The 72089-nt window shown below is 38.9% G+C and overlaps 1 long non-coding RNA gene and 1 pseudogene across 1 annotated transcript; both read left to right on the forward strand.

Moving 5' to 3' along the window:
* The first annotated feature begins 17058 nt into the window (after positions 1-17058).
* On the forward strand, positions 17059-33003 carry LOC122097258. The gene is made up of 3 exons (XR_006145504.1): positions 17059-17069; positions 19151-19161; positions 32923-33003. It is a non-coding gene; the product is annotated as an uncharacterized LOC122097258 (long non-coding RNA).
* A 10207-nt stretch (positions 33004-43210) lies between these two features.
* LOC122097261 lies at positions 43211-44920 on the forward strand (annotated as a pseudogene).
* The last annotated feature ends 27169 nt before the right edge of the window (positions 44921-72089 follow it).

A 72089-nucleotide genomic window follows, 5' to 3' on the forward strand; every position in this document is an offset into this window, starting at 1 on the left:
GCCCTTAGCTTCTCCGAGATTGTGCAAATGAGAATGTAAGGCCTAGTGGGAGGTCTTCTGGTTATTTAGGGTGTGTCTTGGAGATCTTCTGATTATCTAGGTGGTATCCTTGAAGTGAGAAATAGGACCCCAGATTTTTCTTGACCATGAATAGTTTTCCTACACCATACACCCATCAAGTCATCCTCAACCTCCACATACAAAGCCTTAACACAATAGGTCTGCCTGATTATGGATTGGTACCTCAAAATTTTTGAGCCAAAATAAGCCTTTCTTTTTCTGGTGTCTATCTCAAATATTTATTATACCAACCAATAATTAAGTAACTCAAGCACAATTGTAGAGAAGTTCGCAAAATATTTTCATAATCTTGTATTCATGACATCTCTACTAAAGACAGATTACTGTCTGGTGTGTATATATTTATAACTTACAAATGCCTCAATGGAGCACCTTGAGCACACACCCACTTTGCAGATTGGTGACTAGCACACTGAGTGAACATGGCATTTGACTACTTTCTCAGCCACTGCTTAGCTATATTCCAGGAAGCTTTGCAGAGTGAAAAGCAGATTGCAGGGGGAGAAGCAGATAAAAAGCTGATAAACAGAACCAAAGCTCCAATAAAATAAAAACTACCACTGGACACTGGTGGCTCAGACCTGTATTCCTAGCTACTCAGGAGTCTGAGATCTTGAGGATCGTGGTTCAAAACCAGCCCAGGCAGGAAACTCTGTGAGACTCTTATCTCCAATAAAAACCACCAGGAAACTGGAAGTGGTGCTGCGGTTCAAGTGGTAGAGTGCTAGACTTGAGCTGAAGAGCTGAAGGATATCACCCAGGCCCAGAGTTCAAGCCCCAACACCGACCAAAACAAAACAAAACAAAACAAAAAACCCTACATTTGCTCACTACCCAGCAGGCTCACCACAAATGGGTGCCTACATTTTCAGAATAAAAAATGGGAGATGCTTATAATTCAAATGTTAAACAGAAAATAACAAAAAAACCTTGAGAATTGAAAGCAGGCCCCTCATGGAAAAGAATGAAATAGAAAAGTTAGAATATAGGCACTATCTGAGTTAACATAAAGCTTCTTGCTTTTTAAGACTTTTTAACCTTGTTGACACAATCTATAGTCTATTTTCTGTAAGTAGTTTTGCTTACCATCATTTATGTAAAAGATATTAAAGGTAAACAAGAACACTCTAGGACTCGAGCACGAAGCAGCTAGATGGAGAACAGGAAAGGTGAATGTGATAGAGATGAAGATGATTGAAATGCATTATATAAAGTGTGAGAGTGGCCATAAAAAGAGAAGGGAAGAGTGATCAAATTCTGTTTTTATAATACACTTTTTATGCATGAAAGTATCAGTTAAAATCCCTTTGTATAATTAATGTACAATATTAACTTGTGTTTTTCCAAAGCTATCCCAAATAAGAAGTTAAGTGTATCAGAGCAGTTGTTGGCAATATCTTGGTATTTTCTCCTATATAACACCTCATATCCCAACTCGAAAGGAACCCAGTAAGGCATAATCTACTTCTGTAGAAGAATGTGCTACTGACAGGAAGCCAAACAAGCATGTTGAACAGGCAGTCTACCATTGGCTCTCACTCATCACAATTTCGGGATCATAAACTTTCTTGCTCAGACAAACTTTCAAACTAGACAAAACTAATACATCTGGGCAAAGTTTGTCAGAAAAACAATCTTAACTTTTTGTAAGATAACAGCTATCCTTTTAAAGGCAGTTCATATGTCAAGTACTTTGGCAGAAAAGATTCTAACTCCTACAGTTCTGCCTTCTTTTATCTGTTCTTCAAACCTGGTCAGCTTTAATAGACTTTCCCATTCAGCAGTATACAAAGGGAAAATATTTAAGAAATGGGTGTTGTTTGCTGTATGAATGAGGGCAGTTTACAAAACAAACACAGGCATTGCTATGAAAGCTAGTACTAGAGGCAAATATGGATTGCAGCATTCCTTTGTCTTCAAAAGTATTGATAAACAAGCTAGGAAATTGTTTACTTTTTGCCAGCCTTCAATCTTTGTAAGGCTTTTGTGCAGCATTGGTTTCTAATCACCACGGAGACAATTCCCTTTCCAGCTAACATACCTAGAGCTAGCCTTTCCATGACATCCTACTAGTGGCATTCAGTTGTTTTGTTATTGCCTTGATGGTGTATAATTATCAAGGCTCTGCTTATAAATCGAATCCAATCTACATAAGTCTAACCCAATCTACATTTTATAGGTATTACCAGTTTAAAGCTGGAAATAAAATAGCAGGTCTTGGTGAGGAACACTTTGGGAGACTCCAATAACATCTACATAAATATGAGGGTTGGAAGACCTCCTGGGGATGAGATCTTTCTTCTTACGTCGTTAGCATTTTCTCAACCTGACCAGTCCAAACAGCTTGAGCGAAATGGGTGTATGTTGAAACAAAGTGCAGTTTCCAACCCAGTTGGCCAGTAAGTTCTTCAACACTGGTCCTCTGCAATACCAGGCACCTTTCTAGGACTTAAATAATAAAGTTGTTTTTGGATTCTATTTTGTCCTTTGATGATCCAACCTTGCTCATAAAAGTTGGTGGATTTGAGCTGACCGATAAGTATTGGGCCTGGCTCAACTGAAATGTGGTTTCCACCTTTTCAATTACCCTGGAAGATCCAGGGAGTTTATCTTTATTAAAAGGAATGTTCTTACATGTCCAGGATGATCTTTTCTGGCTCTTTAAGTTCTGACAGTCATGCTTGATAAGGTCTGACATCAGCCCTCCCATTAAATATTTTGTTGTTTTTACACAATTGCTTAGATGGTAAATCATCCCCCCCTCCACCCACATTCCTCACCCAAGGCTGTTTGAAACATTTTTTTCAGTAGTGGAGCACTGTCCCTCAGCCCTTCAGCTCAAGATTAGCGCTCTACCACTTGAGCCACTATACCATTTCCGGCTTTTTCTGTATATGTGGTGCTGAGAAATCGAACCTAGTGCTTCATGCATGCACAGCAAACACTCTACCACTGAGCTACCTTCCCAGCCTTTGAAACAATCTTGACTGGCTTAATATATAACTATTCCAAAAACATATACTCATCATTCCTGTTTCCTCTATTTGCTGGTCTTCAAAACCTTCAAACATAAATAACATACTTTTCAATAAAATATCCAGGAAAAAGTAATCCTATATGAAGTTTTTTATACAGTAGTCATAAAAAGAACTTTTTAGACCTAGAACATTGTAAATAACAACTTCAAGAGCCTTTTGCTACTCAGTTAATTAGTGAATGCCTGTAACAGATCCTTCTGAATATATTTACACAGAGACAGGCATCTAGAGGATTTAGTATACCAAATGCACATAAAAATTAGAGCACAAAAATAAAAATCAGGCTTAACAAATATTTTCATATCTTTCCCCACATTCTCCCAAAAAGACAGCAATATTACATATGTCTGATGGAACCTTCTTAGCTCCAATTTTCCTGGGCTTCCTAGGTTTAGAATTTAGAACTGTGTTTCTTGTTTACTGCTTTTCTCAATTCCCTTATTAGAGATTTTTTCAGAGCTGACTCTGTCTCCAACTTTTCATTCTTCCCAGCTGGACAAATGAAGCTGCACATCAAGACTCTTAGAGGCAAAGAACTGAAGAGTCTGAATCTAAGACTCTTCTCTCATACACAGTCCCTTCAAGCATAACCACCAAAGCAGTATTTATAGTTTCATTTTTTTTCTACTAAGGCCAATGCATGAGATTGCTTGCTTCTGAGGGTACCTGTTTGGGCTTCTTCCTGATGTTGTGGATTAACTTTACATCTCAGGTCCATTTTCAGCTACAAAGTATGGCAGGTTTAGCCCATCCAGGAATTTGGCTCAACAGGGCAGCTGGATGTGTCTCCTCTGGTGGGATTCATAGGGTCCCTCATGAATGGCATGGAAGATCTGTGTTGGAAATACCGAGGGAAATTAAGGTATCCTACTAACACCAATTCAGCCAGGCAACATTTACTCCTGCAGAAGGCATCCTGTCTGTCGCATCTCCAAGTTAAATAAGCACACCACTGCCTCCCACGAATTTGAAATTTGGGATCGTCTTTCATGGTGGCTCAAAATTTTGACCCCATTCACACTAGTCAAAAGCATTAATAATCAACCAACTCAAGAACACCTGGCCATAGTAAAAGAAAAATAACCAACTTTTACCCAGCAGGTGTTCTACCACTAGTGCCATGCCCTCTAGCCTCTAGCACTTCTCCAAAATAGCATTGGTAAAGTTGTGAATACCTTTACAAGGGTAGTGCTCATATCAGTCAACCACTTCATGATTTACCTTCTACAATTCTCCCATGTGATTTTACTTTCTTTTCTTCCAACCTAGTAAGCACTGACTTTCCTATCCAGCAGTATCCAATAGGATATTTTCGTTAAAAAAGTCTTTGGTTAAGTTTTTGAGTCACTGAACAAAACTTATACAAGCGATAATGCACCCATCCACACATTACTCTGAAAACAATTACTAAAGAGGTAAATATTGACATAATGACTCATTTTTAAAATGCTTGTTCCATCATCAGCCTAGTAATGAGATCTGCCATGACACATAACCTTTTTTTTAAGTGACTCTGGGTTGGTCTTGGGTTTGATCTCATGCTCTGGGCATTGTCAAAGAGCATTTTTGCTCAAGGCTACCACATTAGCCACAACTCCAGAAGTATCTTTTTGCAGGTTAATTGGAAATAAAAGTCTCATCTTTCCTGCTTGCGTTGCCTTCAAACACAAATCCTCAGAACTCAGCCAACTGAACATCTAGGATTACCTCAACTTCATCTCAGTTTTTAGATTACTTGTTTGCCAGTATTCAATCCTTGTAAGTCTTTCTGTAGCATTGGCCTCCAATCATGACACAAATTCTCTTTCAATTATATTTACTCTCTTTTGTAATACGTTTATTGTAAAATACTGCAGAGGAGTTAGTGACATGAGCAAGGTAAAGCGTACATTTCCTATCAAGCATTGTTACCTCCTCCTTTGTTTTCCCCCTACCATCCCTAATCTCCCAGCTCCACAACTACACTATACAGACCCCACCACCCCCTCCTAAATTGTAAAGTTTGTTTTTCAACAGTGTCTTGTGCATCTCATTGTTACAATAGGTCAACCCATATCCCTATTTAAGCATTTTGTTTTTCCCCCTTTTTCCCAAATTAGAGAAGTGTATATACAAGATGCAGGGCACCAACATCAAACACAATGGAAACAGGGGTTATACCGTGGTGGTGGTGATGGGGAATACAAAGAAACAAAAATCACAAGGAACATTATAAATATGTTAGAAACAATAGCAAGAATGAAAAAACCACTCGTTTCCATATCTTGGGGTTCATTTCTCATACCATCATCTTATCTGACCTAATTTTTTCTATTCAATCCTCCCAGTGATTCCTAGTTAGTTTTCCATGGTGGCATTTCCAACTAACATACCCTGATGATAAATAAAAGCACTAATGGGCATAATTCGATTGTGGAAATCATAGATTGTGGAGATCAACAGAATAAAAGTAATTTGAGCTGCTGTTTCTGGTTTCTAGTTTTCAGCTCTTTGGGAAATTTTCAGGGGCCCTTAAATAACACAGTTGTAAATATGAAGTTTGAATGACCACCTAACTCTGAAGTCTCTCCTTACTTAATTTATGTGTTTGAGAATGGTCAGGTGCGGGTTGGCCAATTGACCCAAAGCACAGATTCCATTCCAGTTGGCCAGTAACCTCTCCAATAGTGGTCTTCGAAAATACCACCAGACATTTCCCCTGGCTATTGGTACTTATTGCTCATCTGAAAGGGTTGGCCTTCACTACATCCAGGTAAATTTCCCAGAAATGTCAAATTTTCCCCAGGTATAGTTGACCTGGAAAGAATGGAGTTGGTCAGTTTCAGGGTTTTTGTAATAGATTCTTTCTTTTGATAAGAGCAACAGTGTATTCCAAGTTGTCTCATATCATATTTTGCTGACCTATCATGAATTTCATGCCCATCGGTCTGAGCCCCATGACAGCACAATGAGGACCTTTTGTGTGGCCTCCCTACCACACAGTCATAGCAGTACTCAGTATGTGGAAAGAATCACCACAATATTTACCTCGCTTATCCAGTAACAATTTCAATCTGGCTAGACTGAAAATTGGAAGTCATACAGAGTGTCTGCTCCATGACTGAATTTGCAATCATATTGTAGCATTAACTAGAGGGTCCATTGAGGCCCTGGAACTAAGAAGTTCACATTAAGGGCATTAAGACTGTTTGGAGTTCCCTAAGCAGGATGTTATCACAAGTCAATACCTGACAAACATTAGACACTTATCTGGGCATTATGAAACTGAATGATGATTTTGACCAATTTGATCATTAACACCCTCCTTATTAGAAGGCAATCCTCTCCCACTAGAAGGGGAACTTGCATTCCTGCTAGATAGAAATCTACCAAACTCCTTCCTTCTTGGTAGGAAACCCTCCATTTCTCTTGGTAGGAAACTCTTTATGTGTAGCTTGCCTTTTTTTCTTTTTTGGTCAATCTTGGGACTGAACTCTGGGCCTAGACACTGTTCCTCAGCTCTTCAGCTCAAGGATAGTGCTCTACCACTTGAGCCACAGCACTGCTTCTGGCTTTTTCTGCTTATGTGGTGCTGAGGAATCGAACCCAGAGGCTCAAGCATGCAAGGCAAACACTCTACCACTGAGCCACTTTCTCAGCCCTTTATCTGAGTTTTTAGTTCACTCACTTGCCAATGTGGAATTCTTCTAAGGCCTTTGTGCAGCTTTGCCTCCAATCACCACACAAACTCTACCCTTTACAGATAAGGTTTCTAGAATTAATTTTCCAATGCCATCCGACTAGAGCATTTAATTTATGGGTTTAAAAAATCTTTTAGTATAATTAACAAATCTCTGTTGATCTTGTTCTACTCTACATTTTATTTTGGCCAGTCCTGTTGCTCCCTGAGCTTCTTTGGCTCAAAGCTAGCACTCTACCAGTTGAGACCCAGTGCCACTTCCAGCCTTTTCTGTTTATGTGGTGCTGTGGAATAAAACCCAGGGCTTCATGCATGCTAGGCAAACAATTTAAACTAAGCCATATTCCTAGCCTCCAAACTACATTTTATTTATACTAATTATACTAATTTATTTATACTAATTATACTGATTCATAAGCTGCTATCTGGGGCCTGGCTTGAATTTTTGGAAACTTTTGGGGGAGGATCCTGAATAGTACCTATGTAAATATGAAATATGAATGACCCTCTAGGGAAGGGGTCTCTCCTAACTAGTATAAAATATTTGAGAATGGACAGGTGGATGAAATGCTAGGATGTCAGTGATGGTAAATTGAACCAAAGCACAGGTTCTACTCTAGTTGGCCAGGAAGGTCTCCAGCACTGGAGCTCCACAATACCATCAGATATTTTCCCTGGGAAGTGGACCACTTGTTTTTCTGGTCTCTGTGCCACACAATCTTAACAGTAATGGTGGGCAGAATATTTAATCCATTTCACACAAGCATTAATTTTTGTTAGTCATAGGACTTGAACTCTGGGCCTGGGAGTTGTCCCTGAGCACTTCAGCTCAAAGTGAAACCCCTACTACTTCAGCCACAGCGCCACTTCCAGTTTTCTGGTGGTCAGTTGGAGGTAAGAGTCTCAAGGACTCTTCTGCCCGGCTGACTTTGAACCCCAATCCTCAGATCCTGAGTAGATAGGAATTCAGGTGCAAGCCACTGGCTCCCGACATTGGACTTGAATTGCAAGTCTACCCAGAGAGTCTGCTTCTGAAACTGAGGTTGCAATGTCATATATCCTTGGATCAGCTAGAGGATCAATTCAGGCATCAGAGTCAAAGTGGGCAGCTGAAGGAGTTTAGTGAGTAGAACTTTTTTGAGTTCCCCTTTCAGGATATAAGATTTAAAAACACACACATGCAAGCACATGTGCATAACAAGTTTTCGTTTGGACAAGTGCACATTATGGAGCTCAATAATGAAAATCATCCATTAAATAATAAATAGTGTTCTCAGACCTTTTTGACCATTCTCCCAATGGATTAACAGAATCCTGTCCTTGGATCATTTTTCTTGGGTTCTTTTTTTTTTGGTCCGGTCGTGGGGCCTGAACTCTGGGCCTGGGCACTGTCCCTCAGCTCTTCAGCTCAGGGCTAACACTCTACCATGAGCCACAGCGCCACTTCCGGCTTTTCTTTTTTCTTATGTGTTGCTGAGGAATCGAACCCAGCGCCTCGAGCATGCAAGGCAAGTGCTCTACCACTGAGCCACCTTCCCAGCCCATTTCTTGGGTTCTTTAGGCCTAGACTTATTATCCCCCATTTTAGCAAGTCTCTTGTGATTTTTTGACGCACTTAATCCTCCCTATTGTACGTTTCTTGTGCACCCTTCTCATACTCAACTCTCCCCATACTGGAGATTTCTAAAAAATGGCTTCCTCCAGCTCCCAAATTTTTATTCTTGGGTCAGAGAATGAAAACACAAATCAAGACTCATGTTCTATTTGTGCTTAAGACTCACTCAGCCCATGAAAATCCCAAACAACAAGGTAATATGCTCCAGTCCAATTTTTCCTCTCATAGCCAATGCATGAGGTTGCTTGTTATTTGTGTTCTTCCTTGGGCCCTTGGCTGACATTGCTGATACGCTTTCCATCATTAACCATAATGGATGATGTTTAACCCAGCCTTGAGCTACTTCAACAAGGCAAAATGAGTTTCCTCCTGAGGGGCTCCCCGCATTCCCTTTCATGACAATTCCACAAATTGGTCGACTACTCTCACAGTATAACCCAATATCCCAAGAAAGATCACCAACTTGAAAGGAACTTAGCACGGCAAAGTTTAGTTCTGTTCAAGGGCTTGTTATTGACAGGAAGCCAATTAATCAACCACTCTTAGTAGTAATTCTGCCCAGGTTTTACCGATATTGAGTTACTAATTCTGGTATTGATCATAAGTTGTGTTCACAAACTTGCTCAATTGTCTCTTTTGTAGTTCAGCTGGCCCGTTTGAAAGGGGTCAACAGTTTCAGAGCACTCCACTAAACCAGGACAACCAGACCAGAAATTGTTAGAAAATTCTTGTTCAGCTTGTGCACTGTGGATTAAACTATGCCTCAAGTCCCTAGAACGATTTTAGTTACAGGATAAACTTCACTTAAAATAGCTTTTTGTAAGATGATGGCTACTCTTAGTTAATGCTTTCCCTCAAGAAATCACATTCAGAGAAAACAGATTCTCCTACACAGTCCATTTTCAGACAGAATTTATTATCAGCAGCTCCCTCTTTGGAATGGAGGCTTACGAGCTTCCAGGTAAAAACAACTTATTCATATATTGCCTTGGTTCCATTAGGCAAATTCACCTCGCAAGTGGGTATGAAACCAACAGCTATGTGTGGCTGCTTCATCACAAAGAAGCGGTCTTGTACCTCTGCTCCTACTGCTAATAGAAAGAGGAAAGCCTGCTCTCTCTGGAGGCACGCAGCTGGAGGACACATATTGAACCCTGAGCACAGATTGGGCTGCAGCATTTTCAGAGCCATAGATGAATCAGTCAGATCCCAGCTTCTTGGCTCACCACAAGGCACAATTCTGATGCCACATTTTTGAGGCAAAGCAGTTCTAAGCTGCTAAGACACTATGGTAGGAAGAGGCCTGAGGGAGAATTCTTGGTGGGAAGGAGAAGGTGAAAGTTTGGATTTAGATTTTAGAAAATGCAAGCCACTTTCTGAATTCTTGAGGTAGCGAGCAGATCAACATGTTTTCTAGTGCTCTAGTTGCAGAGGATGAGAACACTGCCCACAACTTACACTCAATCCCTCCTGCTTGGCAGTCTTCAATTCGCTCTTACAGGAGTTAAGCAGTTTCTAAGACAGAAAAAGGTCAGCAAACCTGATCTAGCTGGTGAGGAAAGCATATCTTTTGGCTTTAGAGTAGATAAAATTCTATGTCAGAACAAGAGGAAGAAAAGAAATCACATTCTACAGAATTTAACTTCTTAAACATACTAGCCTCTGCATTAAGTTTTCATTGTTAGATTCATAGAAGAAAAAAAAGAAATGCTGATAATTTCTGGACCCTTTGCTACCCTAGTACTGGGTTCTTGTTGTTTTCGTTTTTTTTTTTTTCTAATTGTTTTTAATGCTATTTTTTTGTGCCTCCTCTTTGTTTCCCCTTCCCATCCCTTCCCATCTGCCTCCATATCCCACCTTCCCTCCTCCCCCCTCCTGCTGTGCCAAAATTGTAAAGTTCTTTTTTCGACATAACATCTTGTACATCTCATTGCTAATTCTTTTAGAGATTCTAGTAAGAAGACTTGAGCCAATGCTGACATTAGCTTGGTTCAAATTAATTTGAAACCACACCATCTAAGTTATCAAATTCTAAATCTAGTCTCAAAGCTGAAGACCAAGGCTTCCCTCCAACCAACATTTTCAGAATAGCAGTATTGTCTATGTCTCGCCTTTGTTTTCTTTAAAGAATTCGAGAGCAGAAAAGTTTTTAAAGCCTGTCTCTTTCAAACAGAAAACAGAGCAGTGAAACAGACTCCTCATCAAAGTGAAAACAGAGCAGTGAAACAGACTCCTCAGGGAAAAGAGGAACAAGAGCTGGTTGGAAGGGGCCCACATCCGTCAGGTACATGTAGAGCCCTTTGTCTCTGCTCCTAAGGGCGTGTTCCTGGATTGACTGGTCAATGGTTGGGCTTGTGCTACATGCCGTCTCATATTTGGTTTCCCAGTCTCAAAGCATAAGGATGGAATTTTCCTTATTCGATGCCCCATCTCAGAGCACAAGTGCAGAAAACACTTTTGATTGGATAGGAAGTAGAGGGACACTCCCCAGACCATAGTCAGAAGCAGTGCATGTGTTAGCTCTTAAAGCTTGATGGGAGCAAGGTGTGTATTTTTTGCTGTGTCATTCAGCCATGCCTGGTTGGAACCTGTTCTAACCATCATCTTTTATCCATAACTACCTAGCTGAAGTGATTTAACTCCCTCTGAGTGGCACATCTCTACTCGTCACTCACAGGGCACTGTACCTTGTGGTGTCCCATGAAACACTATGATGACAAAGAGATTAGCTGTCAACATTGCTGTTTTGAAGCAGCAAAGCCTTCTGACTTAAAATTGCACGCTTACCTTGAATGCAATTTGATTTCTATTTGCAGAAGGCAAATTCAGTTCTGGTTTGAGCCAACATAGTAAGATACCTTTAGCAAATCTAGGGCAGAGAAATAAATGGACTGTATTTCTAAAGTCCGTTGAAGTAGGAACCACCATTCCCAGAGTGCATGTATTATCTTCATAGTCCTATATTTTGATGTGGGAAGTAATTTCTCCAGAAGGTACATTCTGAGCTGCATTCAGGCAAAAGATCATATTTGTGCATCTGAAAGCATATACCTAGGAGTCTAAACTGCAGATGAAGCAAGTTCTTAGTAGCAGAACAGTATGTTCAATATATAACTGGTAATGACATTTTGATGAACAAATGAAAGAAAAATGATAAAAGGAGTGATATCGATCAAGGTCTTTCCATTGATTCAAAAAAGAAGAGTGGATATTATGGTAGGCACCTGAGATGTTTTGCTATGTATATCGAGGGCTCTAGACCTCATATGCAATATTTTACTATTTTTCATAGGGAATAGACGATGCATTTTATTTGCAATTAGAAACTACTTTCAAGTATAAGAAAAAGAGGAAGGTACCTTATATGTTATGTATGCTATAATATATTGAAAATGTGTATTATAACATCCAAATTACAGCAAATTTACAATGTGTTTTGACAAAAGGTGTTTTTTTTTTCCTTGAGCCTACTCTCATTACATTAAAAAACAATCTCACTGCACTCTATGGAGGGAAGCCAGGAGGAGGGATGAGTGGGAAACAGAACAACATACAACCAAGAGGCCCATCAGCTGCACTGCTCATAGAAGGAAAAGAACTAAGCAATCCAAAAACACTGATAGGAAGGGAGGAATAAGAGTGAAAGAAGGAATAGCCTACATTAAGCATAAGGCAAGAAACGTAAACATAACCTGATGTGGAATAATAATTTGTATTGTCAAAGCTCATAGAATTCACAAACTTTATTGAGCATGAAAATGATAATTTTCCTTGTGTAGTTTAAAACATGTTTATGACTTTAACTATCATGCTTCCACAATACTGTGAAATATATGAGTAAAATCTAATTACTTATTGCAATTTAAAAAAAAAAAACAGTGGGAGAAAGGTTGGTTTAAGAAGGATGGGTGATAATATTGTCAGCCCCCTTGTATTCATAGGCTGTTTTGTAGAATGGGAACTTGTTTATGCAATGGCTTAAAGATAATAAAAATAAAAACATGTTTAAACAAATGGCCTTACACACTTAAGTAAGATATAATTTTGAACTCAGGTTTCGTGAATGCTGGCAATTTTAATTGTTTTCCCAGCCTGTGGTTGTTTTTTTTTTTTTTTTCCTTTTTATCCATATTTGTGTTCAAAAGCAAACAACTTAGAATTTATTATCTTTTATAAACACTGTATTAGCATTAGCTAGATAAATAAGTGGATTTCATTTTGATATATCCACATAGGCATACAATGTACCTTGATTATACTAACCCCTTCATCATTCTCATTCTCCTCTCTCAGGTTTTATTATCTTAATCATTTTAAGAATACTGCATAGTTGTAGTAAGTACATTTACAATATTGTACAAGTTCAAGGTCCACACTATTTTCACCTTCCACGATGCAAATTCTATATTCATTAAAACAATTTTCCACTCTCCTCTGCTTCAAGATATGCATCAAGTTCGATTTTGTTTCCTGTCTCTATCAATTTTACTGTTCTGTGTAAATGATATAAGTAGAATCATGTAATATTTGATCTTTTTATGACTAGCTTATTTCACTTAGCAGAGTGTCCCAAAGATTCATCCATAATGTATCATCTGTCACAACATAAATTCTTTTTGGGACACTGTTGATTAAATCCTTTGGTGCATTCTTATTTGTGTTTCCCTACAATGAATAACCCTTCTCTGATGTCAGTTTCCTGTATGGCTTCTGGTCCTCTAACTATGAACCATCATATTGATTTACACTTCTGTTATTGTAACTGTGAACTAAAGCTACATAATTATGCTCTGGTTGCCAGTCTACTTCCACTTTTGGATCTCTCTCCTTCAGCTTTTAGTAAAGGCCTTGGGGAATATCCACAAATTATTAGGTACTTAAAAACCTGTAGAACGTTACAGCCCTAAAATTTAGTTAGTTCTAATGGGAAATATGTGACTTTCAATTACATTTTTTTCCTTTTTGTAAGTTTTTGATTGTAAGAATACAGAGGAGTTACAGTTACATAAGCAAGGTAATGAGGACTTTTCCTATGGAACATTGTTGCCTCCTCCGGGCAAATAAAATGAAAAGTAAGAGCTTCATAATATAGAATCACACCAAAATTCTAGGTATATATTTTTCTTCATATGAGTATTTAGAATTTTGTGAAGCTAGAGATCTAAGCTACTTGAAATTTAATAATGAACTTGTCACATTTTTAAAGATGCTAGGCGATTTTTGATGTGTGTATATTTGTGTCTGTGTGTGTATTTATATATTTGAAGTGAATCTCCCAGCCCTCAGTGCCACTAAGTAAAGATATCCATGTGAAACCTATACAAACAATGGATTGTGACTTGGAGCAACTACGATCTCTATAATGAGCAATAGGCATGCCTGAACTTTACATTGGAGGATGACAATAGCTGAGGAATAGCTTGTAAAAATATTCTTGAAAATGTAATATAGAATATAGAGGAGTTAGTGTTCACGTCTAGATATGCAAGTACTTGAGACTGCCATGGAATTTTTGTTTTTCTTTTGTTTCTTGAAGGTTCCTAGCTACCAAGACCAACACATATTTCTCCTATTAAGTACATAGCTCTCTTTAAAAATGAGGCATGACAATTTATTGAGAATACTTATTCTTTTTCTAGGTCTAAGCCTTAAGTTGAAATAGGGACTTCAATCCTATCCAGAGTACAATTCAACAAAAGAAATTGATGGAGTTCAAATTTTACACATCTAGAAACTTTTCTCTTAGAGCCATTTCTTAATGCAGGTGTGGAAGAAATTAAGGGAAAAATACATCCACAAATATATTTTAAGAAGATATTCTATGCATTTTAACAGTAATAAAGGATTACATTTCTGTTTTTTAGTGTGTGCATATTTACAGAGTATGTGCAAAGAATCAAAGTTCATTCCAGGCCCTATCATGGAATAGAATGTAGCAAATTTTCTGTATTTATTTGTATATTTATAGAATTCACCTCTCTGACTTCTCTCCATTTTGATACACTAAGCACCTGTTTGACATATTGAAATACAAACATTATTTTTCTACCTACAGGATTCTTCACATTTTGCTGTCCACTAAATATACAAAAATTCATGCTCAACCCTCACCTTCAGGGAGCAATTCTCTATCCCAAGCAGCTTGTGTTTATCTCCACCCCTTTCGTCCCTGCTGTCAATCTAGGTGAGTGATGAATGAATTCTATAAGACAGAAAAGCTCTAGCCTTGAGCGAGCTGAGGGACAGCCCTCAGGCCCAGAGTTCAAGCCCCACAACCGACAAAAAAAAAAAGACAGTGAAGCTCGGTGAGTGATGACTGAATTCTATAAGACAAAAGCTCAGATAATTCACAGGCATGCAATTAGGATCCAATGGAACTTTCTTCACTTTGATTATACTTTATCACCATATTTGTGAGAACTTCCGCTTCCTTATTTGGAAACTGAGCAGACAAGAGTGAGTAGATGAATCTCATTATTTAAAATTCTATTCCTATCTCCTCCAGAGATTTTAGCATGAATGAATGTTGAATTTTATCAAAGGCTTTTTCTGCATCTGTAGAGATAATCATGTTATTCTTGACCTTGGCTCTGTCGATGTGTTGGATTGACTTACGTATGTTAAACCATCCCTGCATCTCTGGGATGAAGCCTACCTGGTCGTAGTGTATGATTTTTTTAATATGTTTCTGGCTTCTGTTAGCTAGCATTTTGTTAAGGATCTTTGCATTTGTGTTCAAGGAAATTGGCCTGTAGTTCTCTTTTTTCGTTGGGTCTTTGCTTGGTTTGGGGATGAGTGTGATATTGGCATCATAGAATGAGTTTGAGTTAGTTTCCTGCTTCTCTGTTTCTCTGAAGCGCTTAAGGAGTATGGATATTAGTTCTTCTTTCAAGGTCTTATAGAATTCCCTTGTGAATCCATCTGGTCCTGAGCTTTTCTTTGTTAGAAGACTTCTGATTGCTTCCTGTATCTCGTTGTAAGATATTGGCTTATTTAATTGATTTATTTCTTCTTTGCTCAGTTTGGGCAACTTGTATTTCTCTAAAAATGCATCCATTTCTGCCAGGTTTTCTTTCTTTAGAGAGTATAACTTTTGAAAGCAGTCATTAAAATTGTTTGGATATCTTGGGTACTTGTTGTGATTTTCCCCGTGGCACCCCTTAATATGGGTTTCCTCTCTTCTTTTCTTAATTAATCTTGCCAATGGTCCATCAATTTGATTTATTTTTTCAAAGAACCAGCTTTTTGTTTTGTTTATTTTAGCTATGATTCTCCTACTATTTCATTAGTTTCCACTCTTAATTTGGTTTTCTGGCTCCGTCTAGTAACTTTAGATTCCATTTTTTCATGTTTTTCTAGCTGTTTTAATTGCAACATGAGATTATATACTTGGTCTGTCTCTATTTTCTTGATGGGGGCACTGAGGGTAATAAATTTACCCCTCAGGACTGCTTTTGCTGTGTCCCACAAGTTTCTTTGTGATGTGTTTTCATTGTCACTGAGTTGTAGGAATTTTTTAATTATTTCTTTAATCTCTACTGTTTTCCAGGTATTACTTAGAAGTGTGCTGTTCAATTCCATGTATTTGAGTAATTTCTGCGGTATGCTTTGTTTTTAGGAACTAGATTGATTCCACTGTGGTCAGCTAAGATACAGGGGATTATTTCAATCCCCTTCTATTTGCTTGAGTTCCTTGCATGAATTATGTTATGGTCTATTTTGAATAAAGTTCCTAGAGCTCCTGAGAAGAATGTGTACTGTCTTGTTTTAGGGGAAATACTTGATAGATGTCAGTTCTGCTTGAAGTATATCCTCATTTAATTCAGTAGCTTCTATGCCAATCCTCTGGTTGGTAGACTTGTCCTTTGGTGAGAGTGGGGTGTTAAAGTCTCCTAGTATTATTGTGTTAGGATCTACTTTATTCTGTAAATTTGAGAGTATTTGCTTAACATATTTGGGTCTGCCAATGTTTGGGGAATATAAGTTAATAATGGTAATATCCTCCTCTTGGATTGTTCCCTGTTTTAATATGTAGTGTCCTTCCTTGTCTTTTTCTATTGATTTTAGTGAAAAGTTTATTTTGTCCGATATCAGGATTGCTACACCTGCTTTCTTACTGGGGGCATTTGATTGGTAGATCCTTTTCAAACCCTTCACTCTGAGTTTCTTTGTATGTTCGGCTGAGAATTGGGTCTCCTGAAGGCAATAGGTGGATGGGTCATGTTTTTTTTTTTTTCTATCCAATCTGCAGTTCTTTTTCTTTTGATTGGTGAATTTAGACCATTAATATTAAGAGATAGTATGGAAAGATGCACTGTGGTCCCTGTCATTCCTGTTTTCCTCAGTTTTTCTTCTTACCTTTCCTCCTGTGCTTGCTCAGTTAGACTTCTATTAATGCCTATCTGGGTGCGGGTCCCTGTTCCTGGTTGCTTTCTTTAGGTTGTGTTTCCCTTTATTAGTATTCTTTGTAATGCTGGCTTAATGTTTATGTATTCATTTAGTTTTACTTTGCTATTAACATTTTTCTGTTCTCTAGCAAATGTGAATGATAGCTTTGCCAGGTATATCAGCCTGGGTTGGCAGTTATTGCCTTTCAGGGCCCATGGTACTTTCCCAGGCCTTTCTTTCATTCAGTGTCTTTGTGGAGAGATCTACAGTGATTCTAATTTTTTTCCCATTCTATTATAGCTCCTTCTACATTTTTTCTGCATGCAAAATTGTTTTCTTATTATTCAGATCTATCATTTTTACTATAATATGTCTAGGAGTGATTCTCCTGGGATCTTGCATCTTTGGTGTTCTATATGCTTCTGTTATGTAGGTAAGATATTCTTTTTTGAGATGGTGGAAATTTTCACCGATTATCTTGGTGAATAGTTGTTGCAGTCCCTTGCTTTGATATTCCCCAACTTTGTGAACTCCAATTATACAAAGGTTAAATTTCTTGGCACTATCCACTTGGTCTTGGATTTCCTTTGGCATAATTTAAGTGATTTTTCCATATCTGTCATTTTTTGGTCTAGTTGGTGTATTCTGTCTTTTGGATCTGACACTAAATTCCAATTCGTTCACTCTGTTATCTATGGCTTCCATTGTGGTTTGCATGGAGGAAATGGACTCATTTATGCATTCGATGTTTGTTCTCAAACTACTGATCTCCCCTCTTAATGAGGTGTGTACTGCCTCTATTTTTACACTAATCTCACCTCTTAGTGAAGTGTGTGCTGCCTCTATTTTCGCATGCATCTCCTGTTTGATATCCTGCATCTCTTTTGATATTTTGACCCAGTGTTCTTTACATTTCTGGTCTATTTCTAGCTTTAATTCTTGAGTCATTGCCTCCAGCATCTCTTGAATGTAGCTTTTGTCTTCCATTCCTGCTTTGCTCCCACTGGGGCTCTACCCTGAAGTCCTGGGTTTGATTCCTCAGTAACACATAAACTAAAAAAGCTGTTAACCAAGCTGGGGCTCAAGTCGTAGAGTGGAAGCCTTCAGTGAAAGAAGCTCAGGGACAGTGTGCAGACCTTAAGTTCAAGCCCCTACACTGGCAAAAAAGAAAATCAGAATGAAATGTGTAAAAATATTTTATCACTACGTTTCTTTTTTTATGAGAAGATGAAAAAAGAAACAATTAAAGTTTATATATCCAAGTGATTTGGAGCATCCATACCCAATAGTGGTGTGTGAACCTATACAATGTTATCACCATATTGAAAAATTGATTGATATCTCCTTGTAGATGAATAAAAGTCCTCTGCATCCATATTGAATAGCCATAAATTACAATGTTTATCCTCTTAGCTTTAGCAGTTATCAGATTTTTATTGAAATTCCAGGTCTGGCATCCTTTTTAATTTCTTTTTATTTTTAAGATGATTTACAGGGATGCTATAGTTTTCACAACCTTTCTTTTTTTCTAAGTATAAAATCCAGACTTACCGTAAGGGTTTGGAAGAAGCAAAATGGCTTCTAGAGCACAGAGCTGATGACATGAAGGGAGGGAGAACATGTCCATAACTGGCCAAAGGAAGACAGAATTTGATGTTTCCTTAGTTTTTAGGTTTGAATGTATAGGAAAGAACCCTCAGGGTAAAGGATAGGTTAAGGACAAAACAATTCCTTGACTTCCACATCAAATGAAGCAGAATGTTCTCTTACATTAGTACACAGAAATGTAAAACTACATATTATCATATGTATATATTTAGGTTAATATCTGAAAAAGTTGCAGAAAATTGGTGTTGTTTATACCATTGATTACTACTAAAGGATGAGATTATAAGAGAAATGTGTTTTTTGTGTGTGTGTCTGTATGTGTGTGTGTGTGTGTGTGTGTGTGTGTGTGTGTGTGTGTGTGTGTGTGTGTGTGTGTGCATGCATGCACTTTGCCATAAGTGAGAAATGGAGTTTGAACTAGTCTTCTCAGTAATTTTAGTGTTTTTGTTCAAGGTTATTACTCTACCCCTTGAGTCACATCTCTATTTTTGGATTTTGTTTGGTTAATCAGATATAATTGTGTCTCAAAGTTTTTGACCAGCAAGCTTTAAATGAGAACCTACAAATTTCAGACTCCCTTGCAACTAGGATTAAAAACATGAGCCACTGGGGACTAGCAACTTTCTACATTAACCATTTTGGCATGCGTGAATTTTAAAGTAAAACAAATATAATTTTTGAAATAATAATGTCTAAAAGAACTAAAAACCAAATCTCAGAATGGGAAGTTACTGAATCCAGGACAAAATAAAGTTTTTAAATTGGGCACAGAAACAACTGCATTTTTGGAACAAGAGACCATCCATCAGGCTCCACAACAAGCATTATACATAGCAATTTCCACATTATGAAAAAAGAAAGTTTAATTATGGTTTAAAAATAATTTTAGCTTGGCACTGGTGGCTCATGGCTGTAATCCAAGCTACTAAGAAGGCTAAGATCTAAAGATCATAGTTCAAAGCCAGCACTGGCAAGAAAGTCCATGAAACTATTTTTTGCCAGACCCGGGCTTGAATTCCGGGCCTGGGCTCTGTCCCTCAGCTCCTCAACTCAAGGCAAGAGACCTACCACTTGAGCCATAGTGCCACTTCCGGCTTTTTCTGCTTATGTGGTGCTGAGAAATCGAACCCAGGGCCTCATGCATGCCAGGCAAACACTACCACTGTGCCAACTTCCCATAACTACATGAGATCCTTATCTCTAATTAACCATTGGAAAACCAGAAGTGACACTGTGGCTCAAATGGAAGAGTACTTGCCTTGAGTGCAGGGAAAATGTCCAGGCCCAGAGTTCAAGCCCCATACAAACTACTACTACTTCTCCTCCTAATAATAATAATAATTTTATGATATTGTTAATGTGTTGTATAGAATGGCTACCATTTCATAACAGTAATTTTCATTTTACAACAAATCATCAAAGAAACAACTGCCCAATAAATTAGTGGGCTAAAGACTTAAAGAGAAACTTCTCTGAAGAGGAAATACAAATGGCCAATAGACTCATGAAGATATGCTCAACCTCTCTAGCCATAAAAAGAAATGCAAATCAAAATAACATTTAGATACCACATCCCCTAAGTTAGAATGGCTATAATCAAGAACTCTAATAGCAGCAAATGCTGGAGGGGATGTGACCAGGAGGGAACCCTACTGCATTGTTGGTGGGAGTGTAATCTTGTTCAATCACTTTGGAAAGTAGTATGGAAGTTCCTCAAGAGACTCCACATAGAGCTCCTCTATGACCCAGCAATCCCACTTTTGGGCATTTAACCAAATTAAAACAAACAAGACCATACTAAAGCTACCAGCACAACTGTGTTTATTGCAGCATTATTTACAATAGCTAAGATATGGAACCAACCCAGATGCCCCTCAGTAGATGAACGGATGACGAAAATGTGGTATATATCCACAATGGAATTCTATACCTCCACTAGAAAAAAATGACATTTGAAAGTAGATCTATGGCAAGTGGTAGAGCACTAGCCTAAAGTAAAACCAAAACAAAACCAACAAAAAGAAGACTAGCACACATAAAAAAATCTGTGACATAAATTCAGTTCTGAGTGTTTCTGGTCCTCACCTCAGCTTCCTAATGGGATGCAAATATGGGAATTTAAATTATTTTTTATTTTTAAAAATAGATTAAAATTTTAATCATAATGAAGAATTTTCATATGGTCAAAAAATTATTAAATCTGGAAATGAGGCTAGCTCACTGTATGTTGTCATGTGCAGAAACTTATTGGTTGGATTTAAAACCCCTGTGTTAGTTTCTACTTGCCATGACATAATTTTGGTTCAAGTTAAAGTACTTGGCATAAAAGAAACCTTTATTTTTAAGATATGAAATCTCTTCATATATCACTGCAGTTGAGGACTGATTTCTATTGCGTTTAATTTGTTCATGTCACTCAATGATAAAGTACCATAAGATAACACATTCATTCACTCATAGCGTTTCAACAAAACTTAAGTAGTCTGGCTAGAATGGAGGGTATCACATGGGAAATGTAGCTTGCAAAATGGCAACAGAGGAAGGGGAGGGGAGAATTCAGATCACAGCAACTCACTTTGGTTGAATTGGTGTCCCTGATGTGAATGTTGATGTCAAAGACCTCACCACTAAGCGTTCAAAAGTTATGATGTAGGACAATCCCTTCCCCTCCACAGCTGTATAAAGTGAAGCAAACTCTGTGTCCTACTCCTGTAGCACAAAAAATGCTTACAACATCTTAAGGATTTGATTTTAGAGTATGACTATAACACTAGGAAAATTAAAAAATAAAAATCTGAAGTAATCTAATACACTGGAATAAACTATCCTTACGATGCTCTGCACAGTTGGAGAGAGATTAAAAGAGATATTCTTAATTCTGTGATAATTTCTATGACAGAAAATGATTACTTTAAACATTTTTTCTGGGACATCAAAGCTGGAATCTGAAAAGACATTGTTCCTAAAGCAAAAATTGAGAATTGTAACCCATACTCCACATCCCCTGAAATTAATTATTTTGGTCATGCAGGTTTATCAGCCAATATATAAAGACTCATACTTTTAAAATCATATCTTATTTGATATCAAAGCCTTTTTTATTTCAATTTTGTTTGTTATTTTGGGAAAAGAGTCTAAGATTTTAGACAGCTTCAGTATTAAGTCAGATAATTCATATCTAATATATTAGATCATAGCCTAATCATCACTGCTTTTTGAAAGCCTTGCTTTATTTCTAGACATTCCTATATTTTCCTTCAAGGTATCTGTCTAGCATTCTCTTCTTTTTTTCTGGTCCTGGGTTTTGAGCTGCTTTTATTCAAAGTTTGTGCTCCACCACTTGAATCACAGTGCCACTTCCAGATTTTTCTGTGATTAATTGGAGATAAGAGTCTCTTGGATTATAGGTGTGAGACATCAGTGCCCAGGCATTCTCAGAAGTGGACTGTGGCTCTAAGTTGTAGAGTACTAGCTTTGAGCAAAAGAGCTCAGGGACAACATCCAGGCCCTGAATTCTCACCCTATATCCAGAAAAAAGAAAAGAACAGAACAAAAGGGGTAGAATCTTTAAGAGATGATCATGGAGGAGAATGCTGCCCTCATAGACAGATGACTTCATTATGAAAATGATCCTATTGCAAAATCAGTTCCATCTTATCCTCTCAGTCTCTCATTTATGCTATTTTTCCTTTCTACCTTCCTTCATGGGGAGAGACAGAAAAAATACCTCAGTCACATATGTGAACGCAATGCTCTTGAAATTTCTAATACCGTAAGCCAAATAAAATTTCATTGCTCATAAATTAACCAGTCTTTGAGCATTCCCTTTATTTAAAAGTATGTTTTAAAACTTTTAAGACTTTCTAAAATAGTTATTTCAATTTTTATAAAAAATCTAAAATTTTAGCAAACCAAGCTTTAATTTTCTCATTTACAAGAAAACCAATCAGCATTCTAAGCTGGGAACCAGAAATCCATGCCTGTGATCCTTACTACTCAGAAGGCTGACATCTGAGGATAGAAATTTAAAGCTAGCATGGGCAGGAAACTCAATCCTGAGACCCATCTCCAATTAAGCTGCAAAAACACCAGAAGTGGAAGTGTAGCTCAAGGGGTAGAGTACCAGGCTTGGTTGGAAAAAAATTAGGGAGCCCACTGAGGTCAAGTTCCACTAAGGCCACACACACACACACACACACACACACACACACACACACACACACACACACAAATATATATTCTACCCTTTGGGTATTTTAATATACAGAACTGCAAAAATTGCTATGACTAAACAATAAGATTTTTTTTGTTGGTTATAGGACTTCACCTCTGTGCCTAGGCATTGTCCCTCAGCTCTTCAGCCCAAGACTAGTGCTCTACTATGTAAGCCACAATACCACTTCCAGGTATCTTGTGGTAAACTAGAGATAAAAGTCTCATGGACTTTACTGCCCAAGCTAGCTTTGAAGCATGATCCTCAGATTTCACCCTTCTGAGTGGCTAGCGTTAGAGGCATGAGGCCCCAGTGCCTAGCAACTATAACATTTCTAAAGCATGTATTTCCCTCATATATACAGCAATTCTTATATTGCTGGAAAAAACTAACTGATTAAGTTTTGATGACTTAATAATCTAGCTCCTCTAGCTAAGAAAAGAACTATAGATGTTTAAGATGTTTCATTGTAATAAAGAAATACCATAATTTTACCAGAAATAAGAAGCACATAGATTTTCTTACCTAGGCTGGTTTTAAACCATGATCCATGATGCTCAGATCTTAGCTTCCTGAGTTGCTAGGATTATAGGCATGAGCTACTGATACTCTGCTTGACTTATTTCTTTGATATGTACAAGACGTTATGTCAAAAACCGAACTTTACAACTTTGGCGGGGGAAGGGGTGGATGCGGGAGTGTAAGGCAGAATGGGGAGATGGGAAGGGATGGGAAGTGGAAAACAAAAGAAGAGGTAACAATGCTTGATATGTACTCATTACCTTGCCTATGCAATTGTAAACCCTCTGTACAGTATTTTCACAATAAAAAAATAACAAAGACGTTTACACTGGCTAGAAGAGAAAAAGCGACCAAATGTATTAATCAAAGGTCAGGACACTAAAAAGAATCATGTGTAAAATGAAAAATATCTGCCCTACCAGTGCTTTAGAGTTTAGCGGAGCTTACTTACAGGTAAATAGTAACTCCTAGATGCTCCATTATCACATGCTACTACTTCTTCCATCGATCTCTGGGTACACAGCAAAACACAAGTGCAGTCACTGAATTAGAACTTTTTTAACTTCTTCTAATTTAAATGCATTCGGATTAAAGGGAAAGAAACACCCTACATATTTGTTAAAGAATGTTGCATAGCCTTACCAAATGAAATGGGAGGCACTGGTGAACCCCAGGCTAAAGTGTACACAGACTTCTTATGGTACACCCTGGAAATCTGTGGACGTCTTTGGAGTGGAAGGTGGTGCAGAACAGAGGAAGATTTAAAAGTTAAAAAGCAATAGTGAAAATAAACAATGTTTTACGAAAATGATTTTACTACAAACTCATTTATTCTTTTAAAAATCATTTCAGAACCTTCTTCAGTTGATTGGAAAAAAATATTTAATATATGAAGTAAGCCAAAATATAGAAAAACTAGCCCTAAATATACCTTATCTAGAAAACATAGTCAGTTCTCAACCAGTGTGGGATTGTTTTGTTTTGTATTGTTTTGGTTTGTTTTATCGGTCATGGGACTTGGACTCTAGGCCTGGGTGCTGTCCCTCAGCTCTTCAGCTTAAGGCTAGTGCTCTACCACTTGAACCACAACACCACTTCTGGTTTACTTCTTGTTTTCTTAGAGGTCTGTTGGAGATAATAGTCTCACAAACTTCCCTGCCTGGGCTGGATTTGAATGGCGATCCTCAGATCTCAGCCTCCTGAGTAGCTAGGATTATAGGTGTGAGCCACTGGTGTCTTGCTTATCTGTCCCTGGAGGCAGCCTATTTCAAAATTACCAAGTATTCTAATACAGCTGTAGCATTACTAAAGTATAAATACTATGACAACTAGAAATTTAAGAAGCTACTAATCCTACCTGTCAGGACAGTGATAATTATTTTAAGTTATTGCTTAGCCATATATCATCACTATTCAGATATATTCTTAATTTGACAAGATTTGAGTATAGACTGATTTTCCAAATTGACTATCTTTTTAAGGAAATTTTTTCTAGTGATGTGTGTCAGTAAAGCATGCTTTAGACAAAATCGCTATACTATATGACTTAAAATACAGAGTATCTTGTAGGTATCGTTTTAGAACTCTAAAATCAATGACTAAACCAGCTCTGTCATTATTTTTATGTACCTCACAAATTGATAGGAATCATTGTATACAATGACCCAGATTTTCTTCAGCTAAGACATAGAATAAAGTATCTGGATTGGATGCCTAAAAATAAAGCAATATCATTTCCCCATTTACATTATTAGTGTTAGTCCTGAAAATTCACCGTATAATATTTTAGTAATAAAATTATTTAGCAATTTTGTGATGATACAGAATTATTTGATGAATGGATCAAGAAAATGTGGTATATATACACAATGGAGTTCTATGCTTCCATCAGAAAGAATGACATTGCCTCTTTGTTTGGAAATGGAAAGACTTTGAAAAAATTATATTAAGTGAAGTAGTCCAGGTGCAAAGAAACATAGGTCCCATGGTTTCCCTTATTTGCCATAACTAAGATGTGTCTGAGACATATGCAGAAAAGGTCAGATAAGTTGATGTTAGGTGAAATGCACCCCAAGATAAGTATTCAAATTTTTTTTCTTTCTTGCCATTGTTTCTAACATATTTACAGAATTATTTAAATTTACACTGTTTTAAGTTGTTTACTTTTCTGGAATGGTTCCCATACTTGTCCTTTTTTAAATTAAAAAAAGGTATAGAATTCGTTTGGATATAGGTTCTACTTGAAAACTTAAAAAAATGTAAGGTGGATGCCAATTCTCATTCCTGTAATCACAAGCTTATAATATCGTGGTTCCAACGCAGCCCAAGAAGGAAAACCAGTGAGACTCTTATCTCCAATTAACCATCAAAAACACAAAAGTGAAGCTATGTTTGAAGTGGCAGAGCACTAACCTTGAGGATAATAGGTCAGAGAAAGTGTCCTGGATCAAAGTTTAAGCCCCTGGAAAGCTATACCCTCACCAAAAACAAAATCATACACAGGACTGGGATTCAGCTTAGCAGCTTAACATGCATGAGTTTTATCCCTAAAACAAGGAAAGGGAGGGATTGTGGAAGCGATTGGGGGAGGGAAGAGAGAAGGAAGGAGGAAAGGAGAGAGATAACTGCATATAGAAAAGAGGGTAGCTCTGCATAATAAATGATGTTCACTAGGGAAAAAGGTCAGGCAAACATTTTCTGTAAAGATCAGAGTAAGTATGTCCAGACATTGGGAGCCACATGGTAAGCTGTCAGTATTCCATTCTGCTGTAGCAGTATGACAGAGGACACAGATAGAATGAGTGCATTAAAACTTTACTAACATTCCCTGAAACTTGAATTCTATTTTTATTTGAAATATGGCTATTGAAACTGAGTGAATGTTTGGTTTTATGTAATTTTGCTTACTTGAAGTATTGTCACTTACAGCTTTGTGGCTGGCTACTCAATTGATTATAACATGTCTGGCTTCTGATGAAGTCTCTAAAGCACCTCAAAAGTCAGCCATCAATAGAAGCCATTGAAGTCACTCAGCTTTTTGGTAGTCACAATAAGAAAAACTAGAATAATAAATAAATAAAAGCCTACATTTAAAAACACCAAAGGAGCTTTTATCGAAATTCAGCATAAATTATCTTGTATTTAAACCATAATCCTCAGAGCAGCATTCTGAGTAGCTAGGATTACAGATGTGAACCACTAGCATGTGATTGCTAGTTTTCTTAAATACCAACACAGCATTGTATTTTATATTGGACTCATCTCCATTCCTGCACTCAGCCATCATTTGGACCTAAGAACTACTGTAATGGATGAGGAACTCTAGGCCTACTTTGTAGTTGGTAGGAAATCCAAGAAGTAGAGAAATCAGATAGAACTCACCATAAGAAAATAAATGGGGAAGCTGGGTGCAGGTGGCTCACACATGTAATCCTAGCTACTAGTGAGGCTGAGATCTGAGGATTGCAGTTCAGAGCTAGCACAGGTAGGAAAGCTAATGAGATTCTTATCTCCAATTAACCACCAGAAAACCAAAAGTGGGCATTGGTTCAAATGATAGAGCACTTGACTTGAGCTGAAGAGCTCAGGGACAGCACTAAGACTGACAAAAAATTAAATAAAAGAAAAACAAATCGGCGTCCATAGCCAATGGCTCACATCTGTATTTCTAGCTTGTCAGAAGTCTGAGATCTGAGGATCAAGGTTCAATACGAGACTGGGAAGAAAATCTATGAGATTCTTATTTCCAATTAAGCACTGAAAACCATAAGTGGCAATGTAACTCAAAGTGGTAGAGCACTAGCCTTGAGCACAAAAGCTCAGGACAGGATCCAGGACCTGAGTACAAACCCCACAACCAACAAAAAAGGAAAACGAATGAGAATCCACCTTAACGAAATAGCTAGGCGAGTAAAATATAAAGAATATCTTATTTAAAAACTAATTTAGAATATTTTGACTTAAAGGGCAGTATCGTGAAAAGGAAAGACTGGGGTGGCATGTTATTTTATTTTATTTTATTTTAATTTACTTATTTATTTTGGGAGTGGAATAGGGCTTGAAATCTGGGCTGGGCACTGTGCCTAAGCTATTATGCTCAAGTCTAGTGCTCTACCACTTGACCCAAACCACCACTTCCGCTTTTCTGGTGGTTTATTGGAGAAAAAAGTCTTACGAACTTTCCTGCCTGGGCTGGCTTTGAATCACGATCCTCAAATCTAAGCTCCTGAGTAGCTAGGATTATAGGCATGAGCCACCAATGCCTGGCTGGGATGATATTTTAGAGTACTAAAAACAAAAAGAGACATAACAACATGAAATGAACCCTAATGAAAAATTAATTTGAAAATTTAATTTGAAAAATAGCAAGAATAATATCTGTCTCAAACAAAGAGATGTGTATCTGTATTTGATATAATAACAGTATTATGAAAATATCATTAATTTTCTTAAGTATAATGAAGGTATAATGGTCGATAATGGAAGAATATTCTTAAAATTTAACTTTGTTCCATAAACTTCTGTGTGTTTATATAGGAACATACAGATAAAAAAGTAAGGAAAAAATGTCAAAAATTTTAAAAAGAACAAAGGCACTTTTTTGGTGGTTTTATTTTATTTTATTATATATATATATATTTACCAGTACTGGGTCTTGAATTCAGGTCTGCTTGCTCCTGCTTGGTTTTGTCACTCAAGGATAGCACTCTATTATCTGAAACACAACTCTGTTTCAAACTTTTTATGCTTAGCTCAATATAAGACTCTAACCCTTGCAGGGTCTGGTTTGAACCTTTATCTTCAGATCTCAGTATCCTGGCCAGTGACAATTACAAGCATGAGTGACCAAATGCCTGGCCTAAGTATGATTTTTAAGAACCAAGTACGTGAAGGACTGTGCTCACTGTAATCAGAAAGGAGGAAGACCTAGCCTCTGCCTACAAATTCACAGAATTTCTTGTTTGGGCTAACTTTGAACATAGCCTCCTGAGTAGCTAGGATAAGATTTGAGCCACCATAACCTAACTTAATATGTGACTTTCAACTTCATAATCGCATGATAGTTTTTGAAAGAGAATGAGTTCATTTTGGTGGTTTGCAAATGCCAAATTACTACAAAATGAAAAAAAAAACATAATTTATTGTTATTATTAAGGTATTGTAAGGTGCTCACAATTCAGGAAATGTATACATTTCTCTGTTTCCCCCTAAAACCCAATGAAAAGATATTTTAAAAATAAATTTCTGAGCAAGGCAGCAGTGGCTAAGGCCTGTGATACTAACTAGCAAGAAGGCTGAGATCAGATAATCTAGGTTTAAAGCCAGACCCAGGAGAAAACTCAGGGAGACAATTATATCCAATTAATTATTTTAAAAAAACAGGAATTGGGCTGGGAAGGTGGCTCAGTGGTAGAGCGCTTGCCTTGCATGCCTGAGGCCCTGGGTTCGATTCCTCAGCACCACATAAGCAAAAAGAAAAAAGCCGGAAGTGGTGCTGTGGCTCAAGTGGTAGAGCGCTAGCCTTGAGCTGAAGAGCTGAGGGACAGCGCCCAGGCCCAGAGTTCAGGCCCCACGACCGGACCCAAAAAAAAAAAAAAAAAAAAAAAAAAAAAAAAAAAAAAAAAAATAAAAAAACAGGAATTGTAGCTCTGTCTCAAGTATTAGAACACAAAAGTCCAGGTAATGACCCAGAACATGAGTTCAAGTCTCAAGTCTGGTTGTATAAATAAATAAATAAATAAATAAATATCACAGGCCAATTACCTATAACCCTAGCTACTTAGGAGGCTAAGACCTGGGCGTGGATTTTCAAAACCATCCTGGGCCAGAACATTTGTTAATAATCTTTATTTCCAATTATCCATGAAAACCTGGAATGGGAGTGGTTGATCAAGTAGTAAGTGCTTACCATTGTACCCTCAGTTCCAGTCGTAGGATTGGCACCAAAATAAATAAGTAAATTTATTTATTTTTGAGTTTTGAATCTTAGTCAGCATGGTAGATTTTTTGAAAGTCTTTCAGATAATAATGATGTGCATATATGTTTATTAACTCAAAATTGAATTCATGCTGATATTTTCCTCAGTCATTTGAGTAATAAATAAGCATTATCAAGTTCTTATTTGTTGAAATAGTTGTCATACAATCCCACTTTTCCATCATCAGTTCAAAAAGCCCAACAAACCTCTTTGTCTGGGTGCCAGCACCTAGAATGGAGTTTCTGGGCTGGGAAGGTGGCTCAGTGCAAGCGTGTTTGCCTTGCATGCATGAGCCCCTGGGTTCGATTCCTCAGCACCACATAAGCAGAGAAAGCTGGAAGTGGCACTATGGCTCAAGTGGTAGAGCACTAGCCTTGAGCTGAAGAGCTGAGGGACAGCGACCCATGACCATAAATAGAGTTTCCCATACAAACTTCCTATACTGAACCAAGAAAATACCAACAAACTAAACAAAGGAATAACATAAAAGTAATCAGAAGTCTTCCAACAAGAAAGAGTCCAAGACCAGATGGATTCATTACTCAATTCTATAAGACATTTTATTTTGTCCAGTCTTAGGGCTTGAACTCAGGGTCTGAACCTGTCTCAAAGCTGTTTTTGCTCGAGGCTAGTTTTAGTACTAGTGCTATATCACTTGAGCAACCATGCCATTTCTGGCTTTTCTGTGTATGTGGCATTGAGGAATGGAACACATGGCTTCATGTGTACTAGGCAAGCATTCTACCACTAACCTATCTTCCAAGCCCACTATAAGGCTTTTAAAGATGAAGTAATACTAACCTCCTCAAGCTTTTCTGTGAAATAGACGCAATAGGGAGCAAACCCAAACTCATTCTATGAATCCAATATTACACTCATCCCAAAACTAGGTAAGGATCCAACAAAACAAGCGAATGAATGATCAATTTCTCTGATGAACATAAATGCAAAACTCCTCAATAAAATATTAGCCAACAGAACCCAGAAACAAATACAAGTCATAAAAATATGATCAAGTAGGCTTCATCCCACAGATGTAAGGTTGATTTAATATATACAAATCAATAATTCACATCAGTAGAGCCAATATCAAGAACCACATACTCATCTCAGTCGATGCAGAACAAACCTTTGACAAAAGACCACGCATTGACATTAAAAGCTCTGAAGAAACAAGGAATAGAAGGAATATTCCTTAAAACATTAAGAGCCATAGACAACAGGCCATACTAAATGGGGAAAACTAAAACTATTTTCCTTAAAATCAGGAACAAGGCAAAGCTGCCCCTTCACTCCCCTCCTCTTCAATCTATACTGGAATTCTTAGCCAGACCAATAAGGAAAGAAAAGGACATTAAAGGAGCCACACAGAGTACGCAAAATTTAAACTAACGGTATTTGCTGATGACCATTTCTTATACTTGAGGACCCAAAAGCTCAACTCCCAAACTCCTACAGCTAATTAATATATTTGGCAAAGTATCAGAATGCAAAATCAATCCATAAAATTCAGTAGCCTTGGCCAGGCACCAGTGGCTCATGCCTGTAATTCTAGCTACTCAGGAGGCTGAGATCTGAGGATGGTTGTTCAAAGCCAATCCAGGCAGGGAAGTCCATGAGTCTCCAATTAACCACCAGAAAACTGAAAGTGGAGCTTTTGCTCGCCTTGAGGTGAAGAGATGAGGGACAGCGCCCAGCTCAAAGTTCAAGCACCACGACCCAAAACAACAACAAATGGTTACTGAACCATTCCTTGGGCAAAGAATATCCAAGCAGAAAGGGAAATAATGAAAATGACACCATTTGCAAAAGCTTCAAAAAATAGTAATTAACGTAACCAAAGATGTAAAAATTGCAAAAATCTAAAGAAAGAAATCAAAGAGTATATCAGAATATGCAAAGACCTTCCATGTTCATGGATAGGTAGAATATTGTGAAAATGGCCATAATGCAAAAAATTGACATAAAATTCCAAGCAATCCCCATCAAAATCCCAATAATGTACTTTACTCAGATAAATGAAAGAATCCAAAAGTTCATATGGGGAAAAAAAAAAAACAGACCAGGAACAGACAAAGCAATTCTTGGCAAAATAAGCCATTCAGGCAGTACCACTATACGAGACTTCAAGTTCTACTAAAGAGCCACAATAACAAAAACAGCTTGTTATCGGTATAAAAATTGTTTCTAACATATTTATAAGATGATTTCTATGTTGCTTTGTATGTCCTTCCCCAATGATATAACTCCTGCTTTCACTGTATTTGATGGTGGTATAATTTGTGGAGGGGAAGGGCAAAAACAAATCATTTAACTAGAGATACAGGCATAACCATTGCAACAATGAGATGTACAAGTAGTTATGTCGAAAAACAAACATTACAACTTTGGTGGGGTGGGGGGTAGTAGCGAGTGGGGGGGAGAATGGGAAGGAATGGGAAAGGGGATACAAAGAACAGGCAACAATGCTTGTTAATAAATGTATTCATTATCTTGTCCATGTAATTGTAACTCCTCTTTACTGTATTTTCAGAATAAAAAAAGAAAAATACAAAAAAATAAAAAAGATCCGAAGACCAATGGAAAAGATTATATTAAGTGAAGTAAGTCAGGCCTAAAGAAACATAGGTCTCATGGTTTCCCTCATTTCTAATAACTAGTATACATCAAGCAGAGATCTGAGGGACAAGCAGAAAAGTTCAAAAGCTATGTACATATGACCCAATAAGATGATGTTAAGAGAAATGAACCTCAAGATAGGGACCGAAGTGTTTTTTTTTTTTCTTTCTATTGCTTCTAACGTATTCACGATATACCATGTGATTTTTTTTTGTTTCTTTGTATGTTCCTCCCCCCATCGTAAAACCCCTGTTTTCACTCTATTTGATGTTGGTGCCTTGCAACTTTTATATACACTTTTCTAATTTGGGGAGGGGAAGGGAAAAACAAAATGCTTAAATAGAGATATAGGTTGACCCATTGTAATAATGAGATGCACAATACACTATGTGGAAAAATGACCTTTACAATTTAGGCCGGGGGTGGGGTGAGAGTGTAGTTTTGGTGATGGGAGGAAAGGGATGGTAGGGAAAAACAAAGGATGATAAGAAATATACTCATTACCTAGCTTATGTAACTGCTGTGATCTGAGGATAATTGTTCAAAGCCAGCAGGGACAGGGAAGTCCATGAGACTCTTATCTCTAATTAACCACAAGAAAATGGAAACCGGAACTGTGGCTCAAGCACTAGCCTTCAGCTGATAGCTGAGGGACAGCGCCGAGACCCAGAGTTCAAGCCTCACGACCGACCACACACACACACACACACACACACACACACACACGCACGCACACACACACACACACATACACAAATCACAGCTTCTTCAAATATTCCTGTTGGGGCAACTTGGCAGCCATATGCAGAAAACTAGAAGTGGATCTGTGCTTTCACTAACATCAACTAAAAATGGATTAACTACCTTAAAATCAGCCAAATTACTGTAAGACATAATAGGGATGATATTAGAACTTATATGTACAGGCAGGAACTTCCTGAATAGAGTTCCTGGGGCAGAACAGATAGGAGATAGATCCAACAAATGGGACTACATTAAAGGAAAAAAAAATTCTGCACAGGCTAGGACATAGCCACTAAACTAAAAAGACAGCCACGGAATTGGCAAAAGATATTTACCTGCAACACATCAGACATAGGGCTAATATTCAATGTATAAATGGATCTCTGGAAAGTACCCCTCCAAAACCTCATAAACCAATTACTAAATGGGCAGGGGAGCCAAGAAGAGACTTCTCAGAAGAAAAAGTAAAGAATGGGAAAGAAACATATTAGGAAAGGTTCCTCATCCCTCGCCATAAAGAAAATGTAAATCAGAGCAATCCTGAGATACAATCTTACCCAAATATTCTGAATTCTGACAACAAATGCTGATGGGGAAGTGGAGAAAAGAGGAATCCTACTGCACAGCTGGTGGGAATGTATACTAATACAGCAACTCTGGAAAGCAGTCTGAATGTTGCTCAAAAATCACAACACAGACCTTCCCTAATACCCTCCCTACAGCCATACCACTTGTAGGCATCTACCCTGAGCATCATGAACCAGAATATGGCAAGGACACTTGCACAACCATGTTCCTTGCTGCTCAATTCACAGTGACAAGATATGTACACACCCAGATGCCCCACAATAAATGAATGTATCCAATAATTATGCTATCTATATACAATGAAATTTTACAGACAGAGACATTAGAAAGAATAAAATAATGTCATTTGCAGGGAAATGGAAGGAACTAGAATAAATCATGTTAATAAAGTTAAGCCAAGATCAAAGAGACAAATGGCACATTTTCTTCCTGATTATGTGGAAGTTAGATTTAAAACACAATGGGATATGAAAACTGTACAGGATTCTAGGCATCATGTACAGTGAGTACAGTAGGGGAAAGCTTTTGTAGAAAATCACCAAGTTATAATACACAAGCACCTCTTCTTATGTATATAAAACAGTATATATATATATGCATATATATATATATATATACTAATTGAATTGTAAAGATAAAGAAACAAGGAACTTTTCTTAATTTCTCTTTTCATTTTCTGATGACTCTGTATCCTTTACCCAATATACACTATATATGCATGCATATCTGATGGAAGATGGGAGAAGGGCACAGAATCAGTGGAAAGTGGATGAAAAATTGCAGCCGCGGAGCCCACTGGCTCTACTGGACATTGATGAAAGTGAACCATGCAACTTGTGGATCGACATGGGAGGGAGGGAATGGAACAGAATGGGGGAACAGATTAGACTATGTAAAAGGAAGGAAATATACTAGCTACCTGACATGCAGAAAGATAACCTTGCTGTATATCACCGCTAAAACAACAATATTTTTTCAAAAAGAAGAGAGCTCCCAAATGAGAACATACGAGAAAAGGGAAATAAAGAGCAGATAACCATGTTTTTGTAAGTCCTTGGTACCTGATAGTTTCAATCATTAGCTTTTTTCCTACCAACTGAGTCATACCTCTAAACCCAAAATCCTTACAATATTCAATTTTTTCCCTTGATTACTTCACATTTTCTATTTACTTTTTGTTTTGTGTGTGTGTGTGTGTGTGTGTGTGTGTGTGTGTGTGCCAGAAATGGAGCTTGAACTCGGGATCTAAGTGCTGTTCCTGAGCTTTATTTTTGCTCGAGTGCACTCTACCACTTGAGCCAAATCTTCACTTCTGGATTTTCTTGTGCAGTTTATTGGAGATAAAAGAATCACAGAGACGTTTTACCATCATTAGATTCAAATCATTATCTTCAGATCTCATCCTCTGGGTTACAGCCATGAGCCAAATTACCTGGCTTATGAATTGTCGTTCTTTTTTTAACAAGCTGGTGCCAGTGGCTCATGCCTGTAATCTTAGCAACTCAGGTGGCTGAGATCTGATAATCGAGGTTTAAAGACAACCTGTGTAAGATAGTCTGTGAGACTATGATCTCATTAACTGGTTACCAAGAAACCAGAAGGAGCACTGAGATTCAAACTGGTAGAGTGATAGCCTTGAGCACAAAAGAGCAGGGACTGCAACCAGGCCCTGAGTTCAAGCACCACATAAAAAAAAATAAGTAAAAACGAATTTGCAATCACTTGTGATCTCAACATCCTCAATTCATGGTTTATTTAAAGCCAATTTGCATCTCAGTTTGCACTTATTCGGAGTGTAACTAAACTTGTATAACTATTAAAAGAAAAAAATGAGCAGCTGTGTGCAGGTGGCTCACGCCTGTAATCCTACCTTCTCAGGAGGCTGAGAAATGAGGATGGTGGTTCAAAGCCAGCCTGGGCAGAAAAGTTCCCATGAGACTCCTATTACCAATTAATCCCTAAAAAACAAGAAATGGCACAGTGTTTTAAACTGGTATGCTATACTCCTAACCTTGAGCAAAGGAGCTCTGGGACAGCACCCATGCCCTGTATTCAAGCCCCATATCTGAAGGAAAAAAAAAAGAGTTCAGTGCTGGGAAGGTGGCTCAGTGGTAGAGTTCTTGACTTGCATGTACGAGCCTCTGGGTTTAATTCCTCAGTACCACATGAGCAGAAAAAGCCAGAAGTGGCACTGTGGCTCAAGTGGTAGAGTGCTAGCCCTGAGCTGAAGAGCTGAGGGATAGTGCCCAGGCCAAGAGTTTAGGAACCATGACCCACAAAAGACAAACAAACAACAAAAAGAGTTCAAACATTTAAATGATGTGTACAATAGACTATACACTAAAGATGAAAGATTATACGAATGAATTAATAATTAAAATGATCAACATTGTTTTGATTTTATAAGTAGTGGATGTAGCAGAGAAAGTGATAAGAAATAATTATTCATTCTAACCACTCTTGTATTGTTTTAAACTCATTTACTACTTTTAAACTAAAGGAGCACATAAGTATCGTTTTATAGAAAAACAAAAGTTGTACATGTATTTTAACCTGAATTCCACATTTTAAAATTTGCCTTTTAGTAAACAATCAGTATGTTTTTATATAAACTACTTGTAATCCCTTTAATACTTCAGGTCAGTCTAGTATTTGATTATATCATAACTCCTCCCTTCTTTATTTTCTTCATTCCATTCCTTCACATCCTTTCCTCCTTTCTATCCTAGAAATTAAACTCAGGGCTTCATGCATTTTAGGTAGGTGCTCTACAAGGTGAACCATACACCTGCGCTTTTTGCTTTGGTTACTTCTGTTTTGTTAGTCATGTGGCTTGAACTCTGGGCCAGGACACTGTACCTTCACTCTTCAGCTAAAGGCGAGTGCACTACTGTTTGAGCCACAATTCCACTTCTGGTTTTCTATTGGTATATTGGAGGCAGGAGTCTCACAAACTTTCCTGCCTAGACTGGCTTTGAGCTGTGATCTTCAGACCTCAGCCTCCTGAGTAAATAAAAGTACAGGCATGAACCACCTGTGGCCAGCTCTGCTTTAGCCATTTTTATGGCAGGGTTTTCTGTTTATGAGCAGGCAAGAATGGATCACAATCCTTCTCTTTACCCTTTCTGAGTAGATGAAATTAAAAGCACAATGATTTTGGTTCAGATATTGATTGAGATCCAATAAAGTGAATGTTCGCCTAGGCTAGCCTCAAATCCTAATAATCCTCTCTGCAGCTAGCAATTCAAGTGTGAGCTACCATGCCTGTCCCAAATTTCTGGTGACTAAAACATATGAACAATGTTTCAATATTTTTACATGTTGAATTTGGGGACAATGAGTACTTTTACTTGCCTAGTTTCAAATTTCACCAAAAAACCCAAATATTAACTTTTGGTTTCCTACATAGCATTAAATAAGCAGATAAACTTTAAAAAGTAATTAACTATTTAATGAAAAAAAGCTAAACAATAATCATCCTTACCACTGTAACTTTGGACTTAACAACTTGTCAAACATTGTTTATATCATAGTTGTTTTTTCTGGGCAGTATTTTCGATAAACGGATCATTCCACCCCCAAGGTGGATGGCCAAACAGCCTATATCCACAGGAGTGAAAGCCAAGCCATAGGCCAACACACTAAAGGAAGACATGATCTGGAAGTATTGTAGGTGGCAATGTCCCAACATAAGGGACAGCTTAAATAGAGCTTTTTCTTAGGAAAGATACTCTATTAACCCATACCTCTTCTTCTGGGTTTATCACTGCTTAATTGGAGACAAGTCTCATGGACTTTGTTGCGTGGGCTGGTCTGAAATCATGATCCTCAGATCTCAGGTTCCTAAGCAGCGAGGATAATAGGCATGAGCCACCAATATCTAGATTACTTATTCCATTAATAAAATTAAAATGGCTACAGCATGGTTTAACAGAGAGCTTGAATCCTTTCATGAGTCTTAGAGATCTTCTGACTAGAAGCAGAACAGCAAACTGACATGTGGGAAACTGTGTCTACCATATGAAACCATTTTCCAAAAATGTATCTGGCTCATCAGTTTGGCTTCTGGACTCACAAAATTAACATTCAATTCTCCACTGAAGTAGAGGGTATCCATTGCATGCTCTGCAGCATCATAAATCACTTGCTGGTCATTAAAAACCCCTCTTTTCAATAGGAAATGCTCAAAAAATTCTGTTCATTGAATAATCATGACAACCTTAGGAGATGGGAAATACCAGTATCCAATTGTATATTGTGGTGCTTGAACTCAGGTCCTGTTCCTGATTCACTTTCTAGAACTCTACTTCTTGAACCACAGCTCCATTTCTGTTTTTGTTTTTGTTTAGTTGGTCATGGAGCTTGAACTCAGGGCCTGGGGGCTCTCCCTGATCCACTTTCTAGCACTCCACCACTTGAGCCACAGCTCCATTTCTGTTTTATTTTGTTGTTGTTGTTATTCTTGCTAGTCATGGGGCCTGAACTCTGGGACTGGGTGCTGTGTCTCATCTCTTCAGGTTAAGGCTAGCATTCTACCATTTGAGCCATAGTGTACTTCAGGCTTTTTCTTCTTATGTGATTCTGAGGATTCCAACCGAGGGCCTCATGCATGCAAGGAAAGCACACTTCTACTGAGCCACCTTCTCAGCCCAATTATGGTTTTTGAGGGATTAATTGGAACTAAGACTCTCATATGACCTTTTCTGCCTGGGCTGGCTTTGAAACACAATCCTTCCATCTCAGCCTCCTGAGTAAGAGTGTAGGCATGAGCCACCTGTTCTTGGCTCCATTCACATTTGTATACAAGTGAATAAAGCTCAGTGATATAGTGTCTTCCTCTTTAACCAAAAGCAGGTAAGAAACCAGAATTTTATTTGAAATTCAGTTGAATCTGAGTCTATATTCTTAACAACCAGGCTGTAAGTTATTTGATCTTTGCACAAGAGTGTTAGTAGATACACATGTTAGTAGAACACATGTCATGATTTTTCTATTTCAAATGGCCCATGACAGATAGTTGGGCATGGTGGTGTAAGCTTGTAATTCCATCACTTGGGAGGCTGAGGCAGAAACACATTAAGTTCAAGGCTGTCTTGGCTATGTAGTGAGATGCCATCTCAGAAGGGCAGAAAGGAAATGGCTCCTGACTATATAAGCCTTAGCAATTACTTTCCCATCTTCTGTGTCAACAAAGAAAAGCCTAAGACTCTCCAAGGCCAAACAGAAAGCATGGCCAAAAAGAATTTCCCAAAATACCTGGATACCAGCTGTGTCGACTCATTCTTGGGCCAATACAGTGTCATTCAAAGGCATTTTTGAACAGTTGGATCTATGACCCCTTCTCCCTCTCTTCAGAAAGCACTTAAGACATTGGCAACTGTAATATTAAGTGACTAGCAAGTGTCACATGGCACCTGAAGACACTAATGGTTCATGGTATACATTCTGTGAATTAGAACTTATTAAGTTTGCTGCCAAAACTGCAGCAGGTGCAGTACCAGTTGGGAGAGGACAGCAGGCTCCATAGCTTGAGCCCTATGACCTATTGAGTGCACCATTGAACCCAGCAGCCCTTCACAAGCGGCCAGGAGAGAAGGCTGGATTGACATAGAACCATACCTTCCTTCTCAGGGGGCCACCATGGTTCGTGAGGCTCCTTTGGTGTGGCATGTTACCGTCACCTCACTTCTGCTTCCTGGAAGGATAAGTCTGACCACATGTCTGTGTCACTTCACTCCCACTTCCGGTCTGGGTGGGTAAGGCCATTTGACTGCACCACCTCACTCCTGCTTCTGGTCTTGGTGAGTGGGGGCTGTGGGCTTTCACCACAACACACTTGCTTCTGGTCTGGCTGGGTAGTTGCCATTGTCTGTGTCACCTTACTCCTATGTTCCCTCTGGATGAGTGGGGGCCGCATGCCTTTGTCACCTCACTCCTCCTTCCAGTGTGAGTTAGTTGGGGCCTCATGCTTGTGTTACTTCACTCCTGCTTCTGGTCTGGGTGAGTCCAGATTGGCTCTGAGCTTCTTAATCCCTGTAGATGCTGTTTACCCGCATGGATTGCAGCTCAGGTAAAGCATGACATCAAGGGATTAGAATGGCACCTTGTTAGGTTTGAGAACTCTGTTATAAAATTGTGTGTGTGTGTGTGTGTGTGTGTGTGTGTGTGTGTGTGTGTATGCACATCATGTGTGTACCCGTGTTCACTGATTTGATCAACATAGAGCTCTACTGATTGAGGCACAGCTCAGCATACAGCTTTTTTGTGGTTAATTGGGATGAAAAGTCTACCAGATTTTGCTGTCTGGGCTGGCTTTGAACGACTATCCTCAGATATCAGACTTTTCTGTAGGTATTATGTATAGGTGTGAGCTACTGGAACCTCTCTCTTTGCTCAATTACTATCCAGAGAGAAATGTGCATGGCAAGCATTCCGGAGGAAAAAGAATTGAATTCTTCCAATGAGCAATGGTGAAAATACTCAGGTTCTAGCCCAGTGTTGGTGGATCAAGCCTGTAATTCTATCAATTCAGGAAGCTGAAATCTGAGAATTGCCGTTAGAAAGTGTGTGGAGGACTGAGTCCTTAAGACTCTTTATCTACAATGAACCATCACAAAACCGGAAGTTGAACTGTAGCTCCAAGTTGTAGAGAGCCAATCTTCAGTGAAAAAGCTCAAGGAAAGCACTCAGGTTGTGAGATCAAGCCCAGTGACTACAAAAAAAATGAGAAATATACCTGGGTATTCAGTATAAGTTTACCATTTTAAATATCACTTTCCCATTATATTTAGCTCTGTCATAGGTGCATGAATCAAAGGGGAATAAGAAGCTTGGCTAAAAAATATAGGCAGCATTGTGCGGGGGAGGGGGGCAATGCGTGCGTACATGCACATTTGGCAGTCCTGAGGCTTGACCCTAGGGTTTTCATCTCTTGCTTGGCTTTTTATCCATCAAGGCTGGTATTCTGCCACTTGATCTAAAGCTCTATTCCCAGATTTGTTTTTATTGTTAATTGGAGATAACAGTTGTACATACTTTCCTGCCTGTGGTGGCTTATTCTAAAACATGACTATTTTGAATCCTGCTGTAAAAAATGTGTGTGCACACAGCTCTACTATAACGCTGACTTAAATTTCTTCAGGTGTCTATGTAGGATTTCCTGGGTGGAATTTCCACACTGATTTCTGTTGTGGTTACATTGATTCACTTAATTGCCAACACTGTGTAGAGTGTCTTTCCCCACCTCTTTGCCAGTATTTGTGTTTTCTTTGATAATAGGCATTCTCATTAGGCAGAGATGGAACTTCAACATATATTTGATTTGCATTTCCTTGATTGCTAAAGACATTGAATATTTTTCGTGTATTCTGTAGACATCTATATTTAATTTGGGACCTATCTAGTCAATTCACTTACCTATTTATTGATAAGATTATTTGTTCTTTTCCCTTAATGTTCTTTGTGTGTTTCATATTTTGAGTCTATACATTCTAGACGTTAGGATTTCTTCTGTTACTTGAAAGGCAGGAGTTTAGGCTTATTTCACTTATTCTTACCAAAAGACACCTTCTAAGCTTCAAGTTATTTAATCTATGATTGATTTAAAAATGAGCTGACAGAATTAACTCTCAGAGTGACTGCCAACAAGTACAAGTTTTGAACTCAGAATTCAGTGTCTACAAAGAGAGATATATTTTAGTATTTTAAATAAAAAAGAGATGTATATTAGTATTTTAAATCAATAAAAGCTAATCAGCTACATTTTCTCAAAATATGTAATTCTAAATATTTCACTAATCTTCAAGGTAAAACTATTGCAAATTTTAGCACAAATTAACAATTTTACGTTCTATTTATTTCCTTGGCAATCATTCAAGCTAGCCAAATTGAAAAAAATACTATTTTGACCAGTTGCTGGTGGCTAACATCTGCAATCCTACTACTGAGGAAGCTGAGATCTGAGGATTTCAGTTCAAAGCCAGTCTTCAAGAAACTCTGTGAGACCTACTTCCAAAAAACCACCAGAAAACCAGAAGTGGTGCTGTGGTTCAAGTGGTAGAGCGCTCTCCTTGAGCTGAATAACTGAGGGACTGCCCCCAGACCAAAAGGTCAAGGCCAACAACCAACCAAAACAAACAAAACAAGAAGAAAAAAAGAAAAAAACCAACTGTATGAAGAGGAATAATCTCCAAGTTTTTATTCAAATTTTTAATGCTTGTGGCAACTGTTTTCATTTGGTAAAAAGTGGACAGCTTATATATGTCATTGTGATAAATTTGCTAATATGTGGTTGCTTTTCTCCTATTTATAGTTTTATTCATCTAACATTATTGAAGATGAAAAATCCATGAAGGGAAAGACCTATTATTTGGCAAAACTGGTCAGTTAAAATGACTAGTACATTCTAGTACTTTGGCAAAGAAGCTGTCATTTTTATTCCCTCCCCAGGATTTGAACAATGAAAAAAAAATGTCTTGACTTTTCCAAAAAGTGAGTAAGACGGCTCATATTGAAATAATTAGAAGATAGTGAAAAGAAAGTTTAGGGTGCATAATATGTTTAATTTTTAACCTTTCTCACAAAAAACTTCCAAGAAACTTAACACACATTTGTTATAGATATTTATATCAAAGAGCCCACTGCAGGTGCCTGACACCTATAGTGTGCAACTCAGGAGGATGCGATCTGTGATTGAGATTGGAGCCAGCCTGGAAAAGCAATAATTGCATGCATGATGCCTCCTACTATTATATCATGTCTTTTCCTCCAATCCTCAAAGTGAAGCTGTCTCCCCACATGACCATCCTTCTGATTTATTGACATTAACTTTTTGATTTATGGTTTTCTCCAACAGCATGACATGTGCATGGAGGCAGGCCATTCACATCTGTATTCACATCTTTCTCTCTAGTTGCCTACAATAGTGCCTGGTCCTCAGTGCTTAGTAGTCTTGTGTGGAGATGAGCCTGTTCTGCTCATGAAATCTCAAAGTTCAATCAGGAAAGCTCATCAAGCTGTGGTCTTATAGTAAATCATTTCTTCTAAATATTATATTTTTCTCCTTGTGTATCTAAGTCCACCTAAGGGTGAGATCAGTGCCTGACACCTATCGGTTGTGATAGCAAAGGTAGCTATGACATTATAGAAATTTATTGTGAAGCTTCAGGAAGACCTGATAACTGAGGCACCCAAATTGGTAGGTTCCCACATCCTGGAATACATTCCACATATCTGCAATCAAACCATCATTCATTCTTTGCTGGGCTCAGACTCATCATGTTTCCCTTCTCTATTTAAAATAATGAAAAATGTGTTTTTGATATGTTATTGAATTATTGAAATGTGCCTCCAACCAAAAAAATAATTCCATTAGTGGAATGTAAATATTAGGCATGGATAAAAACAATCATAAAAACTCCTAGGGAAAAGATCAAAAGTGGCAGCTACTACAAAAGTTGTTTCTTAATCTCAGCACTGGTGTCTCACACCATAATCCTAGTATAATGTAAACTAATGAAACTTTTCTTTTTGTACCAGTCCAGGGGCTTGAACTCGTGGCCTGGGCTCTGAGATCATTTGATGAAGCCTAGCACTTTACTACTTGAGTCATAGCCACACTTCTAGTATATTTGGTAGTGTAGTGGAGATAAGAATTTCACCCACTTTTCTACCTATGTTGGCTTCAAAATGTGATCCTCGATGTCAGCCTCTTGAGTAGGATTACAGGCATGAGCCACCAGTCCCCAGCTAAAAGTTATTTTTGTAAGATATAAAAGTTTACTTATACAGGGGAAGAAAGGGGGAGGGCGACAGCGGTAGGGGAGGGCGAGGGCGAGGGCAGAGCCTGAGTGTTCCACACATCCCGCACCAGCGCCTCATGGCACGCCCCACTCTCCTCCCATGGCTGGGACGGCTGCAGTCCTCTTGGTCCTCACGGTCCTCAGGGGCCTGTGCAGGAGCAGCGGCAGCAGCAGGCAGCCAAAGCGGCCCACCTACCCTGCAACCCAGGCCTGGCCGGTGCGACAGCAGGTGATGGAGTAGCTGGCCGCCAGTGTAGCAGAGAAGCACTGAATGAGCCAACCCTGTCGTCCCAGAGGAGCGCACTCCAGTGCCGCATCCATCAGGCCCGCCGGCTCAATGAGTGAACAGAGTATCTGTCAGGGAAGAGCTACTGCATTGGTTTGTGATGATGCCAATAAAAGTGGGTGCCAGCTGTGGTTCAACTGGGTTCAGCAGAGTTCATATCTATCGCCACACAGGCAACAACACATTCAGAGTGCTGGGCAGGAAGATCCAGGATCATCAGTTGGTGATCAGCTGTGCCATCCACAAAGGATTAAAGTATAATCAAGCAACACAGACCTTCCACCAGTGGCGAGATGCCAGGCAGGTGTACAGTCTTAACTATGGCAGCAAAGAGGATGCTAATATCTTCGCAAGTGCAATGATGCATGCCTTAGAAGTGCTGAATTCACAGGAGGCAGGACCAAAATTGCCTAGATAAAATTCACAACTGCCTGATCAAGTTCAAAATGGCCCATCCCAAGAAGAGTTGGACATCCAAAGAAGACAACTGCAAGAACAGAAACGTCAGAAGGAGCTGGAGAGGGACAGGCTGGAGAGAGAAAGAATGGAGAGGGAAAGACCAGAGAGAGAAAGGTAGAGAGAGAGAGGCTGGAGAGAGGTTGGAAAGAGAGAGGTGGAGCAGCTGGAGAGGGAGCAGATGGAGCAGCTGGAGCAAGTGGAATGGGATCAAGAGAGCAGAGTGCCGAGTAATGCCACCTCTGCCTTTGTGGAGACCCCTGTAAACTCTGAGCTGGGAGACCCCTCTGCTTCTGAGCCAGGCTTTCAGGAAACCTCTCAGCTGTCGGAGGCTCCAGCCCCGCAGGGTGTTATCTTGGGACCACCTGCACCTCCATCTCCTCCAACACTCCCACCAGGTCCAGCCCAGGCCTCTGTATTCTCTCCTCCCCCAGAACCTCCTCCTTCACCCCCACTGCTATCCTCTGGCCCTCTTCCCCCACGCCCTCTTCCTAATCAAGCCCCTCTCCTGTACCACCTCCTGCCCCTCCCTTCCTGCATCCGGATTTTTTTTTAAGGATCCTTTTCAGAAGACAATCGTCCTTTAACTGGACTTGCAGCTGTGATTGCTGGAGCCAAGCTTAGGAAATTGTCACGGGTGGAAGATGCCTCTTTGCACGGTGTTCACAGATGTGAACTTCGTGTCAGCTAAAACAGACATGGGTGGTGGAAATGGACCCGTTCCCTTGGCAGGTAGCAGCTTAATGGAGGAAATGAGTCTCCTGATGGCCAGAAGGAGGAGAATGGCCGAAAAGGGATCAACAATAGAAGCAAAAAATGAACAATCAAAACCTGTAACTTCTAAGGTCTCATCAACAAGTACACCTGAACCAACCAGGAAACCTTGGGAAAGAACAAATACAATGAATGGCAGCAAGTCACCCGTCATCTCCAGATGAGATTCTCCAAGGAAAAATCAGATTGTTTTTGACAACAGATCCTATGAGCCATTATAAGTCCACACCCTTGTCCCAGCCCAGTGCTGACCGGGTCCAGACAGAAAGCCTTGACTGTGACAGACTGAAGCAGGATATTTTAGATGAGATGAGAAAAGAACTAACCAAGCTGAAAGAGGAGTTCATTGATGCAATCAGGCAGGAGCTGAGCAAGTCAAATACTGCATAGAGAAGCAAACTAAGCAGAGATAAGACTTGAATCTGGAGAAAAACAAAAATTCCTACAAACAACTGTCAACATCACCCCTACAGTTACGAGCTATCAGAAGAAAGTGGAAAAGGAGTCAAGGGAAAATCCCCATCCTCTGAAACCTTCTTAAGTTGTGACTCTGGCGATCATCTGTTTTCATCTCCGTTTGCTGCTGCTTTGACCTTTACTGCAGGATGAAAAGAGAGTTATGTATGAGTTTCCATAACATTTATGCAGAAAATATAAACCCATCAGGCAAGATCGCCATGCATTGAGATATTTTCATGTTGAAATAAAACCACACATTTCCCACAAACCCACTGCTAAAATAAAGAGTAGAAAGGCTCATGAAGTTCTCCCCCCCTTCCACATCCTCCCCTCTTTGAGTGCTGAGGAACTGAGCAAGCTCTGCTTTTGTATTGCATGTCTCTCTCAGGTTTGTCTTCCTATCGTATTTGGTATTCCATGACTAATTGAGATCAGCCCTATGTAGGTTTAGATCTTAAGATGAGGAACAAATAGAATTGTACATGTTTTCAAAGGATGACATTTACAAGAAAGTGTCTGTAGATGACCAGGTCAGTCGTGAGTGATTGTACAGTGATAGGAAGTCCAAGTTAGCCTTTAGTGGTTAATTAGAGAAGAGAGCATTAAGGACTTTCAATTTTCAGCCTCCTGAATCTGGCATAGCTCTTCTCTCCAATTAACTTTCCCACAAAAGCCAAACGTTATGGTTAGTCCCATGTATGCACTGAGAGAGCATCTGAAATTCAATTTCTACTCCCAGGCCAAGCAAAAATGAAAAAAATAATAAAAATAAAAGGAGGTGGAAGCAAGCACATATTAAAGTTTTAAAATGACCCAAATGTTGCTGGTCATGTGTGTAATCCTTACTACACAAGAGGCTGACATCTGAGGATTGCAGTGTCAAGTCAGCCAAGGGAGGAACCTGCTTGAGACTCTTATCTCCAGTTACACAGCACAAAACCTTGAGCTGTGGCAGAGGTGTTAAAAACACCAGCATTGATTGTGAAAGCTAAGATATAGGTCCCAGAGTCAGAGGTGAAACCGCAGGATCAATAAAATTTTAAATGGAGAGAGGATGAATAGAGGATGAAATCTGAGGAGCATGCGTCACAGTTAGCCCATACAAGAAAGTCCATAAGGCTTTCTCTCTGTGTGCATCTGTGTGCTATCCTATGGCTTGAGAATGTTTTGTTCAAAGATAGAGCTCCACCACTCCCAACTTTTCATTGATTAATTGGAGCTAAAAGTCTCATGGACTTTCCTGCCCTGGGTGGCTTTGAACCATGATCCTCAGATTTCAGGCAACTGATTCATTTGGGGGTTCGCATAAGGCTCATCTCCTATTAACTACCAAGAATTAAAAAAAAATGGAGTTGAGCTGTGACTTAAATGGCAAAGTGGGTAATCACTTTTTAGGACAGCACCTAGGGCCTTAGTTCAAGCACCAAGACAAAACAAGTATATCTACAAGCTTTCCTTTGGCTCATTTGGTAAGCCACTAGTCTTGAAGGTAAAGCTCTGGCATTGTATCCAATCTCTGATTTGTAGCCCCATGACTAGCACATATACAATAAAAATTTTTAAAAAATGCAAAAAAAAATTTTAAGTGGAAAAAAGAACATATTAACATTTTAAAATGAGCAATGGTTTTATGGTTCATGTGTATAATTGGAGTACCTCAGGAATCTGAAATCTGAGGATCAGTTTGTAGCCAGACTACACAGAAAAGTACATTAGAATCTTATGTCCATAAGCCAGAAAAAAAGCTAAAAGCTGAGCTGTAGAAGTTGTAAAACATCATCCTTGAGCCAAAAAGCTAAGAAACACAAGGACACTTGTGGTTCTGTCTTGTAATCCTAGCTACTCAGGAGGCTGAGGTATGAAGATCACGGTTCAAAGCCTTCCTGGGAAGGAAAGTTCATGAGACTCTTATGTCCAATTAACCACCAGAAAACCTTAAGTGACACTGTGGGTGAAGAACTCGAGCATTCACCTTAAGCTGAAGAGCTCAAAGACAGCACTCAGGCCAAGAGTTCAAACCCTACCCTCCGTAAAAATAGGTAAGAAACAGCAATGAGGCCCAAAGATTAGGTCTACTGACTGCAATAAAAAAGCATTGAGGTTGAAGTGGAGAGCTGGTTAAAAATATTAAAATAAGACAGAGGCTGGTTGCTTATGCCTGTAAATCCTAGCTACCCAGGAGGCTGAAATCTAAGGGCTGCAGTTCAAAGCTAGACCTACCAAATGTCCATGAGACTTGTGCATGTAATTACCAGTACGAGGAATTGAACTTGCCCTGTTTTACTCAAGGCTAGAGTCCTACCACTCCAGCATTTTGGTGATTAATTGGAGATAAGAATCTCAGACTCCGGCTGGGAAGTTGGCCCAGTGGTTGAGTCCTTGCCTTGCATGCATGAGACGTGGATTTGTTTCCTCAGAAGCACATATACAAAAAAAGCCGGAAATGGTGTTGCAGCTCAATTGATAGAGAGCTAACCTTAAGCTGGAATGCTGAGGGACAACGCCTAGGCCTAGAGTTCAGGCCCCACAACCAATGGAAAATAAAAGAACCTCAGACTTTGCTGCTCAGACTGGCTTCAAACCAAGAGCATCAGATTTCAACTTCCTTAGTTGTGCTGGGCTTTGCCTGAGACTTTTCAAAAAGAAAGAAGCTGGAAGTTGCGCTGTGACTCAGTTGGCAGAACTGAGCAAAATCTCTGAGGCAGTGGCCAGTCTCTAGATTGAGAAAAAAAAAAACCATAAAAACTTTCAAAAATAAATAACACAATGTAATACAAAAAATGTTAATATGAGGCAAAGGAAAACTATGTTTCTTTTAAATGCAGCAAACAAGAACACACTACAAAATTTCAAAATAATATACTGAAAGTAAGGGGAAAGGAAAATTTTTAAAATTCATGCAAATATTAAATCTAAACTGACATGACCAAAATCTAATGTTATCAGAAACGTATCTCTTACTTTTCTCTCACTTGTAAATGCTTACAAGCAATTGCCCCTCCAGTTTCAGCACTAGTATGGTGATTTGGAAATGACCTTTCTATGCAGCCTTGTCTGAATAGGGATCTTCCTTCTTTAGCCTCGAGTTAAACTACAGCCACTGCACTCATTTTAATTCACAAATCCTTTAAAACTCAACCTCAATATTCAAATGATGGGTCATATGTAAAAGAATGAATAAACATCAGAGATCCACCAGAGATCCTCTGAGGAATACAATCATAACAGTAGAAGAGCACCGACCACTCAAGGCAGGTAACAGAAGGAAGATTTAGCATTTCTTTTTTTGGATGTGCAGGGGGTTGAAACAGGGCCTTATGATTGCTAGGAAGGAATACAATTCAGTGATATTAATTATATCCACACTACTTTGTAACCATTACCTCTGTTCGTGAACTTTCTTTTCAATACTGATGGAATCCACACAATCATTGAGTATTAATCACCCCCAATGACCTGCCCCAGAAACTTTTAATCTTCCATTTTTCTCTTATGAAATGGTTTAGTCAATATATTTCACATAATAGATTATTTTTGTGTCCATCGATGACAGATATATATTAATTGCAGCCTTTTGTGGATGAGTCATCATTTATGCATACCTCACGTTTTATAAACCTGTTCATCTGATAGACACTCCAGGTGTTTACAACTCCTGACTATTGTAAACATTGCTGATGTTATCGTTGGCATGTGAGCTATTGGTTTTTGTTTGCAGTTCTTTTGGGTATACAATGAGCAACGGAATTGCTGTGTCATGTGGTAATGCTATGCTATGTTAGAAGAATGTGTCAAATTCTAACATAATTGCTATATCACTTTCATCACCACAGAAATGTATAAATGGTCAGTAAAATGTACAAAAGTATTTCAAATCTTCCACAGCTGTGCCCTAAAGGATCATTTTTTTTTACTTTTTACTTGGTTTTATTTAGGCCATGCAGGTCTTCAACTATGTAGCATTGTCTAGAGCTGAAGTGAGAACAATACCAAATGCCACTGACCCAGCCTCCAAAAACATTTATTCTGGTAGTCATTTTTTCTAGAGATAAATTTTAGTGATTATATGCATGTTAACTCTTTTAAAATAAGGTTTTGAATTTTAAAATGACATATAATTGTAATGACTCTGTGTACCATCTTTATTATAAAAAAAATATATTTACTAAAACTATAAAAAGACAAAAAGGGTTTGAACTATCTGAGTTAGATGTCAGCTTCCCAGCAGAAAAATACATTACAATCACAGTCTGATAAAGACCCAAGCGAAATAACACAATAAGAGCTCATCTAAAGTAAAATGAAGAGTAAGGACTGGGGCAGGAGTAGAGCACTTGCTTACCAAGCAGCCTCTGAATCAAAACCCCAGTACTGCCAAGGGATAAATAAAATATTAACACTTAAGAAAAGGTGCATATTATAGTATGATGGATGACATGGAGGTACACATCTGTACCTAGGCAGTAGAATTATGAAGTTAAGGACAGTCTTGGCTACATAATGAGACTCATCTTGAATAACATAGAATAAAATAAATCAAACTACATTTTTAAAGACTAAGGTGTAGTTTAAATATAATTCAAATCGTTTTGCATGTGCAAGGAACTGATATAATGCACAAAAATTATATGCTTTAATAACTACAATGTCAGTTTATCAGTGCAGTACAAGGTGCCCCTTGTCTGGAATCCATCCTAAGACAGTTGGTGCACCTGTCTTCTGGGATGGACTGAGGGCGTTGCTGGGCAAACTATATTTTGATCTCCATTCTTGGGTCCCACTTACAAATCTTTTTTTAGTAGACCCCCTACAAATCTCTCCCATCCCAATAACAGCCTCCTGGCTTTCAAGTGAGGTTATCTTTGATATCTCTTAGGGCTCTCCACTCTTGGCTGGAACTGCTCTGTTCCTAGGCCCAAATTCAGCAGCTTGTTCTGAGAAGAGTGGTAGCTATTTTGCTAGCCAACTCTGTCCTCTGCCATCTCCTCCTCAAATTAGTCTTTGGTATCAGTATGAATCTGCTCAGATGGTAGAGCCAACCTGGGCTGGCTTTGAACCCTGATCCTCAGATCTCAGTCTCCCTTGCACCTGGCATCATTTCTTCCTTCGAGGAATATTTCTGGGAGATAGAATAGCACAGCACCACATACATTTGTTAGGAATTGCCCCGGGGTGAGCCAGATGCTCAGACTCAAACCACTGACCTTGATATTGCCTTTGGTTTCAAATAGGATGTTGTTGGACTTAAGGTCGTGTGTGATTCTGTTTTGGTATAGGTGGTGAACAACACTTACAATTTGTATGATGAGCCTCCTGGTTTAATCCTCATATTGATGGCAGGATTTTCAGATCCACCCCAAGAGGTATCCCCTAATGGCCAGTTCCATGATGAGACGTACATACTCTTCCTTCTCCATCACTTAGTACAACCTAATGATGTGTTTGTGCCATACCATCTTAAAAATGTTCACTTCATTCTTTATCCAATGATGAGGACTCTCACTTCTAGAGTATTTTAAATGCCACATCCTTGTCTGTGAGTTGGGGTTGTGCCAGCTTCACTTGTCCATAGGTACCTTTGTGGATGAGCTCTTTCATCTGGTATTGTTCGGTGAGCTTGAGCTTGATTCTTTGTGTTCTTCCATCCTTCTGCTATTATGGCAGGTAGCAACCCTACCTAAAATAAACTAAATAAAATATTGGAAAACCCAGAAACAGTAAAAAGAAATACCAAAATCCAAACAACAACCAGTCCCCACAAGCAAAACAATCAGCTTTGAGTCAGTCCAGCGGGTCCTCAAGCAAGATCTCCCAGATCTGTTAACTGACATAGGTTGGAACATGGTGGCTTCCTATATATCCTGCATGGCGTCACACCTTGGAGCAATCACAACCAGGCATAGTGATATCATGGAGGAAATGGACCAATCAGAGTCTGGGCCAGTGAGGTCCCAGAAATAGTGGACCAATCACAGCCTGCCAAAATTGACACTCTACCTCTTAGGCCTCAAAGACTGTTACTAACGACTCCAGGTGGGTTTGAAGTTGCTCTGGTCTTTATCATGGCATTTCTGAAACCACTAGGACAGTGGTCAAAATCCTCTGATTTTCTAGAGGACTACTGCATATTATAAATTGCTTCAGTGGTGACACTAGCTAATAGCCTCCATTCTTGTTGGCCACCTTATCCTATGTCTTGTTCCAGCAATGGCCCTGCACAAGGCCTCCCTTCTTCTCAAGGACACCTGTGTCCTACAACTTCCTCCTCAGAGACAAGTTCCAGGCTGGATTTGAGCCACAATCCTCACAATTCACCTTCCTGAGTAGTTAGGATTATAGGCCTTAGCCATCGGTAGGTACTTAGCTCATCTCTTACATTTGGAAGAAGTATATTTGTTAGAAAGGTGGGTTTTCGATATGTCCTTTTAGCACTTTAAATTTGTTGCCCTTGCTGTCCAATAGTTAACCTATTTTCTCATGAGAAATTTTTCATAATATCATTGAAGGTTACTTGGGTGTGATGAGTTGTCTCTGTGCTTTGGGAAGTTTTCTGTCTTTACTTAATTAAAATGTGTCTTAGTGTGGACCTGGGTAATTATGTTAATTGACTTTTTGAGCTGCTAGATTCCTGCATAGAAGGGTTCATGCGTTCAATCAAAATTGGGAAGGTATTGGTTATTATTCCTTCAAATACTATGTATTACTTTTTTCCCTCTGTACTTTAAACATATATACATTATACATATATATTCAAATTGTATATTTTAATATACATATACATACCTACATATTTATATTACATATACATTTATATACATACATTTATTATCACACAGCTTCCACTTTTGTGATTGTTTATGCTAGGAAGTTTAATTGATCTGTATTAGAGTTCAAAGTTTTCCTCTTTATTTCTAGATAAAAGTATGCTTTTCTTGGCAAGGATATTGAAACAGCATCAAAGCACAGCTAGACTCTCTCTCTCTCTCTCTCTCTGATTTCCCACCTCTGTCAGGTTTTTGAGCACAGGGTCATTGCTTATTGGGTTCTTCTAGTGTGTGCTGTGATCTTTTGCAATGTCATGATCTGATTCAAAGGACACGAGGTCTGTACCTGGAAGTGGAGCTGCTCCAAATTCAACCTGCATGGATGTTGCCTGCCTCTGTCTTGATGTCAGAGCCCCTGTATCCACTTGGGAGGCCTTAGCAGATGCCCCTTTGACAGGACTGTTGGCTAGTGACTGTGGACAGCACAAGGACAGCCTCTTGTTTTACCTATCAGAAGTCTGCAGTGGAGCCTGGGGGTGTTCTTCTGTTGGAGGATATGCTTGGAGCAAGGCAGAGGTTGAATAAGCCTCACTGTGGCCTGACTTCTGGGGCACAAAAAAGGCCAAGTATTTCTCTGGGCTCTTTTCAGAATATATGGGCAGGTTCGGGAGCAGAACCTGAGCTCAGGGGGCCCCTAAACACAGGGTGGGCAATGAAGCTGGGAGGGGCAGGGCTGTCAAGGTTGGCACGGGGCAGATGATGAGCCTGTATTAGTAGGTTGCTGGCTTACAAATGAAAAGTGATGCGTGCTTGCTACCCAGACATATCCTACTAAGACTGGTTGCACCAGAGAGTCCCATGCTAGTGGGGGGAAACTGCTAAAGACAGCAGTAGATGGACCAGGAGCAGTTGGCGCTCTTTGTGGGCAATTCAATGCTGGCTCTGGCAGGGGGAATCTGAAGGTTCCCTAACTCTGCAGATCTAGGGATACATGAGCCCAAGCAGACACCAGGCTTGGCCAGCTGCACACTGGGCAGGCTGGTAGGTGAAACCTTGCTGGTTGGCTTTGCAGAGTCCTCAACCTGGCACACCTGGCAGCACAAAAAACTGCCTAGCATCTCCTGAATCATACAACTTGGAGACAGCACCTCTCCTAACTTGGACATGCAGTGTCCAGCTGTCTAGAAGCTGCTGTGGTCAGTGCAGGTCTGGGAGGAATGGCAGGTCTGCTGCTGGAGGGAGCAGATGCCCCTTCCAAGGCATCTAGGGGGAAGGGGAGCCCCTGGAAATAGGCTGGTCTGTCCTGCCCAAAGAGAACACCTCCAGTTTGTTTGACTGTTTGGTTGGATGGAGGGTCTCCCCTTGGGGACTGTGGTATTAGGAGACTGTGTTGTTGAGATTATCCCAAAATTAAACCAGTCGCTGAGGGAGCAAAAGAGTAAAGCTTGCTGAACTGCCCATGGCAGGTGGAGTTAAGGTCATGACAGCTTCTCTCTTGAAAGATCCCGAGGCTTTGTCACCAGAAGACAAGTAACATCATGCTGGTATGGAGTCTAATGGTTTTAGGAAATTTATCAGAGAGCCTTACTTGGCTTGTATGTCACTCAATTGGGCTCACACTGGGTGGCAAGTTTGGGCTTTAGAGCTGGGCATGACAGCTTGATCTTTTTGATCCAACACCTTCTGGAAGGTGTTGGAATTTTAGGAGGTCTGAGTACATTATGAGATTATGTGTGTTCCTCTGAGCTTCATCCTTGGTTTGTGACAGGGATGAGCCCTCCCTTCCTGCTGTCATGGTGCCCTCAGGGTGTGGGTTGGTTTCTGGAAGGTAGAAAAGATTAATGTGCCTTCTAATCCCTGAGGCTCACTAGGAAGGGCTGTTGTTTGCAGGGAGGATTGTGTCATTGGGAGGTCTTTATGTTCTTTGAGTAAGGGAATCTACATACTTCAGAGCACATCTTGGCTTTCTCTCTAAATGTTTAATTTCTGTGGAAGACTGGTATCTAAAGGCCTAAAAGTTTAAGGCTCCAGGGGCTTTCTAGGTTTCCAGACATATCCAGGGATCCAGGGCTTGTTCTTTTTCATCTTACAAAGACAGCTCTAACATCCTCCCTTAGTCATGGTATACTGAGCCCTTTGGCTCTGGCATAAATGAGGAAAGACAGGCAGGGCTGTTGCTAAGGAAAGCAGACAGGGCTGCATTGTTGCTGGGAAAAGGCAGGCAGGCCATCTCTTGTTACATAGTTTCATTTTATTTCCCATTGTTGGTAAATAAAGCCTCCTGATTGGACTTCAGGAACTGTCCACAATCATTTCTCCATTACTTTTCCCTGCTCTTACCATACTGCCTTTCCATTTAAATTCATTTTTACTTTTAATTTTTGTCAGAAGCAAAGAGGCAATTAAAAAAATCTATATGTAATGTTAATTTTTATTCTTTTTTTGGAGGGGGAAGTCGTGGGCTTGAACTCCGGGCCTGGACGATGTCCCTCAGCTCTTCACCTCAAGGCTAGAGCTCTACCACTTGAGCCACAGAGCCACTTTCGGGCACTTTTCTGCTTATATGGTGCTGAGGAATGGAACCCAGGGCCTCATGCATGCAAGGCAGGCACTCTACCACTGAGCCACCTTCCCAACCCATAGTTTTTATTCTTGAATTACTAAAATTCATGCAGAACATGTCAATTCAAGCAGCATAAAATGGCAGACGGCATGAGTTTGATCTCTGTCCCTCTCCTGTGGCTCTCTTGCTCTACCCTAGGTTGACCACTCCTACTAGTTAGTTATGTATCTCTGCATTTAAACCAAATGTGCACAAAGGAGAAGCTATTAAAAATAGACTAGCCCACAGTTACGCAAGGTCCTCCAAACCTATCTTACTAAGAGGCCAAATTTCCAATTCACACTATGGAGAGTCAAACTTCTACTCTCAGGTTCAAAGACCTGAACCAAGTCTGTGCTGGAATCACATGACTGAAGTTGGTAGCTCATTGTTCACTATGGAAGAAGTCTGCAATAGCTGGAAATCTGCTCTCTGCCTTTCCCACTAAGTCACAGTGTCAGGTATGAGAACTAAGGAGTTACACAGGCCATTTAGAGGTTACTAGACTTTGGGTTTTAAGTTTTGTAATTCCAAGTTTCACTTCAGATCAAATATTGGGCCTGCACAGCAGCAGCCCAAGAGAAAATGATGTCCAGAACTTTTGTAAGTGTCTCAGAATATTTGAATTTGCTTTTATTGATTTATCTTTTTTCCTACAATGCACACCTGTGGTCAAATGGGGGCTTTCTTACGGCTTAAGGAATTTTTTATAACATCACAATGAAATTGAAATACACAGCTATAACTCTTTCTCTAAAGGAATACTGATGGATTTGGCCGTAGGAGAGTTCAAGCTGATGACCTCCAATATTCTAGGCAGGGGTTCTATTACATAAGTTCCCTACTCCAACCTTTGTTCTTCACTTTGAGCATATCAGCACACTGCCTTATGGATTTCAAGAATGCAGATGTAAACTATCTGTTAAGAAACTGTCTTTGGAAAGGATGATGCTCTCTTTTCTCTCACTCTTATAGATGTTAATAACCCGTTTCATGAAGCTGTATGGCATAAGGCATTTTGCTACAGTATCAGATGATTCTGAAGTGATATCACTATTCTTTTAACATCAATCATTCTAGATTTAAAGAAAAAGACCTTGAATATCTTGAGTAAATTGATGAGGTCTTTAAAATCCAAAAGTTAGAGCAGCTGTTCAGATTTTGGATTCCATGAAGTATCCTACTGGATTTAATTTTTAAGTAAGAAAACAGCTGCTTTCATGACCCACCTAACTATAAAACTTTCTTGGTCTTAGTTACATTGCATTTTAAGGTAAATGACAAAAGTGCCAACTTATTGACTTTATAAGGGACTCAGGATTACATAATTAAATAGTTGTCAAAATTTACTGAGTTGAATAGAGAACGTGCTTAATTTGTATTAAAGTAGTAATGTATTGCCATTAATAAAAGGATGGATTTTATTAGTAAATATTGAAAAGGAAAAAAAGTATTTCTATAGGGGATTCATTCTGGCAATAGTCACTTTGCAGTAGGCTGATCCTTCCTGCCTTCTTTCAAACGCATGTTATTGTTATATGTTATTATTCAAACGTGTGTTATTGTTTTAGTTACTCTCAAGAGCTATAGGGCTAATCTTGGATTCCATTAAGAAAATACCAAAGTGCATACTGATATTATAACTTTTTATTTATTTTTTTGTTGGTCATGGGGCTTGAACTCTGGGCTTAGGAGCTATCCTTCAGCTCTTCAGCTCAAGGCAAACACTCTACCACTTGATCCACAGTGCCACTTCCTGTTTTTTGGTGGGTTATTGGAGAAAAGAGTCTCTCGGACTTTCCTGCATATTCTGGCTTTGAACCGTGATCTTCAGGTATCAGCCTCCTGAGTAGCTAGGATTGCAGACGTGAGCCACCAGTGGCCGGCTCTGATATTACGATTTTTAAAGACCAAAAATGATCTATTGTATGTTTCCAACAATACATAAAGTCCATAACAAATAAAGACTTTAATGTTATTTTAAGCAGTTGTGTAAGGGGGTTATAATTCAACAAATACGGACACCTCATATGCCTTAACTAATTCTTTGAATTTTCTCTTTATTGTCAAGTTAAAAAAAAATCTGGATCCACTTTAGTGAAAATTTCCAATTGGACCCTTTGTCATGTACCCTCTGCACCTAAAAATACATAAGAATTCACTTTGTTTTTAAATTGTTGGAGCAAGTTCCAAGACCTGCACATATGTTGAATGGAAGCCACTGGTGTATGTTTGGCTCCTGCACATGGCCAGCGTTCTAACAGGATCACACATGAGGACATGGATAGTACTGAAGGACAAAATTTTGGGATCAAACACTAGGACCTGGCAGCCACTAAGGACAGAAGGCATTGGCTGATGCCCTTGTAGTTCCTGCAACACTGCCATGGCTGTAGCAATGGCATCATTCTGTGCGCCTCGCATACCTGTAGAAACCTTGGCAACAGTCCTACAGGCTCAAGACTAAAAGAGCCACTGGGTTCATGCCAACCTGTGATTGGTCCATTGCAGCCATTGTAGGTGGTCTCTGTAGTCCATTAAAGTGCTGAGATTTCCTGGTGACCTGCTGGACTCAGTTCTACATTGAGTGTGTGGTATTTTTTTTTATTTGGAGGGGGGCTATGTTTTGTTTGGGTTTGAGTATTTCCTTTTGGTTATTGCTCTGGGGTTGTTATTTGCTTAGCTAAATTTAGGTAGATTTACTTCTTGCCATCCTAGCAAAAGATGGGGGAACACAGTGAATTATCCTCAAGCTCTTAGGAAAAGGAGATTTTCACTGAACAAGACAGTATGAAGGAGATTATTGGCTACAGCAGGAGATTTTCCCTGAACAATACAGTGTGAAGGAGGAGATCATTGACTATGGTAGCTATGGATATGTAAAGTTGGCCTAGCACCACCTCATAGACACTAAGGTCGTAATGAAAATAATCCTAAAAGGAGAGTTCAACAATTGTCAGATCAAATATGAGATGGACAGGCAGGGATTGTGGATCAGTGGTAGATGTTTGCCTCGCATCCACAAGAACAGAAAAATCTGGAAGTGGTGCTGTCGCTCAAGTGGTAGAGCACTAGACTTAAGCTGAGGAGATCAGCCACAGTGCCTAGGCCCAGACTTCAAGCCCTAAGACCCACAAAAAAATAAAAAAATTAGATGGATATTATTACGTTTTTTCATCACTCACACATGATTAGGTCATACCAGGTGAGGGAAAAGGATGAGTATCAATACCTGGCAGTGGAACTGGCCATCTAGAGACCTCCTGACATATATGTGAAAATCATAACACCTATTCAAGAATGAAGTCACGAGATTGTTCAGATTGTGAGTACTGTGCATTACTTTAATGAATATATAAATGAACACTGAGACATTAAACCCAATAACATCGTTTTGGATGACAAAGGCAATGTGAAGGTCAATGACTTTAGCATGAGCATGAGGATTTCCCAAGGGTAATTGCTGAAGGACATATTTGGTACCTTAATTTTGTCCCTATAAAATATTCCTGCATGGAAATTACAATGGTTGCAATGTAGACATCTGGTGTTTGGCAGTCCTCATTTGTATTCTATGGGGATGGCACATTTCCCATTTGAATATATGAATTTTAGCCAGATAGAGGTAATTGTCTTGGAGGTAACATACATTTCTCCATTCACTTGTCTCCAAAAGAACAAAATATTATCTTGAAACTGAAAACTGCAGACCCAAAGGAGAGGCACAGTATGGAACAAACAATAAAGATTGGCTCAACCAAGTTGAGGAATATTTCCTCTGTCCTGATGAGCTACTATGTAATAAGCTAAACCCTATTATTCTTGCACTCATATGTGATGGGATACAGCCTGCCTGATATGTACAAATCTATATTGGACAGGACATTCAAGGAAATCATTAAAGTAGAATGACAGCAGTGAAATTAAATCAGTGCCTTCAATTGTTTCAGTGTGCCCATCTTCTGCAGATATATAGTATGTACATATGTATATATTTCACAAATATATTACATATTAAATATGTTATATGTAATTATATATGCATAAATATACATAATTTTGGAGATGGAGTTTCATGGAATTCTCTGCTTTTGCTTCAAGCCAACATTCTCCTCATCTGAGCCTCCTTAGGTGCTAGGATTATAGACTGGGGCCAGGCAAAACATTTCCTAATAAATGCAACAGAGAGCCTGTCTTTAACTTCCAAGGAACATTAGAAAGTGAAAGATAGTAGAATGATGAATGTAACATAAAAGACTTAAGTCCTTGCAAAATTTCCAAAACTTATTTCATACAAACATTAGGGGACAGTGTTACTGGATTTATCGTTTACAAAAAGATTAATAAAAACTTAAACACAGATACAGATCCCAGGTGGAAGTGTGAAAGTAAGTGGAAGGCCCATAAATTCAAGTCCTAGTACTGACCCATTACCATATATAAAATTAATTTTCTATGTGTTTTATTATAAAAATACTGTACAGAGGTGTTTCAGTTACATGAGCAAGGTAATGAGTACATTTCCTATCAAGCATTGTTGCCTCCTCCTTTTTTTTTCCCCTACCATCCCTTCCCTCCCACCTAAACAACTACCACTCCCAAAGTTGTAAAGGTCATTTTCAAGGTAGTGTCTTGTACATCAAATTTTTACAATGGGTCAACCTGTATCCTTAATTAACTATTTTGTGTTTTCCCTTACCGTCCCCGAATTAGAGAAGTATATGTACAAGATGCAGGTTACCAGAATCAAATATAGTGAAAGCAGGGTTTATACCATAGGGGAGGAATATACAAAGCAACCAAAAATCACATGATACCTTATAAATAGGTTAGAAACAATAGCAAGAAAGGAAAAACTCCTTGCTTCCCTATCTTGAGGTTTATTTCACTTAACTTCATCTTATCTGGTCATATGTACATAGATTTTGACCTTTTCTGCTTGTCCTAGACACTGCAGTACAAGCAGTACATTGCTTGTACTAGTTATTGCAAATAAGGGAAACCATGCAACCTATGTTTCATTGGACATGCCTTACTTCACTTAATATATTTTTATCTCAAGACTTTCCATTTCCTAACAAATTGGGCGATGTCATTTTTTCTGATGGAGGCATAGAATTTATATATATATATATATATATATATATATATATATATATATATATATATATATATATATATATATATATATGACATTTTCTTGATCCATTCCTCTACTGAAAGGCATCTGGGTTGGTTCCATATCTTAGCTATGATAAATAATGTTGCAATAAACATAGCTGTGCTGGTAGCCTTAGTATGGCCTTATTTGTGATCAGTTGGGTAAATGACCGAAAGTGGGATGGCTGGGTCATAGGGGAGCTCTATGTGGAATCTTTTGAGGAACCTCCATACTGTTTTCAAAAGTGGTTGAACAAATTTATACTCCCACCAACAATGCAGTAGAGTTCCCTTTTGGCCACATCCCTTCCAGCATCTATTATTATATTTCTTATTTATAGCTATTCTAACAGGGGAAAGGTGGAATCTCAATGTTGTTTTGATTTGCATTTCTTTTATGGCTAGAGAAGTTGAACATTTCTTCATGTGGCTATTGGCCATTGTTATTTCCTCTTCAGAGAATTTTCTCTTTAAGTCTTTAGCCCACTTATTTATAAGGCAGTTGTTTATTTGAGGATTTGTTGTAGGGGTGTTTAATTTTTTGAGTTCCAAGCATGTTTTAGATATGGGACCCTTGTTTGTTGTATGGCTAGTGAAGATTTTCTCCTAATCCACGAGATTTCTATTGATTTTGCCAGCTATGTCCTATGCCATGCACAAGCTCTGCACTTTCATGCAATCCCCATTTGTGCAACCTTTCTTTGATTTGTTCTGTTTCTGGGTCTCTATTAAGAAAATTTCAGCCTGTGCCAAGGAGAACTAGGGTTTCTCCTATTCCTTCCAGTAATGTTTTCAGGGTGTGTGCTTTGACTCTGAGGTTGACAATTAATTTTGTAGGCCAGAACTTATTTTTTCCCCATACTTTGTGTTCATAGGATTGTCTGTATTATGTGTAAACAGGCTGCTCTACAAGGTATCTTTCCATGTCATACAGTAGGTATTACATGGCTCTATGTAAATATTGTATAATGACATACAGCTTTCTAATGACTTACCTATAAAATCTATTAATGTTAATTAAGTGTCATGAAGAATGCCAAACCTCCATTTTTGTGTCCATCTCCGTCCTTGTTCTCCCTATTGTTTAACAGCTTATATCACACTCAGCATAACAAGCTGGCACATGGAACAGACATGAACTCGATGGATCCTAGCTGTGAGATGGCCCCAAATACAGAAAATATCAGAATCAAAGAGATTGAAGCAGTTGTCCAAGGTGCCTAGTTTATGAATGACTTCGGCTTCCAATGGTCGCACCTGCCTCTGTCAGAAGCCTGTTGATGGTCTGTCACCATCAAATCTCACACTGAAGCTTAACTTCTCAATGTAGCAGTGTCAGGAGGTGGAACCTTTAAGAGAGGTTTCAGTCATAAATAGATTAATGTCATCTCATCAACTCTGAAGGGACTAACATCATCGTCATTCTAGCACATGCCATGATGCCAAGGTCCTCTGTGATATGATGCACCTAGGGGGCCATAGCCCATGTGCTAGCATGCTATTTAGACATTGCATCCACTATTATTGTGATTGAAATAGACCTTTTTTCCGTATGAAGTATACAGCTTCAAGGATTTTGTTAAACCATGACAAAATGGACTGAGATGCTATTCTTTTTGTCTTTTTCATGGAACTGAGGAATAAACTGAAAGCCTTACACTTACTAGGCAAATACGCTACCATTTGTGCCTGCATTCCCCCAACCATTTTTTTTTTTCTTTTTCAGTTGGCTTTTCATATAGTCTTGTGCTAACTTCACTCAAGCCACCCTCATTACCCCATCCTCCTATACCTCTAACTCTCAATATCTGGGATTAGAGCCTGTGACACCACAATTTAACCCTTAGAATATACTATTCCTTTGGGGAAAGAGATACAGACCCCTGAGAAGCTTATGTGTGTTTGTTTGTGTGCTTGTGTGTGTGTGTGTATTCGTGAACTGGTCTTGATGATTTATTTTGTACTGAGAGTGAATCTTTCTGATGATTCTGCATTCTAATTCCTTTCACTGAAAAAGAAATGGTTCTCTGCGTGCTAGTGGCTCACAACTGTAATCCTAGCTCTTCAGAATGCTGAGATTTTGAGATAACACTGTTAAGCCAGGTGAGTCAAGAAAAGTCCATGACAAGCTTATGTCCACTTAATCACCAAATATGTCAGAAGAGGAGCTGTGGCTTAAGTAATACAGTAATATTCTCGAGGAAAAAATAGGAATAGCACCTAGGCTCTTGTCAAGGTTAAGGACCAGCACCCATACAAAATCTACAGATAACACTTGTGCTATTACAATGAGCTCTTGTGCTATTTAGAGTCACAATTATGTCTAATGGATTATCTGTACAGGACAGTTGCAGTAAAATTCTTGTATTTCTCCATAAGATATGTTCTCTCTGGACTATCTTTATGCTACATTTTGGTCTCTGCAATGATGTCTTGATTTTGAAATAGAGGAAAAATTCAGTGATGAATTTGTTCTCTGCATCCCTCTCTCATCCATTATTAACATGTTCTCTCTTTTTATTTTTTGACAATCCTGGGGCAGGAACTCAGGGCCTAGGCATTGTCACTGAGCTTCTTTTTTGCACAAGGCTAGCACCCTATGACTTGAGCCACAATGCCACTTATGGCTTTTTCTTTTTATGTGGTAATATGTAATTAAACCCAGAGCCTCATGCATGCTGGACAAACACTCTACCACTAAACCACATTCTCAGCCACATAATCTCTTTTTAAAATATATCTGTCGTGTTTACCTCTGTCCCATCTCTGAAGTCACTGCCACTGCTCTTGAATCTATCCTCAGTTTTACTCCTAACTGCCTTTCATTCCCTATAACTGCTGAATTGTTTTCCACTCCACCAAAGGAACTATCTTTCCTTTTCTTAAATTTCACACTTCATTGGCTAAAAATCAAAGAATAACTCAACATTACCAGTGTCTGAAATTGAGGACACTTAGAATAGTAAATAGCTTTTTCTACGTAGGTTTTAAGCCGTGGAGCTTCAACTCTGGGCCTGGGCGCTGTCCATCAGCTCTTCAGCTCAAGGCGAGTGCTCCACCACTTGAGCCACAGTGCCATTTCCAGTTTTCTAAGTGGTTTATGGGAGATAATAGTCTCTCAGCCTTTCTTGCCATGGCTGGCTTTGAACCGGGAGCCTCAGATCTCATCGTCCAGAGTAGCTGGGATAACAGGAATGAGCCACCGCTGCCCACCTAATAAATAGCATTTTATGTGTATCAGGTGATACACAAGTCAGAACCTTGGGATATCTTTTATCTTCCAGTCTGGGAAGGATCTCACCCCACAATATGCCCTGCTAGACAACAAAATTAAAGAGATTCTACAAATGTAATTAGTTCCCACAAGATTTGGGTGTGAGTTACTTCCAAGGAGTGAGTGCAAAATAAGGCCTTTCTAGAAGTCAGTGATGCCAACAGAATGAATCAAACAGTAAGGAGAATATGTTTGTCAATAAAGTATGGAGGTGTATAGGAGCTGACAAAAGTGGTTGTATGATAGGGGACCAGAAACACAGACTCACAACCACAAAACCTAAAGCATACCAGGCATCCCTTAAGCTTGGAAGAGATCCCTACATTCCATGAGAGACTATAGCCTGATGGCCCCTGGTAGAAAGTGAGCAGCTGCTAGAGACAAACTACACCCAAGCTACCAAACTTATGTCCTACTATTGTTGGTATTTAATGGACAAACAAATACATTTGTGGTGATTTGCCACATATCATGACTAAATGAATGCATTTCTCAGAGTACTGGTGCCTCACACCTGTAATCCCAGCTACATAGGAGGCGGAGATATGAGGATTCAGATTCGAAGAGATCTCAAGCAGCAAGCAACAATATCTGTGATATTCATATTGTCAATTAAAAGCAAAAATACTGGAAATGGTAGTATGGATTAAGTAGTACGGCACCAGCCTTAAAGGAAAAGCTAAGTAAAACTCAAGACCCTAAGTTGAAACTCCAATACCAGCACATACACAAAAAAGAATGGAAAAATGAGAGCATTTATTGAAGACCATTTGGTATTTTCTCTGCTCTGTGTAAAACTCTAACATCTCTCACACTTTTTCTTGTGCTTGAAGAAATTTATTAAAATCTATAACACCACCTTAATGATATCTAACTACACAACTACACAAACATGTTGGTCACACACTTTTCAATATAGCATATTGTAATTGTTACTGCAAACAAAGTACCTTTCCTACTAATTTAATCTAATTAATCTCAGAAACTGGATTTGTATATTGATACTTCTCACAATACTTTATCTGAAATCAAACTTAAACTTCGTAACTCATCAAAAGGGAAAACTTATACTGTATCTTCAGGTATATTCCTTTCTGCCACTTTTCCTACAAATGAAAATTAATTGATTCCAGCACTTAAAAATCCTACATCCCAAATTAATAGAAGACTCTGGTTAAAACAAAAAAAAATTAAAGTGTTTTCAATTTCTGTTTAATTTGGACAAAGTATTTAAAGATGTCTTTGGACTTCCATAGAGATATCATATCCAAAACTTCATCCATACCATATAAATAAGTTCCCTAAAGGCTGTCTATAAATTCACATAGATGTTGCTCAATTCACTAGAGCAAAAGAACTATAAATTCTGACTTACAACTATAAACATCCCATGACAATTTCTAGATCATTCCATTTTTCTCAGAACAATGAAGGCTGCCAAGAAACTCACTAATGGTGAGAGGAGAAAAAAGAGCAAGTTTTCAATGGCTGATATTTTACAAAAGCCTTATTTGCATCTGGGCACACACAGAAAGCTATACAATGTTCAGCTTTACGTGGAAAGAAAAGGAACTCACCCTACACAGAGAGAAAAACCCTTGGCAGGAGAAAGATAGACTGAAGAATTACCTGAATGAATGTCTTCTCATATATTTCCCTCAATGTGCTTCATGGAGTTTTCTCTGGGACTCAATGCTCAATAAGGCAGACCTCGGTCATCCCAGCAAAAGCACAGACAGCCAAGACTCAGGTAACAGCCATTTCTTTGCTCTCCCTGTGGAAACATCACCAACCGAATGAAAAATAAAGCAAAGTGGATTTCAGGGGCACATAAAGAGAACCATAGTGCTTTGGGGACAAAGAAAACATGTGTGTGGGGTGTGTGTGTGTGTGTGTGTGTGCTTGTGTGCTTGTGTGTGCTTGTGTGTTGGTACTGGTACTTAAAATCAGGACTTGGAAACTATCCTTTAGGAACTACACATTACTACACTTTAGCTTCTTTGCTCAATCCTGGTGCTCTACCACTTGAGCCACACTCAACTTTTGGCTTTTTAGTCATTAATTGAAGACAAGAGCAACAAAATCTCTCCTGGCCAGGATGGATTTGAACCTTTATCCTCAGATCTCAGCCTCCTGATTAGCCTGAATCACAGGAATGTGCGCCATCAATGCTCGCATTAGTGACAGACCAATGTACTGATTTCAAGCCCCAATACCAGCACAAAAAGTGAAACCAAAATCATACTTCATAGCCTATAAATATACTGATAGCATATGAAACCAATATAATGAAATGTGGAGAAATGTGAAGGACATCAGAAAATGATGATGATTATTATTAGCTTTTCTAATTCTTAAAAACCTAAAATTATTTATAATTTTAAAAACCTAAAATTATTTATTTATAAAATGTAAACTGACTACAGAAAGCCCTTGTACAAGGTGTATGTCTCAAATGAGATAGCAGATGAGGACAAACCGAAAATGCTAAGGAAAACAAATAATTTTAGAATTCAGTGATTATTACACAGAAAATATACTTGAGTATCTGTACTTTGAAACTGTTTCAAGTAAGCTACACTAATGACAAAAACTACTCTTCTTCTCATTAATACTCCTCATGAAAAGAGGTTTACTTTATTCCCTTTATCTAGGAATGCTATGAATATTTGATTCACTTTTCCCAAAATGACACTAAAGAGACTCAGTTTTTCCACAAATCCAAATTTTATATCTTAACACTTAAATCAAGTATATCAGGTATCTTCTTTGGGTTGGGAGTATTATAACAACTTTTAAGTTGTTCTTTTACCTTTGATGCCAGGGGGGGTGTGTATTTTCACAAAAGAGGACAGGAAAACACTCAATAGATCACCTGAAGGCTGAAATCTGAGGATCATGGTTGAAAACCAGGTCAGGCAGGCAAAAAAGAGACTCTTACCTCCAACTGAAAACCAAAAAGCTGGAAGATGTGGCTCAAGTGAGAAGGTGCCAACCTTGAGCAAGCAGAAACAAAAGGAGGGGTGGGGACAGAGGACAGCATCCAGGGCCAAACTTCATATTCAAAGACAATCTCACATATACACAAATAAATCTGACAACAATTCAATTAACATCATCTGAACTCCCTAATGAGAAGTGTGCATGAGAATTTAAAAATATTTCTATTTTTAAGAAACACATTTAAGGAGTTCTGGGAAGATGGGGGAGGAGAACCTGGAGGATAAACAAGCTCTCACATAGGAAGCAGTTTTAGTGTTCCAGTGAACACTCCTAAGCCAGAGAATTTCACCAAGTGTGCCATTACAGTACAGAGAGTTTGGCCAGAGAGGGAAAATCCAGGCAAGGAGACAGATCTGAGCACTTGCCAGAGGCCATGGCTGCTGCTGTGGCGGCAGCTGCAACGACGGCTGTAGCCGCCATACCTACAACACAAAGGGTCCGGGACAAAGGCACCAGAGGCAGCAGGTGAGTGAATTCTATTCAATAACAGCAAGAACTGACAAGGGGCAGATATCGTCATCCTGCAGATTGCAGACCAGAGACGACCCAAGAACCAAGACTGTCTTGAGTAAAACACTGACATTCTCACTCCTTCTCAAGGAGCAGAGGAGGGAAGGCCACCTCTCCTTCCCCCACTACTGGAGATCTCCATCTTTGATACTGACAAAGGCCTGGCTGAGCAGCTAGGTCCAACTCAGCCTTGGAAGAAAACAAAAGAGTCATTTAGCAGGTCACAGGAAACTAACCAGACCTGCCAGGCTCAGCTCCACCCAGGAAAAATTCACACAGACCAGGCAGAGAAAACTCTTTCCCTGTGGGAGGGACTTTCTTCACTGGGTAAACAGAGCCAGGGGCTGCCACTCCCTACAGACAATCAATTGAAATTCAGTAAACATAAACCTTGAGAATGGCTTCAGGCTAGGCTCTTTGAGTGTCTCAGAAGTTAGCCCCTCAGGGAAAAGCTACTGTTTGCTGAAAGGCCTCAACTCTACCCAGAACATAGCCTCATCACAGCATCTCCAAACTAGATGAAACAGCCATCTCCCTCTTTTGTGATACTCAAAGCAGATCTCCCTCCCACTGAACTAGCCTGGAATGAGGATCACAAAATCCTGGGAAAAGCAGTGCATTTTTCTGCCTGTCCAAACAAACTGACTTAAGTAACCAATCAAGCCCCAGGAAAACCAAACACCACAAGCAGACCAGAGACTCCAACAGGATACTGGCTATGGACACAAGGGGATATAGGATCTTCCCATCCCCCCAAAAAATCAAAGAAATCTTTTGTACCTTTTTTTAACTTTTTAAATTTTTTAAAAAAATTTTACTTTTTAATTTTTTGAAAAAATTGTTCTCTATTAATCTCTTTTTTCTTCCTCTCATAATTTTTATTTTAGACTTTAGGTGGATATCTGTGTGTGCTATTTTTAGCTCTACTGAATTTTTTATCCTTTTTTCTTTCTTTCTCATTGTTTTCATTTTTTCTTCTTTTTCGTTCTTTTTTGCATGACTTAATTGCTGTTCTGCTCATCCCCAGATATACCCGACATTGATTATTAGACCATATCCCATGTTGTGTACACACATAATCCAAAAATTTATTACTCAATTCAAAACCTCTTAGATTTAAATTCCTTAGTAGCAGTATTACCTCTTTATACCTATGAAATATTTTAAACATTTTTTATTTTTTAGTTTTTCATGTCTCCTTTCTATCCCTCACCTCCTCTCTTCCTATCCCCGTTCTCAGAATACTACTTCTTTAAACTTGCATAATTTTAAGTGTTTCACTTTTTAATTTTAAATTTTTGTTTTTCCATTTTTTCTTGTCTTTTTTTTCTTTTTCTTCTTGTTTTCTCTCTACTATCATCCTGTCCAATCCATTTTCCTCTTTGAGATAAGTACTTGGTTAATTTCATTCTCCCTTTACCTTTCCACATCTCTAATCCTATTTTTACCCACATTTCTCCCTAATTTCTGCCAAATTCTTCTTTGCTGTTTGTGGACCATTAATACATAACTGTTTGACATTGAATAAATTGTATCTGTTGAATTAGATTGTATCTGCAGAATTTTGACTGTGCAACTAAGGACATTGGTTGATGGTTGCCTTAAAATAGTGTTCTACCACAAAGCCGGTGTTACTCTTATCCCAAATGGGCAGAACAAGCTGGAAAAAAACACAAGAAAAATGGCAAGTCCAGGGAGCTCAACTCCCACTCATTATAATCAGGGAGCAGAACAGATAATGAATAATCCACAAAAAAACTCTACAAATACTACTGGTAAACATGGTAAATGAAAAGATTGAAAACCTGCAAAGGACTCAGTGAGAGCATGATACAGAGAAAGAGAAGGCAAGCCAAATATCAATAGAGGAATCTCATTAGCGTTAGGATGTTACTCAAAGACTGATACAGGAATTACATGAGCAGATTGAGAAGACTAAAAGAGAAATAAAGGAATTGTGTGAGCAGGCTGAGAACAGAAAAAGAGAAAATCAGGAATGGAGTGAGCATGCTGAGAACACTTAAAGAGAACTACAGGAATTGGGTGCATGTGAGGAAGCTAATCAGAGTAATACAGGAATTGAGAGAGTGGGACGAGAATAGACGAAGATCAATAGAGGCATCCATGGAATCCATAAACAGAGAGCTCAAAGAAGTCAGGGAGACTACAAAGGGAATGCTGAATGGAACCCAACAGAATGAATAAGAGTCCAAGGAAACCATAACCAATCAACTAAGTGATTTGAGAATAAACACTGAACACCAAATTAAGGAAGTAAAATGGTTCATACAAGTTCTATAACAAAGCTCCAACAAAGAACTTGAAGCCATAAAAGGCGACCAATTAGAAGGAATAGACAAAAAAAAGTAGAAATTTTTGACTGTAGGTGAGACCATTCAGAAGATTGAATCTTGGGGACTGAAGACAGCCTGGATATTATAGATTAAGAACCTACAACCATCGAAGACAAATCCAAGATGTATGATAGATCTATTCAACATTTGGAAGACACCATCATAAGCATAATGGTTAAAGAGGAGCACCTTTAGACAGAAATTAATGGTCTAGGAAAAATTTTTTAACAGGATCCTAGCAAAGAACTTCCCAAACATGCAAAAAGATAGGCCTATTCAGATACAAGAAGCTTTTAGAACTCCAGGTAAACCAGACCAGAAGAGGCCATCCCACTGTCACATTATAATCCATACAAGATCAATTCAGACCGACTAAAAGATCCTTAAAGCTGTCAAGGAGAAAAGATTAACAATCTATAAAGGGAAACCAATCGGAATCACCTCAGATTTCTTTTTTTTTTATTTTATTTTATTTGTGAACATACTGTACAGAGGGGTTACAATGACATGGGCAGGATAATGCATACATTTCTTACCAAGCATTGCAGCCTCCTCCTTTGTTTACCCTTCACATCCCTTCCCAGCCTCCCCACTCCCATCCCACCCAACCCTTCTCCCCCACCCCCCACACCAACCTTGTAAAGCTCGTTTTCGACATGACAACTTGTACTTCTCATTGATGCAACAGGTATACCTGTATCCTTAAACGACTTGTTTTTCCACATCTCCTCCACAAGTTATACTGATATCAAATATAGTGAAAGCAGGGTTATACTGTGGGGGAGGGACATACAAAGCAACAAATAAATAATCTTATAAAGGCATTAGAAACACATGCATGAAAGAAAAAAACATTAAAATACATATCTAAGGGTTCATTTTCCTAACATCACATTATCTGACCTTTTCCGCTTGACCCATGCATATACTAGATATTGCAAATAAGGGAAACCATGGGACCTATATTTCTTTGGGCCTGGATTACTTCACTTAATATAATTTTTTCCAAGTTTTTCCATTTCCTAACAAATGGGGCAATGTCATTCTTTCTGATGGAGGCATAGAATTCCATTGTGTATATATACCACATTTTCTTCATATACTGAGGGGTATCTGGGTTGGTTTCATATCTTAGCTATGGTAAATAATGCTGCAATAATCATAGTTGTGCTGGTAGCTTTAGTGTGGTCTTGTTTGTAAAGATTTGGGTAAATACCCAAAAGTGGGATTGCTGGGTCATAGGGGAGCGCTATGTGAAGTCTTTTCAGGAACCTCCATACTGATTTCCAAAGTGGTTGAACAAGTTCACACTCCCACCAACAATGAAGTAAGGTTCCCTTCTGTCCACATCCCCTCCAGCATCTGGTGTTAGAGTTCTTGATTTTTGCCATTATAACTGGAGTGAGGTGGTATCTCAATGTTGTTTTGATTTGCATTTCTTTTATGGCTAGGTTGAGCATGTCTTCATGTGTCTATTGGCCATCCTTCTTTCTTCTTCAGATAAGTTTCTCTTCAAGTCTTTAGCCCACTTATTTATTGGGCAGTTGTTTCTTTGAGGATTTGATGTTGGGGGATTTAATTTTTTGAGTTCCAAGTATATTTTAGATATGAGACCCTTGTCCGTTATTTGGCTAGTGACGATCTTCTCCCAGTCCGTGGGCTTTCTATTGATCTTGCTAGCTATGTCCTTTGCCATGCAGAAGCTCTGCAACTTTATGCAATCCCATTTGTCCAACCTTTCTTTGATTTGTTGTGGTTCCGGGTCTCTATTCAGAAAATTTTGGCCTGAGCCAAGGAGACCTTGGGTTTCTCTTATTCCGTTCTGTAATGTTTTCACACTCTCTGCTTTGACTTCGAGGTCTTTAATCCATTTGGAGTTAATTCTGGTGCAGGGTGATATATAAGGATCTAGCTTTAGTTTTCTACAAGTAGTTAACCAATTTTGCCAGCACCATTTACTGAAGAGGCTGTCTTTCTTCCATTGTATTCTTTTAGATCCCTTATCAAAGATTAGATGGCTATAGGTCTGTAGGTTCATTTCCGGAATTTCAATTCTATTCCATTGGTCCTTAGGTCTGTTCTTATGCCAATACCAAGCTGTTTTGATTACTATAGCTTTATAGTAGAGTTTGAAATTTGGTATTGATATTCCTCCAGCAGTGTTCTTTCTGTTGAGGAGCGTTTTTGCTATTCGGGGTTTTTATTGTCCCATATGAATTTTTGGATTGCCTCTTCTATTTCCTTGAAGAATGAGGTTGGAATTTTGATAGGTATCGTGTTGAATTTGTAGATAGCCTTGGGAAGTATTGCCATTTTCACGATGTTAATGTTTCCAATCTAGGAGCATGGGAGGTTTTGCCATTTTTTAAGTTCTGTGTTGATTTCCTATTTCAAGATTTTAAAGTTTTCATCATAGAGGTCCTTCACTTCTTTGGTTAAGTTAATTCCTAGGTATTTTATTTTTTGTGGGGCTAATACAAATGGAGTTTCTTTCCTAATTTCAGCCACACTTTTCTCATAGTTGGCATACTGAAAAGGCATTGATTCTTGAGGGTTAATTTTATATCCTGCTACTTTGCCAAAATTTTGAATCACCTTGAGTAATTTGGGAGTGGATTCTAAGGGATTCTTTAAACATAAGATCATGTCGTCTGCAAAGAGGGAGAGTTTTATTTATTCTTTTCGTATTTGGATACCCTTTAATGTCTGCATCTTGTCTTTTTTTTTTTTTTTTCAGTCCTGGGGCTAGAAATCTGGGCCTGGGCGCTGTCCCTCAGCTCTTCAGCTCAAGGCGAGCGCTCTACCACTTGAGCTAAAGCGCCACTTCTGGTTTTCTGGTGGTTTATTGGAGATAGGATTCTCATGGTCTTTCCTGCCCCGGCTGGCTTTGAACCGCGATCCTCAGATCTCAGCCTCCTGAGTAGCTAGGATTACAGGCGTGAGCCACCAGCGCCCAGCTGCATCTTGTCTTTTTGCTGTAGACAGGCATTATAATACTAGATTGAAGAGCAGTGGAGACAGTGGACATCCTTGTCTTGTTCCTGAGTTAAGAGGAAGTGGCTTTAGTTTTTCACCATTAAGTATAAAGCTGGCTGTCGGTTTGCATATACAGCCTTTATTGTATTGAGTAATGTTCCATGGATTCCTAGTTTTTCCAAAACCTTCATCATAAAGGGGTGTTGGATCTTGTCAAATGCTTTTTCTGCATCTATTGAGATAACCATGTGGTTCTTATTCTTGCTCCTGTTCATGTGATGAATAATATTAATTGATTTGCATATATTGAACCAGCTTTGCATCCCTGAAATGAATCGTGTTTGATCACGGTGTATGATTTTTTGGATGAATTGTTGAAGTCGATTAGCCAAAATTTTGTTGAGAAGTTTTGCATCAATGTTCATCAAAGAAATGGGTCTATAGTTCTCTTTCTTTGATGAGTCCCTGCCTGGTTTTGGGATGAGGGTTATGATGGCCTCATAGAATGTGTTCGATAGTGACCTTTCTCTTTCAATTTCATTGAAGAGTTGGAGGAGTATTGGTGTGAGCTCTGCTTTGAAGGCCTTGTAGAATTCTG

The sequence above is a fragment of the Dipodomys spectabilis genome, unplaced genomic scaffold (assembly GCF_019054845.1).
Source record: "Dipodomys spectabilis isolate Male_0828 unplaced genomic scaffold, ASM1905484v1 ptg000420l, whole genome shotgun sequence".
Classification (NCBI taxonomy): Eukaryota; Metazoa; Chordata; class Mammalia; order Rodentia; family Heteromyidae; genus Dipodomys; species Dipodomys spectabilis.